We start from the raw sequence: 53,303 nt of genomic DNA, 5'->3' as shown, positions 1-53,303 counted from the left end.
TTCAAACCTGATCAGTGAGTGTGCTAACACGAGGGTTGTCACCAAACAAGATATGCAGGCTGACCAGGATCCTGGGGCCACTGGACCTGAGGTCTCACTTCTGTGGTAAATAACCTCTGCCAAAAAGGGACAGGCTGAAGTCTACTTGGATCAAAGGAAATCCCACCGTAAAGGTTCAAACGCAGCACTCTGGCTGAAAGCCAGCAGAGGGCTCCCAAAAAGCAGAGACTATAATAGCTGCTATACTTTACATTTGCACTTATTTAAGCAATTAACTCTTATCTGAGTTTGCTAAAACTTCCTGAAATTGTTCACTGTTCTGTGAGAAGTCTTGCATCCTATGATATAATTCGACTCTCCAGGGTCCCTTTTCGCAGAACTTCAAAAAAAAAAGAAAACAAAAAAGGAAAACTCTTTAGTCGTCTTGCAATGTACTTGAATGTGCTTCCTTGTTCAACGCAATAGGCTTGTTTTTAAAGTTCGAGATTTTTGTCATGGTTTCCAGTAAGATGTAGGCACCACACTGTCTAAATTTAATTTGAAAGAGACAGTTTGCTATCTGTTGTTTTGTTTTTAATTTTCCAGAGCAATGCCCCAGCAAGCCTACATATTTGATTGTGAGCATCCAAGAAGAGGGAGATAAATTGTATTTGTTTTAGTAAACAGTAACATGCTCAGACATAAAAGTAGAAATAAGAACGAAAGAAGTAAATTCATTAGAATACTGAGTTCCAGTTTTTCTTAGCTGTATTAAACAGATGTTCACCTCTAGAAAACATTAATCTGTATTATAAAATAGATAACACTGTTTTGCAAAGTGGTGAACTTCATCTTTGGTCATAATTGTGGTACCACATTCTTCAAATAATTTCCTCCAGGTACTTTTTTGCACCATACTCTAGCCCTCTTTTGTCTGCAGCCCCTGCTTTTCCCATTTCGGTACTATCTTCTAGCAGTCACTTCAGCATGGGGCTACATGTTTGCACATGTTATGCTGCTTATTTAATAGTACTGTATAAATGCCTCCGCTTAGTACACATTGATTATGTTTGACAATACTCTGAATATAGAATCAGGTGTGGGTAAAGAACCTGTGTGTGTGTGTGTATTTATTTCACACAGGTATGTATGATTTCAAGGTTTTAATTAACGTTGTGAATGACCACATTATTCATGAGTGACAAAGCCATGAGATATACAGGTATTCCTAAACAAGTGCTGACACAACCTTTGTGAACTCCTGTCTCAAATGTGTCATCACTTCAGAAACTTGTTCAGCCATTCAGGAGGAAAAAAAGTCTGCTAAAGTCAAGCAATCCTAGTGCACCCCAAGTAGGCCCCAGAAAGACCTGAAGTTAATGAATTTCTGAACAGGTCACAAACATGAGGAAAAAATCTTTTTGTAAAGGCTACTTCTTAGCTGTCCGTGAAAAAAAACATTGGTTTTAATTTCAATTCCTGAGGTGAACTTTGTATTGTGACAGCTGTAGGTGAAGTATTTCCAGACCAATGAACACAGGCGGATGTAGCCAGGGAAGATGAACAGGTAGGCTACAGTTAAAAGTGCTATTACACTCTGTTTAAAAAACCTTGAGACTTGAAACACTTAGTACTTCAGCCCACAGTGGTCCTATATGGAGAAGAGAGGTGATGCAGGCTGAATCGCTGAAACGCACATCTACTGTGAGTTACTGCACACCACGCAAGGCCTTTGTCCCAACTATTTTCCAGTGCAAGATTGTTCCCGCCAGCCTGTCTCTTTCATCTAATCTGTCCAATCTACCTGCAGAGGGTAGGGCCTCTGCCCTCACTTTTCAGCACAGAACTTTCCACAACTCTGCAAACATTGGTGTCTCAACCTTTTTTTCCCTGTTGCACCCACTGTTGCAGTCTCTACTGGTTTCAAAATATGCATGTAATCTTACGCTAATAAACTCTTTCCATATAGCCTGCGCTAATCTTAACAATATGATGTCATCCAAACTCCACAGCATTTGTGAAACATGTTTTAATATTCCAGATCTTTTGATCTCATCTCGTAAATTAATCCCTCCATCTCTTTAATTATTTTAATTGCTCTTCTTTAAATTCCCTTCAGTGTAATTTTCTAACAGGAAGATTCCCAAAAATATCCCAGGCATGACCTAGTTAAGTAGCGTGCACAGGGTAGTCGTGCCAAAGAAGCGGAAGAGAAAGTCTATTAGTTCCTTCCTCAGCGATGAATCTTTCACATGGAGGCTTAAATTTTGCGGGCTTTGTTATTATGCTGTTCCGTAAGACCATGTGGAATTTACTGTCCCCTTTCACTCCTTCATGTTGTTATTGCAGACTTCTTCCTTGTTGAAAGTTTTCCTACAGCTCTACCAATATTTCTGAGATCAACCTCTTCCACCCATATTCCTTTTTAGACTATGTTTGTGGTGTTTTGCCAGCCTTCCCAGCTCCACCTAACCTAATGAACAGCTGGGAAAGCCATTTATGGTTAACTACTATCCCTTAAGTCAAAGTTTAAGAAATATTTCACACTGTTCTCTGAAACAATTCATTGGCATTTTCAGCTCTTCAGTTGAAGTCCACTTCTAATCCATAAAATCCCCAACCATATAAAAAAGGACATGGTAAGACAACCGTTCTCTTTTTTTCCTACAGCAAATTTAATTAAAAAGATGATGCTCCACCCCTCTTCAAGTGCCAGTTCAGAATGGTCAGCCTTAAATAGCAAAATTAATGCCATGAAAAGATGTGCGTGACAAATTGGTGTTCTTTTTTTTCCCTGTAAACCCAGAAAAGCTTCTCATGCGTATATAAGGGCATAATTTAGGCATCTGGCACGTATGAACAAATACATTAGAAGGTACTTAGGTGACAACATCACTATTACCTTCTTCCAACTATTCCACAATGGAAAGATAATGTAATAGCCTGAACTGAACAAAAGTCATTGGTTAGTTCCTCGCTGCCATTGAAGTTTAAGATGGCAAAAAACAATCCAGTAAACTGCTTTATATAATGAGGTAACTGAAACAACTGCAGCCACCACAAGCAAAGGTGAGAGATGTAAGAGACCATAAAGTACAGGGATTTTCTGGGCTGTCTTGTGGCAGCTGCATGTCTGAAAAAAACCAGCAAAGATCAGAGACAGCAGCAAGGAAGCACTGATTTCGGTTAAACACCCCCCCCCTTCCCCCCAAAACATGGCACTAAGAAAAAGGAAAATTATACCAAATCCACCCAAAGAGGATCATGCAACCCCCTGCAACACCCAGGATCAGATCAAAGATGTTCATGGGAATCTGCAAAGCCCTGTGTTTTAGGTAATTAATCATTAAAAAAAAAGAGCTTCTCATGGATCAGCTGTGTCAAATGAACACCAGCTGACGAAAATGTAGTTATTACAGACCTGCAGACGTTTGTGCTGCTTTTGATGTGCACCTCCAGTGAATGTTTTTGGTTTGCTCAGGATGCACACATAAAACTGTACTGCTCAAAACAAGTACTGTAAGCTTGCACTGAGAAACACTATTGCAACCTACAGAAATAATCATGGTAGCACGTTAGATTGTACAACGGTTACTTGTAAATCTCTTAATTGTGGAATCACATGAAATCACTTATGCCATAGTATTGTGCAAATGTGATCTCAATCCTGCAAGTAATTAAACAAGAGCTGGCGAAACTTGCAGCAACCGACAAAGTTAAACATCAGTCCTATCATTAACTACTTCTAGATGGTGTTTTTCTGGGTTTGTAACTACACGTAGCTTAAGTCAGTCGTGGCTTCTGCACGCTACTTTAAGTTATCCTTTACACAAGCAAAAAATTACTTCAAACAAAAGGCTTTGAAGATTCTCCGGTCCCTCTGCAGCCGCGGGAGAGAGCAGCCTCCCTGCCCAGCCAGGGCAGCGGGTGACGAGGAGCAGCTCTGCAGCCGCTCCGCAGCCCCTGGGCCGAGGCCACCATTGGTGCGAGAGGCCGACCCGTGCCCTCAGCGCTGGGGCGGGATTTCACCCGGGGACCGGGGGTGCGAGCTGGCTCCTAACTAAGAACATTTGGGCTCTGCAGGGTGCTTTCCGGACGTACAGATCAGCCCCATGCCGGGGGCCTGAGGCGGGAGTTGGCGGCGCGGGTACTGACCGCCGCATCCATCGCAGGGGGGAACTGAGGTACCACAGCGGCGGCACTCCCGAGCCCAGCGCGCCAGACCGGCACCGAACAGCGGCACCAAACACCCCAAGAGACACCCCCCGCCACGGCTCCCTCCCCGCTTCCCATCCCTCCCGCTGCACCTCGTTGCCGCCAACGGCCGCTGCCCTCCCGCCCCCGCCGCCATTGCCCCGCCCCGCCGGCCGGGTCCCCGCCCCGCGCGGCGCGCGCCCACCCCCGTGCGGCGCCGCTGCAGCCCCCGCGCGCATATAGGCTCGCCCGCCGCACTGCCCGCGCTGCCGCCGCCGCCTCCTCCAGGCATGGCACAGGGCTGTACCTCACTATGGCAGCAGCGCGGCACAGCACCCTGGACTTCCTGCTCGGCGCCACAGGTAACCGCCGCGGAGGGGAGAGCGGGGGAGGGGGCGCATGTCTCTTCCACCCCCCGACCTCTCGGCGGTGTGTCCCACCTCCCCTCGCCACCGCCGAGGAAGCGGCGCGCCTGCCCGTCCGCCAGGCCCCGCGCGGGCGCCCCCTCCCCATGGCCTCTCTGGCGCCACTGCCCAGCCGTGGGCTCCACGTGTCCCCTCACAGTGTTCTCCTCTGCCGGCGGGCAGGTCCCCCCCCGCCTCCCCGTGGCCGTCACACCCGCTCTGGGCAGGCGGGCCGCCGGTTGCGGCCTCCTGCCCCGAGTCCGCCGTGCCGCAGCCCGTGCGTTGGGGGCAGGCCGGCCTGGGGCCAGGCGGCGGTGCAGGGATAGGGGAGTGGAGGCCGTGCAGGTGCCTCCGCCCCAGCTGATCACAGTGGCGGCGCCCGGCCGGTCGTCAGGGCGGGCTTTCCCCGGCGGAGGCAGGGGGAGCGGGCGGGTGGAGGTGCTGCGCTGAGGGCCCGGGGAAAGGGAGGGCCTGGCCATTTCCGAGTGGCCCTGCCGGGGGTCCCCGCGAAGGCAGCCCGCCTTGGCTCGGCGCTCAGGTTAGTGTAGCCCTGGCAGCGCCCTTCAGGACGGGGAACTGAAACGGGCCGGTGCCTCCCGCAGAGGGAGGTGCGGGTGCAGCGCAAGAGTGTCTGTCACTCGGGTGTTCCTCTAACCTCGTCGCAGAAGCGTGAAGGAAGTGATCAGCGATGAGACTCGGCTTTGGATGAGCCATCGGCTATTTCAGAGCTTTACTCCGTAGTTATCTGTAGGGGGCATGTTCGAGCCAGAAACAGAAGGAACCACGTTTCTCGACGGCCTAGATGGGTGAAAAGATTTAAGGGGGGGGTTGGGGAGAGGAGCCGCTATGAGCGCCAAAGCGGTCGGTGTGTGCCGAGCAAGGCCGCCAGCCGGGCCTGGTCTTAGCTGGGGTAGGCCCTTTCCGGGGCCCGAGTGCCGCCGGGGGTCTGACCTTATGTATCGTCCCCCTTTCTCTTTATTTCCCTTTATTTTAGAGAGGGAGGTGGTTCATCCCATCCACGGATAAAATCTGTCTATGGTTTGATTTGAGAGAGAGGTTCCTGACCCCAGGGGCTTTGCTGAGTGCTGTGCCCTTTCTGGCCTTGCTGCGTTTGCTTTTTGGAGAGCTAGGAACAGAGAGGGGCAGGGTATTAGTGGAATTGTTACCAGGCAGCATGCTTTAGTATATTCTACTGTGTTTCATGGTGAAAGACTTCCGGTTTCCATTTTTACAGTGAGATTTTTTATTTTTTTTTTTTCCCGTGATGGCCAGTGAAGTGGTGACCTGATGGCAAACAAGATAGTCCTGCCTTTTTCCTTGTACTTTATCTGTGGCTGATCTAGCATGAGCAGAATTTGGAAGCTAAACCAGTCTAAAAGCAATTTTCATAGAAACCATCCAGCTGCTGCAGTCATCTCTTTGCTCATTTAGTTCCCTGAATTATCATGGGTTCAAGGATTACATCAGTAACTGGCTTCTGCAGAAGAGTCAGGATTGATGGAAAAGAGAGTAGGTATATTGAAAATAAGCTGCAGTTACGTTAGCTGCTCTGTGATATAAACCCCGTGTCAATTAAATAGAGACTGTGGCAATGATCTTAAGTATTGTATTGCATTCAGGTAGGTTTTCTATTTCATTTCCCTTTACTTTTGAAATGTTTAGATCTTTCTCTAGTCAAGGTGCATGTGCCTAAATGAGGGTGGGGAGATGGACCAACTGTAGAAGTCTTGCTGTGTAGATCAAAGGAGGGAAAAAGCCTTTTACCCTTCTTATGTTTGTTTTAGCACATTAGACATCTCTAGTGAAATGTGAAGTTTCTTCCACCCATGGCAGCTCTGAAGTTGGCTTATACTTTCCATGTGGAATTTTGTCTTTTGTGTAGTGCTTATGACCCAAAGAATATAAAGAATTCTCTGTAGAGGGGAAAATGGTGAATTTACATTTGTAGTTTGTGTTAGAGGAGTTGAAGTTTAATCCTGAATTGTGGATCATCGACTAGTTGAGGTTTTTACTGTAAGTTACATGGACAGTAAAACTTCTGAGTGGTCCTGATGCCATAAAATGGCAGTGAGTAAAATGAGATGTGCTTTTGGACCCCCTGGTTCCTGTAGAGATAACATGTTATCCTCGTCTCAGCTGAAACTGTTCACATCTTTGTGTTCTGGAGAATGTGGAATTTGTTAACTTCTTGGTAAATGCACGTTCCCTATTCCTCAAAGCATTACCTGTGTCCTCAGTTTTTGAAAAATATGTAGTTTTGGTAGGCATTAATACAGTTGTTAAACTTGCCAGCTTGTAGGAAGGTTAAGACTTTAGTCTATGAAAGCAAGTTTGTTCAGTAGTTTGTGTTTCGGTGCAATGCATCTTGCAATAACTGTATATGATTATGATGTCTTTTTCTTTAAGCATCTGCTTATATGAAAGTTGTTACAAATGGTTGATGAAATAATTTGATTATAGCTCTCAGCGTTCATGTTTAACACTGTAGCTATTTAATAGTCTCCTAATCTTGAAGGGAAGAAAGACTTCACTGTTACTGTCCAGCATCAAGATTGAACATGACCATAAAAGATGGGATAGTGCTTCTGAGATGTTAATGGTTTCTTGGGATCTGTTTGTTTCTTTGAGTTCTGTTGTTGTGTGTAGCTTGTCTTCATCCGCAGTCTTTTGAGGTTCTCAGAGTAAAGGAGGGAGGCTGTCTTTGGATGTCAGTGAGAGGACCTGAAGGACACAGCTCTGCATTAGGAAGATGGGATTTTGTCACATGTTAATACTTGTGCAGCTATTAGCTAGCAGCTGCTTGTGTTGCAGAATGGTGTAGGTTCTGGTAGGTCATTCCCGCTGGCTGACTTACTTGGCGTGTGCCAAATCCCTTCAATAGCAGCACAGTTCGTAGTATAGCTGCACAGACTGTTGTGCTGACAACATTTTGGGGCTGGGGCTCAGATGAGTGAGATGGTGGAGGAGAAAGTATTGATTACCTGAGCAGACACAGTTACTGAAGTAAGTTCTTACTAAACTCTTGTGTGAATTAACATGTAGTGAGAATGCCAGGGCTGTAGGGCAATTAAGGCAATGCTTGGGTTTTTTGAGAAAAAGGGTAAGTGGATCTGTGTGTACACATATCTGTGTTTCTACAAATGAATGTTTTTATAGATATATAAAACATAGGAGATAGAAGAGGGAATGTCCTTTTGTGGGCTGAACCTCTTTAGGTCCTCTGTCAGTGGTTTTGTTCCTGTCTGCGTGATCCGTTCTCAATTCTGACACTGCATGGATTTGACTTGCAAAAACTATGGTTAGTGTTTTGCTGCATAACTGCCCTTGTTGGAGACAAACTAGATTTACAAAACCTTTCTTTTGGAGTCTTTTTCAAGTACTAACTGCTTTACAAGTTAATTAAAAATAATAAAATGTCTTGGCTGAAGCATCCATTACAGTATAAGAAAGTGCCATTAACTCTACTGGCAATCCTATATCTTGGACTTTTTATCTAGCTTCAAGCTGGCAAGGTGCTGTAAGGTAAAACAGTCTGGTGCAAAGATGCAAATTACCCATGTTATGTTCTGAAAGAATCTTGATTATAAGGTGTTCCAGGTTGCTCTGCTAAATGTTCTTTCCATATTGAAGTTTTTACCTAGGCTATCAAATTGTTAAACATTTGAATCGCATGCAGTTAAGCTAATATTTTCATTCTTGTCTTTTGATTGGACATCTTTATGCTCTTCATAGAGCAGGACTACAGTTTTATGTGCTTGTTCTTGGCTGTGCTGATCTAAACTTTGGAGGGGGAAATTGTTGACAAGGCTTTTTGTTCTGCATCCCTTTGGAGCCGTGTAGTCGAGTTGCCTTACTTTAAGGACTAGTTTAAAAAAAAAAAAGCCTTTCCAAAGAGACAGTCTCCCAGAAACAGGAGTATTTAGGAGAACTAAATGATGAGGGAGGTATGCTGTATTGGCTTTTCCTCTCTACTGTCTCTGAAGCCTCTACCTGAATTTCTACCTGTAAACGCTCTACACGAGTTCGGCTGCTAGTGTGTGGTGAGCTGTATCCTGCTGTGGTGAGGACAATCTGTAATTGGTGCTGGTTTGGTTTAATAAACAGGTAATCAGCAGTCTAGCTGTTGAGTCAGGGTTCATCCTGCACGTGTGGACCAGAGAAAGCAGGAAGAGGTGACTGGCATTGAAAGCTTCATGTCTCTGCAGAGTTTTTTCCATGAGTAAGTCAGAATCTTGTGTATGAAGGAGAAAAGTTTAAACTAATATTAAATACTTGACAATTTTGAAGATTATAAATGAAAAACTCATAAAACTTTGAGTGCCTGGCTGTTGCCTAATGTACTAGAGATGCTAGGGCTTTGTTTTTCTTAAGAGGCATATTCTGTTTCTATGACTGAAGCTGGCTGCAGTTAGTAAAAACACATGAAGTGTATTTGAATGTTGTAGATGGAATGGCATCTCTGAGCCTTGTAGTTCACTTTGACTGGTTCTGTCAAGTATTGGATTGTCTGAAGTGCTGAAACATCTGATTACACTGATAACGTGTGGCTGATACGCTTATCTCTTCTTTATCGTATTGATTTATGGTATGTTATCAAAATTTGCTGACTCTGACTATGATATGTATGTGGAGACCACATAAAGATTAAACAAGACTCAAGTAAATGCCTCTGGTATTACTCAAGTAAAGCCTGCAACTCTGTTACCAACCTTGGCTAAAGGTGAGTTTGGAGCTAGCTTGCAGCTGCAGTTCAGGAGAATGGGTCTGTTTTAGTTGTGCTCTGAGCAGCCTCTGTGAGTGATGTGGGCTCAGCCTGTGTTCTTGCCTGAGTTGTTTTGAGCTGAGCCCTGCGGGTCTCCACAGTCTAGTTCTGACAGGCCTGGACCAACAACTGGCCTACTGTGTGTCAGAGCACAAATGGGGCTTGTCAGGAGGAGTTAATACAGGAATTGATAGCTTTCCATTTTTAGCAGCAAGGGCTGCTGTGAACTCATTCCCTGCTTTGGTTGGTTTCCGGTTTCGAAGATTAAAATGCTTTATGAATGGAACTCTGAGAATATAATTATCTGGTTCTCCAGTGTGATGTCAAGTACTCCATGACTGCTTGCTCAGACTTGAAGGAATTGTCACCTGCAAAGGGAAAGGTTAAGAACATGGGAGATGTTTTCCACAAGAGTCTAGTTTGAGGCTGTGGAACAAATCCCTGCACATCAGTATTTTGCTGCTTTTGACATATCAGTATTTCCTATTTTGGGTACTTCTCTGACCGTATCTTTGCAATAGCAGAATCCTTGGAAGGAGAGAAGTACATATGACAAGTAATAATCACTGCTGCTTAATAAACTTGTAGGAGATAGTCAAATACCAGGTGATGAAAGTGGCTTGAGATGCAAGTGCACAGGAGAGCTGGTGGTATTTGGGCATGCTGAAATTCTGTTACCAAGTACGTTTTGTCTTTTACTGGTTTGTTTGTTCATTTGGGTTTTTTTGGCTGGGAGAGCTACAGGTATTTCACAAGGTGATAATGTTTAAAATTTGAATAGTCTTTATATGCCAGTTGGTGGACTTCAGTTTATACATTACTAGGAGAGACAAATGAAGTTAGTGGAGCTAAGGCATTGAAAACACATTTGTTGATATTAAGGCTCAAGCTACACGTCATATGAAGTCATTTTTCTGAGTGTGTGAATACTCTGTGTAAAAGTAGTATGCTGAACTTGCATACGAGAATGTTGGTTTGCAGATGTCTTTGGCTTACCTATTTGCCTACTGCTCAGCTCTGATAATCAGTGGGGAAGAGGTCTAAATCTTCCCATAGTAAAATATAACTTCACAAAGCAGTAAGTCTGGAAGAGTGTACGGTGAGACTTAGATGTAAGAAAGGTAAAAGATACTGTTTGTGGGTGGTACAGAACAGTGTGACAAATACTTCACATGTCTGTCTTTAGATAACCAAATGTTGCTTTTATATTAAAGAACAGAGAATATGTGTGAAGTGGAAAAACCTGTAAGATTCTTACAGGGTCAAGTAGCAATTAAGGAGGGGGAAAAAAGTTAAAAGCTCTTTTTACTAAACCTTTGTGTGACAAGTAAACAGCAATGTGACTTACAGAATGCCAGTCACTTACTTTGGAAGCCTAGAAATGTTCTGGGTGTGGGTTTTATTGTTTTGTTTTGTCTTTGGGTTTTGTTTTTTTTGTGGGGGGGAGAGGGGGGTGTTTGTTTTTATGTGGGTGTTTTTGGTTTTTTTTTTTTTTTTTTTTTTTTTGTTTTTGGAGTGGGGTTTTTGGTTGGGTTCCCTCCCCCCACTCCCCCCTTCCAGAGTTACTGGAGAGTGGCAGGATTTCTGGTAGCTGTTGTGCACCATTCCAGCAGACAGGCATTTATAAAGTTAACTGTAATGGCATGTTGCATCTTAACTATTGAGGCTGAGTTTACAGAAAACTTCAGATTCACAAAACATGGGGTATATGCTTCCGGTTTTAGATGTACAGTAAACTTCTGATTGTCCTAAAACAAGAAATTGAATGGAGGAAGGGTTAAGGAATAACTTGTTTAATGTATTTTTTTCCCCATTATGGAAGTGGATGGATCTGATAGACCTATAGTTGCTGAAAACTTGAGGTTTTACGTAGAGTTTTCCCTTAAAGGTGTTTAGGGATTCTTACCCTGTTTTTGTGAAAGAACTGAAAAAGAAAATTCACTTTTTATTGGAGCTCAGAGGAGGAAGTAGGAAAAGGTAATTTTGTTACTGAGCCTGCATCTGTGGGAGTGATGTCTTTGTTTTTATATACACATGCACTTAATGCTGCTTGTAGAAGTTGAAGCACAGCCATTCCTGTTCACTGTCCATGCAGTTGCTTTTGTTTGAATTCTTGGTTAGTGTTTACTGCCTTGCTGGTTGTGTACCCTGAACTTGAGTTTTTATTGTTGAAAGACTATGGAAAAATGGCTGTGTAGATCTATTCTCTTTACGTTAACCTTGGAGACTTGGAAAGAGATTTCTTATTCCATAATGAGCTGTCTTAGAAAGTATTTGTGTGCTAGTGCCATCTGAAAGCCTGTATGTATTTTGTGTGAACTTTAGTACATTATTACGTTATTTACTATGGTCACCATTATTACTAATCTTGGAAATTGTATCCAAACCTGTGTTTGGTTTGAAAGTGTTTGGGTGTAGTGAATCTGGATTTTCAAAGGGACGATCATGCCTGACCCACATGATAGTTTTTTGACCACCAGATGTTGACTTCACGGAGGAGGGAAGATTAGTAGTTGCTGCGTACCTAGACTTTAGCAGGTCTTTCAACACTGTTTCCAGTAACATCTTCGTGCACAAAGTGGTGCAGTACAGGTTACAGAAATCCCCAGTGAGGCTGGTTGGAAATGGAGCTGCTGGGCCCAGGAGGTTATGATCAGCAAACAAGTTCACCTGGAAGCCAGTCAGTGGCAGCGTTCTCAAGGAGAGATAGTGTGGCCAATGCACTTCAGTATCTTCATTAATAACCACAGCACTGGGACAGAGTGCATCCTCAGCAAGGTTGCAGACGACACAAAACTGGGAAAGATAATTGCACTGCAGATGCTCCTGGCCTACAGGAGCCCAGTGAAGTTCAACCAAAGAAAATGCCAAGTTGTGCACCTGGGAAGAATGATCCTTTGTACACATAGAGGTTAGAGACAGCTCTGCTTTCGGCTTTAGGTATCCTTCCCTTCAACTCGGCCCTGGTGGGGCATATCTGGAGTGCTGTGTCTGTCCAGTGCAAGAGAGGGTTGGTCCTGCTCAAGTTGGCCCAGTGTAGGGCCATGAACATGACTAAAGGACTGGAGCACCTGTCATAATTGAAGCTGGATTAGCTGGCATTGCTCAGCGTGGAGTAGAGAAGTCTGAGGGGCATCTTACCCATATAGATTCATTTAGGTTGGAAAAGACCCTTAATATCAAGTCCAACCATTAACCTAACACTATCAAGTCCACCACTGAACCATGTCAAATTGTAAGTGCCATGTCAAATTATATATTAAAAAGAAAACCCAAACAACTGGTGAGTTGAATATGGAGCTGGACTTTCCTTAGTGGTGCCCTGTGTGACAGGACAAGAGGCAGTGGGCACAAATTGAAACACATAGGACTTCATCTGAACATAAGAGAACGCTTAATTGTGAGGGTGGCTGAACACAGGAACAGCTCGCCCACAGAGGTAGTGGAGTCTCAGTCTGTGGAGGTAGCAAAACCATGACTGCTTGTGGCCCTATACAACTGGCTATCGTTGACCCTGCTCTGAACAGGGGGTTGGATGAGACAGTCTCCAGAGGTCACTTCCAACATCTGCTGTAGCAGGATGTAGTTCACTTCTGACATTCTGTAGCAGGTACTTGACCTGTCCGTGCCAGAGGGATGTACACAGAATTTACTTTAAGTAGAAAAATCAGACCTCAGGTGAACTACAGGTTTGGCTTGCTCAGGGGGTATGATCACGTCATTGGCTTAAGCACTTCTTTTCATGTCAACATTGACGTGGTACATGACTGAGTTAGTTTTGAATGCTTCCCACACCACCGTCCTACTCTGTCAAGTCTGGTGTGTGAGTGTAAAGGCAGGAATGAGAGAGGGTAGGAATGCTTTGTTTGGTGACCATGCAATTTTAGCTTGGTGTTGGTCAATACAGAAAAACATGAGTTCAGTCCCTAGTTGGTTGGATCCTTTAGGGAAAAGGTGGCTGGTAGCTGTGGAGTGTGTGCGGGAAGGGAAGAGGTGGGTTGCATTTAGCTTCTGCAGGACATTGGAAGAGAGAAGTGATTACTGCAAGGGGAATGTACAGTATTTAGCTGGCTATAAGGGGAAAGCTCACTGTACTTTCAGAAATGATGCAAATACTGCATTAAAGACTTGTAGTGTCTGGCAGAGATTTTTCTCATGGGTGTTTTGTGCGTATTCTTGGCAATCTGAACTGATACAAAGGTGATGATGGTGCAGGGGAAGAATGAGGTTTAAATTCTGTTGGTAGCTCTGTATCTTGAATACTTTGAGAGCTATTCCTGATTCATGATTGTTTTACCCATAATTTCCGAAAGAACAGTTGGATGCATTGGGTGATTTATATTGACTGTGACGATTACATGGATATGTGTAAGTTCATGCACTTGCTGCTGTGGCACAATGTGACTTGATTTGCGTGTGTTCACTGTCTAGCTGGACGTCCTCAGAGTAGGAGTATGGAGATATTCTGTAGAAAATCCTTAGGAAAAAGCAGCCTTCTATTCTTAACCTTCTGTAATAGAAAATAAAGAAATGGAGCAAGTGCGCAGGGGAACTTGATCTGCTTTCTCATGGATGGGTGAATAGTAACGACTTTCAACCTGCTGCCCCTTTTTTTTAAAGCCTTATGCAATGCATTATTTATTGACTTCCGTGTATAAGTTAACATGATGAGGTTAATTCTCACAGGTGCAAATTAATTGAAAGGAATAATGTTAGTATAGATTTTCGCTTCCTGATGTTTTCTGGTCTCGGAGTTGGCAAGGACAGAACAAAGGATTCCACTTGTGTGTGTGTGAGGGGGGTCTGATGGAAGTCTTCCAAACTTAATACCTGGGAGGTATGTGTTGCTAAGCCCAGTTGGTTTTCATTTGCATCTGTTAACATGTCAGGCAAAAGCTAGTCTCTTTGTCTTGGAGTAATGAAAGCGGGGGCTTCAGGGTGTGCTTTCATTCTTGAGATGTGGGTTTATTTTATAGCAGTTGAAAGAAAATTCTAATACTGGAGTTATATCTCAATCATTATCATGAAAATAATATTGGTGTTGGAAGAAAGTCTCAGTCTATGAATGAGAGGAACCCCTGTACACCTATAAGCCTGGCTGCTGTATTTCCAGTAAGTGGAGGGAGGCACTGTGAGTGGCCTAACTTGACTCTGGTGGGCTTGGTGCCAGAGCAGTCAGGTGTATTGCTGCAGTGGATTGGAGGCCCAGCCTCCTGCTGCTCTCTTGAACTGCCCCTAGGACCTCACCTGACTGGAAATTAATCTCTCTTCTCAGGTGTGTTCCCTTCATTGCTTGTATCTGACACCCTCCCACTTCGTGTATCTCCCTTTTCTGTGAGGTTTTTGAAGGTTTGGAGTTGACTGTTCATGTGTGAGAATTTTGGACTTGCATAACAATAGTATAGTGAAACAATTAATTTAAACAGCTCTGAACTGAAACATTATGCCAGTCACTCAAGTTGCTGTATACTATTAGCATATTCTGCATTTTGGCTTCTAATGTATGCTAACTCTTCAGTGTATTCTTAATGAAGCAGTTCACTTAATTTGACACTACTCCCCTCCTCCTTCACCTTTCCCTAATGAAAATGTAGCTACCAAGGGAAGAATACATCAGATGTGGAAGTCTCTGTAAGTGCTTTGTGTCCTAGTGTTTTGTTTATATTACATTCTTAGTTCCTAGAGGAAAGGATTCAAAATCAGGGTAAGAAAAACTTGGAAGTCAGAAATGGAGTGAATATTTTCAAATGAGAGCTAATCTGTTCCCATAGTTTACTAAGAGTTTGTCAATCTTCTGGTATGAGGAGGTCTTAAACCAGAATATTTTTGGAGATAGTCTGGCTCAGTAGCAGATTACTGAGCTCAGTGTTGGAGTATCTGGTGAAACTAGCCAGTATTATGCATGAGGCCAGACTGGATGCTTGCAGTAACTCTGGACTTTGAGCTGTGTTTGTGTTCACAGATGAATGTCAAATAATAGCTGCTTCACTGCTAAAATTTTAGTGGAATATTTGCAACCGCTGCAAATCATCTCAAGTGTGCTGGGATTCCAAAATTGTTTGGCTTAACTGGGCATTAACTCTTGAGAAATATGCATCTCTCAAATCTCGCACACAGTGGTTTTGTTTCTGTTCTCAAGTTGAAACTCTGGGCCTTTTCACTCCTTCTGGCAAATAATTATCAAATCCTTAAAATAGTATTTCATGCTTGGTAACCAGAGTTGATTTTTTTGCTATTCAGGAACAAAGTAAATTAAGGACTACTTAAATTAACATTTTGGTGTAGATTCAAAGATGTTGCTACTATTCTAATCACCATTGGTTTTTTTGCTTATCAGTGATTGATATAGCATATCTGAGCTTGAAGTGAAGTGGTGGCAAGTGGATTTTGGTGAGAGATCTTGAGATTGCTGAAATGTCATGATGCCTTCAGGCAACCACTGATGCCTCAAACATTTTAAAAAGGAGTCTCCAACTCTGGGGAATTAATTATCCCTCCGAGGCAAATTTTGTGTGGTGTAACCAAAAGGAGATACGATAAAAGAATGTTTTTTAATTTCCTAAAGCTAACCACATAATAAGAAGAACTCAGTCAAGCTTGTGCCTGGCTGCTTAGCAAAGAAATCTGCTGCTGAATGATGAGCAGCTTGTTGAGGGATTAGTATGTTATGGAGCAGAAAAAGATCAGTGATGATTTGTCCTGCAGTCTCTGCCAATATGTACCTAGCAGGAATCCTTGAAGCTGTTGAAAGCAGATAGGCTAAATGTGGTATGAGCACTTCAGTTTTTCAGGGTCTGTTCTCCATCTTACTACTTAAATATCTTGCAGGAGCTGCAGAAGTGAAGTGGTCGGAGGGTGTTAGTCGCATACTAGTTCAGTTTGGGTTTTGGGGTAACTTGCTGGCTTGGGAGGGTATGGTAAGCATTATTAAAATGAGTTTTTTGTTTAATGTGTTTGTGACATAAGTAAGGGAAGGAAATGAGCATGGGTTTTGTAGAAGATGAGGGAGAAGGTAGTGGAGTGTGGCAAGGAAAGCAAATGCCAAGCAAGAAGAGGGAACCACATGTCTGAAGTGACAAAATTTGTGTACATTTGCCCGTACATTCACAAAATCTTTGTGAATGTACTGGCCTTGGAGCCTTGGAGCAGCTGCTCCTATCCTCCCCAGAAAGAGGCTGATAAAAGTTTAAAGTGAGCAGTGCAAAGTTGCAGAGGCTGGAACCTTTAATTATGGCCCCATTTCTTTTACACTTTCGATATCCCAAAAACACTTGGCTTGATTCTGTGTAGGGCAGAGTGAATAGGGTAGTTTGCCCTATCTAGTTTTTCAGTGCCTTTTGAAAAAATTTTTAGCTGTAGGACAGGGCAACTCTGAAGTCTTTTGTCAGGGCAGTGTTTTCTTTCTGGGATTGTTGTTTCTAAGTGATTTAAAAAATAATTACATGAGTAAAGGCATGCCTGGACTGTGATGCAGTAGGTGACCAATAGTAGCCATACTTAAAGTACTCTTATACCATCTATTGTAGATAAACACTTTTACTCAGGAGTAAAAAAATAATATAGAAGAAAATTGCACTGAGGAGCATCTCTAGGGATGGGGCAGGAGAGGTACATCAAAGCTGTAGTTCAGATGGAACTCAAAGTACTCCAGCCTACAAGTAAAAACTGGTCAGCATTTTCAAAAAAAAAGGGGGGGGGGAGGGAGCAGAACTGACTTGAATGGAAAATCCTTACTGATTTTTTTTTTTTTCTCTTAATCATGCAGCTGACTGCAATGCTGTTCTTAAAGCTCTACAGCCCATTTTTCAGGAGCAGGGAATGACAGAAACAGTCCATAACTGGGAAGACCATGGTTATTTAGCAACCTACATCAAAAAAAATGGCAGGTGAGTGGATTTTCTTTGTTTTCCTATAGATTGTCCCCTCTGACCTCACTTACAGGTAATTATTTCTCCCTGTGTTGGATCTCTTTCTGAGGTGCAGGAGGGCAAGCTATTATTTTACCAGGCTTGTGTATAAGGTGACTGAAATAGAGCAGAATACTGTTGATAATCTTGCCTGTGTCATCTTATAGTTTGTATATCAGAATAGTTGAATTGATCAGTCTGGGCTGTACTGATGCAGTAGCATTGTTTGGTGTCTTCATCTCGGGGCCAGTCCTTCCAGATGCAGGATAGCTCAAGTCAGTTAAAAGTATTTGGAATTCTTCTGTCTGTTGAGTATGTCTAAATCCAAGCCTAATGGCAGCATGTGAATAATGAAAACTTTTCTGCCGCTGTCTTTTGAATATGCTTTTTTTAAACACTTTATATACTTCACTCACACAGTCTCCCATAACATCCTTGTAGGTAAGCTTAGGAAATGTGAGTTAGATGAATGGACAGTGAGGTGGATCAAAACCTGCCTGAATGGCAGAGTTCAGAGGATTGTGATCAGCAGAGTAGAATCCAGTTGGAGGCCTGTAGCTGGTGTTCCCCAGGTCTAGTCTTATTCAACTTGTTTATCAATAACCTGGGTGAAGGGCTGCAAGTTTGCTGATGATATGAAGCTGGGGGGAGTGGCTGATACACTTGAAGGCTGTGCTGCCATTCAGAAGGACCTCAATAGGCTGGAGAATTAGGCAAAGAGAAACCAATGAGGTTCAACAAGGGCAAGTGTAGGATACTGCACCTGGGGAGGAAGAAACCCGAACACCAGTAGGAGTTGGGGGCTGACCTACTAGAGAGCAGTTCAGTTGAGAAGGACCTGTGAGTATTGGTAGGTGATGAGTTGACTGTAAGCTGGCAGCATGCCCTTGCAGCCGGGAGGGCCAGTAGTATCCTGGGGTGCGTTGGGAGGAGTGTGGCCAGCAGGTTGAGGGAGGTGATCCTCCCCTTCTGCTTGACCCTGGTGATGCCACATCTGGAGTACTGTGTCCAGTTCTGGGCTCCTCAGTACAAGACAGACAAGGAGCTACTGGAGAGGGTCCAGTGGAGGGGCCCAAGGATGATCGGGGTTCTGGAGCGTCTCTCTTACGAGGAGAGATTGCAGGAGCTGGGTCTGTTTAATCTGGAGAAGAGAAGACTGAGAGGGGATCTTATTGATGCATATAAATATCTCTAAGGTGGGTGCCCAGAGGGTGGTACCAGACTTTTTACAGTGGTGCCCCATACAAGGAATAATGGCTATAAGCTAAAGCACAAGAAGTTTCAACCTCAACATGAGGAAGAACTTCTTTTAACATTGAGGGTAGCAGAGCACTGGAACAGGCTGTCCAGGGATGTTGTGGGGTCTCCCTCTCTGGAGACATTCAAAATCCGCCTGGACATGTTTGTGTGGCCCTGCTTTGGTAGGGGGTTTGGACTAGATGATCACAAGAGGTTCCTTCCAACCCTAACGATTCTGTGAATCTGAACTTCTCAAGCAGCTATTGAAGTAACTGACAGCATGACAAGGGTGGTTAGTGTCATTAGTGATACATAAGCAGAATCTGCAGGGATGAACAGGTAAGCAAAACTACATTAGCTTTATTTCCTGAAGCTGCTTTACAGTGTTAGGTTTAGTTAATTATGGACACATTTATTTGGCCTGTTTGTTAGTAACTACCATAATTTTATTGCACTTAATTTGTTTCCAGTTATTCAGTTATTTGTTCCTGACATCCATTGTGGCAGTCACTGCTTTTGTTCTTTTTGAAATCTCCACGTACTTTGTTCTTCAGGGTTGGAGTTAACCTAAATAAACTTTAATTTGTTGGCTTAAATGGATGCCTTCTCCTGGGTGTCCTGTTAAGTACCTCATTAGGTCACATTCCAAACATATGAGAATTGCCCATCGATTTTTAAGTTCTCTCTGTAATGAGAGAGGGAGAGAGAGAGAACCAGTATTTCTAGAAAGAAAACTCAGGTTGGAGGCAAGTGTGTTGTCTGCTGAAATTCATGTCTGTTTACTGTGTGTGAACATTTGTATGTACAGCTCTGTGTATTTTATATATAAAGTAGTGTAGACCATCAATGTTGTAAACTTGGGGCCTGACTTAAGATAACAAGCTGACAAGAATCTAGTACTAAGTATGTATCTTTTATAGTCATGCTCCATGAAGTTCTTGAGATATTTCAGTTAGCTTTTCAAATGTGACACTGGCTTTTTCTGATCAGATCAAAATTGTTTTTTTTAATGCTTGATAGGCTTAGAAAAACCTGCTACTTTTTTGTTGTTGTTGTTTGGTTTTTTGTACAGTCTTTCTTACTCTGTCTTTTGTTACGTGTGCTTTTATATTTTTCCTGAGTAATTTGATCAAGATTCCAGTTTAGGATAACCTTTTGTCTGTGAAAATACAGTGAAAGTTGGTAACTTGCTACTCTGGTGTTGTCTTTCCTCTGTACTGGGTTAAGCTTGTATTTACTTCTCCTGAAAAGGTAATATCAAGTATACATGAATTCTGAACAATTAAAAGGTAAAATAGCTAAAAGTAAAAAGGACTTAGAAGATTTAAAGGTTAGCTTTCTTTGATTACATGACCTCATTTTGCTTTCCAGTGTTTTCTTGAGTTTGAAAGTGACATGAGATATGAATCCTCAAATTGTCTTTTGTTTTTGCAATCTTATCTGATCATTTCCCTGTTGGAAGGCAGTCTCTTCTAAAGGAGCAGTTTCCAGAGTTAACTTACCTGTGTTCTGACATGCTCCTGGAACTTTCTAGAAAAGCTGTCTGTTGTATAACTTTCCCAGGAGATAACTGAACTGGCACCTAGAAGCATGTCTAAGGGCCTTGCAGATCTCTGAATTTTAAAGTATTGCTTCTCTTACTACACTGCCAACTGAAAATACTTGTTGCTCCAAATTCCACTGTCTTCCTCAAGTGCTAGTGTATAATACCAATGAATGTTTGAAGGGGGAGAAGAGTATGTAAGAGTTGCCGTGTCTGTGTAGAAGAGGTGGGAAGGCTTCATGGGAAAGACAAACCTGTGCACTGGTATACATTATAGTCATCATAGCAGAAGTAAGTTGGTCAAATAAGTTTTCCATGGTAAAGCAGAGCCCTGGAGAGATATCGTAGATGCTCTGAGTAAAGGCTTGGGAACTTGACATACTGGAGAACTGTAAATAAAATCTCCAGTCAGTTTTTTTTGATGCTTTTCATAACTGTCCTTAAGTACGTAGTGTGTGTGCAGGGTGGGGTGGAGAAAATGGGATTCTGTTTCCTGAAAACCATGTGTAATAGATTAGCTTCAGCAGTTGCTCAGTACTCATTCTGATTTTTAAATGGGTTCTTTCCTGTCTGTTTTGTTGATCTTGTGTCTTCCAGCAGCTTGACACTTTGAATCATTCAGCTTTCCACTACATTGTTAAATACAACTTAAACTTTTGTACCAGAGATAGTTAACAGTATTCTTACTGTTGTGGGAAGGTGAAGATAAGGGAGATGGGCCTGATGGCCTTCCTGCAAGGGAATAATTGAGAGTCTGTTATGTTGGGTCTTGGTTACCGCTTGCCAACAGTTCACTGAGCAAGGGCAAGCACTCGAGCGTTTGTAGTGGTGTAGACAGTCAGCTTGTTGCTTGGATTTCTTCTTTAGGGCTACATCAACAGTTTGTCAGCTGGCAGGGTCTTGAGTTGGTTTGTTCCAGAGTCCTTTCCCAAAAGTCAGTGTTGCTGGGGCTGTACAGTTTGGGCAGCTTCTGCTCTCACAGTTGTATCAAGTAATCAAGTAGCCTTACTTTTCTCGCATAAAACCCTCTTGCCACACTCCAGGGCGTGCAGTGTGTACAGTTGGCTTGAAAATACTTCCCTGGGGACTGCAGTAGAGCCCTTGCATCACTTCAGATGCTTTGATATTGCATTTGGTGGGTTAAGGAAGAAACCTCACTTACTGCCTGGGGCCACAGGAATACTGTGTGGGCCACAGGGAGAGCTGGGGCTAAGTGGTGTAAGAAAGGTTGTGGCCTGTTGGTTCTTGGGGAATATTCAGCTTCTTGAGCCTTCTGGGCTGAATGCAACAAGTCTGGTGAAGTACTGGTTCTCATCTGTTTAACCTTATATGCTGGACATGTCATTCATCTTTATAATTGACAGTGAGAAATACGATAGAGAATACTGAGTTTCAGGAAAAAAATGTGGACTCAAAGATGCTCTAAACAGTGGGGCATCAAAGACGGACATGGGCTTCAGCACCATTTGCGTCTTGCCTCATTCATGGAGGCTGACTGAGTTGCTCTGTCACCATCCATTTGACATGTTGTGTTTTTAGTAGTCAGGTGTACAAGTCTCCTCTTCTTGCTGTAACATGCAGGTGCTGTAACCTTGTTTTCCCTCTTACCCCATGTGTATTTGCTTCATTGTCTGCCTCACTAATCCAGCTGAGAATAGACTCCCCCAGCAGAAATATGATTAACTGTCAAAGTTCTAGGTGAGCTTGGTTTTAATTTCAAATTACTGTTAGATTAATGTTAAAATGTGTACAAGTGTTGTCAGTTCAAAATTGCATTTGCTAATGAAGACTGTAAATCCTTGCAAAGTAAGTTCTCAAAGTTTTAATACAATACAGGTTGGAAATAGTTGAGCTGTTAAGAGAAGCTATCCAAGAAAGCATACTAAATATAATAAGGAATTGCAGTTTGATACAGCCTCAAAACTGAAGAATGAAGAGCAGGAGTGCATCGAAGACCTGAACATTGAGAAGATTGTTTGCTTTGCAAGTGTCTATTTTTTCTGGTGCAGTGTTAAATGTAAATTAATAAAGAATGGTTATTACTTTCTCTTGGTATATTCATTGCAGTCTGAACTCCAGAGCATACTGGATTTATCTTCCCTGGAAATGACTCATTTTAGCTAGACATCTTACTGTCTGTGTCAGTACTTTTCTGTACTTTGCCAGCCTCATTAAACTCTGGATTTGGAACAGTAGCATGTGCAGAACTTCCTGTGAGTTTTGGGAACTCAGCAGTTTTGTTTTCTTGAGCTTTCAGACCACTTACACTGCATATACTTTAAAGCAGCCTTAAATATAGACTATTTCCATTAATGTCCATTAATGCAGTTTTGGTTAACTGATATAAATAAGGGTGTGAACACTGAAAGTCCAGGAGACTGGACAGTTAAGAACTCCGTGCAAAACAGCACCATCTCAACAGTTTGTTTTTACCACTCATCAACATACAGAGGATTTGATAATAACTAAAAAGGGCTTTGGTTTCATACTAGCAAATCTGTCTGCATTTTGAGACCTAATATATAAGAATCTATGCTAATTAAAAAAACCCTATCTGCCACAACTAGAAAAATAAATACCAGGGCATGCGGACTTTTCCTTCCCTGCAAAACAGTGTGCTTCTGGAAATGAAGTAATTTGTAGTAAAAAGCGGGGGTGGAAATGTGATGCAGAGTAGGTATGTCACAAGCAGTTTCCCAGGATGAAAATGTGTGAATTGGCGCTGTATGCGAGTTAGGGAGTTTGTGAGTGTGCACATACAAACACCTTTTTAACCAGCCAAAGGTGGCTGAGCCGTTGCAAGACAAAGACGTGCAGCTATGTAACAAAATAGGTACTAATCCCAGGAAAAAAAATGGTTGAGATGAGATAGTAATGTGTTGCTAAACAGTGTCTACACTCCAAAGTCTGCAGAGATAACCCCTGTGGCCTGCAGGGTGCCCTGAGCTACAGGTTATCAACGCCAATGCCCACAATTTAACAAAACTTTGTCTCTGACAAAGATACTGTGTGAACAGCCCCGTGGAGGGCTGGGCTGTTAAACGAATTGGAGTTGATTTGGGGATTAAGCCATGCTTTCCTGTTGTCATTACCAAAGCAACAGCTCCCTGTTCTCCTTTGTCTGAAGCTAAGCAAGCAAAAGTCACATGTGGCAACTCTACCTGCTCCATTTACTTTGTGATTTACTCTGACAAAGGACCTAATTGAGGGAAGTTCAGCTGAAAACATTTACTAATGGGGTTGTCAACAGAAGGCTCTAAAGCAGGGCAGGAAATGGCTCACTTGAGCCACTCAAGTCCCTCTCTTGGGCCATATCCCTAGTGGGGATGGATACACTTTATTTGGCTTTCCAGCCCTCTGCCCAACACTGGTTGGAGAACACACAGGAGAGGAGCTCTTATGTCTGAGTTTCAGGTTCCCATCAGTCTTGTTTTCCTGAGCTGTGTGGTTTTTCTATCACTTCCACAATGTTTTCAGGGTCACCTTAAGCAGCATGCTTTTACTGAAGTGTCATTCTAATTTAGACTGGACAGTTAAAAAAAAAATAAATTAGGAATGTCTTATTTAGTGTATATGATGTGTATATATATAATGTATACTTTGTATGGAGTCATAGGGCCCATTATATCTTAACAGATTAAAAAGAATAAAATCTAGGGTAAGGAGAAACTCATTAAAGCTAATCTTTGGAAATTGTTGGGTATCTTCTCAGGTAATGCTATATTCTAATGGCATCATTGCTTGTGAGCAAGTACTCTTGTTATATACTGTGTACAGCTACCACGGTTTTTTTCTTGCTCCCTCTTTTATCATGTTCAACTTAAAAGTTCTTTAAAACACAACAAAAATGAAACCTGGGACCACTGTTTTTACAGTGGAAGACTGTCTTACAGAAAAGCTTTGACCTCCCGTATGCACGCATCCATTTTTAGCTTCTGTTCTGTGTCTGAATTCTTGTTTAGAGAAGTGTAATCCTACTGGCATTCACAACAGTGCAAGATTTACCCAGTCGAAGCTGGTTTGTATGTCACTGAGATGATGATGAATATGTTAACACCATGAAGGGAGGGGTGTTTTTACTTTTCTGTGTTAGTCTTTTGCTGACCACTCTACAAGCTAGTCAGCATATTTTAAAGGAGCAGGACGAACATTCCTCAGCTCTTTGTTTCAGGCTGAAATGTAACAGTTTATTCATGGAGTTACCCAGAGTGCAAATATGGGCTGAAGAATAGCAAGCAGTTGCTAGGAATCAGCAACAGTTTAGAACTGTGATAGCTTTCATTGGTTTAGTTTCCCTATTTTGTAAAAAGAGAACAGGAATAGTGGTATAGCGAAAAACTGTGGTTAATTAGTTCCTTAAGGTCCCTTAAGTACTCTGTAATTAGGATGAAGAGTGGTTTTTTTAAAAAAGTGTGCTTTGTTGAAACAATGCCATACAATAATTATTTTCATATTTGGGAATTTCCCAGTATATGCAGGTTTTCATTTCCTTGCTCATTGAGCAATTTGACAGGTGGTGCTTTTATTGGCAAACTATTTTTCAAATCATTGAACTATATTCTGTAGTGACTCAAAGTTAGTCTGTCAGCAGATAAAAGCTTTGGCAGGTGAAGAGGAGTTTGTAGGCACCTGTCTGTCTATACAATTTTACTCTCTGGGTATAGTGTGGGGGAAATAATTTTTCAAATCATTTTCAACTATGTGGGATTGCAGTGTTTCTTAGTACAAGTAACTAAGGTAGAATACACAGGTTGGCTTAGAATGTGTTGATCTCCCTGCTTCTAGCTCTTTTTAAGTAGAGGATGCTCATCCAAAATCTTTCTCAGTTTCAGTTACGTTCTGAATTGTGCAATCCAGATTTGTTTCTTGACATCTGTTGTTCAGGTGGCAAGAGGCAGCACTAGAATTATGTCTGTAGCTAAGACTCCAAGCACAAAAAGCTAGAGTACAGCCCTAGAAGATAGGTATGCAGGTGCAGCAGCAAGTAGGGGTTTGTCTCCTAATAGAGAGGAGATCCTTTCTCACTGCTTTTATGATAAGCGCATGTGAGCACACACCAAAGGTGTAGCAGGTGGTTTATTTTGAAATCGGGAATGAAATTTTTCAGTAAGACAAGAGGCAGGAGGGATGACTTTTGAAGAAAACTTCATTTTTTTCACTGCTTTTTTTCCCCCTCATTTTGACTGTAATCTTTACTGTATTTTCTTAGGTAGAAATGGAAACTCTATTATCATGGTTCTTAGAAACCTTATTCAAATATTTAAAGAGCTGCTGCTGCTGAAAAGCCACATTCATGTGCTTACTGCCAGGCAGACAAATGTAATGTAACAAAAGCCAGCGTAGCCTTTTGCTCCCTGCTGATTGAAGCCAGTAAGTCTTTTGTGGTTCAGCCTTGGCCTGCTGCTACTGCCTTAATGCTGCTGGACTGGTCGCTTTTCTGAACGTACACTGCTACAGTTTGCTGTGTCTTTAAATCTTTACAGACAGCTTATTTTGAGTGTTCATTTCCAACTGTGTGACTTCTAACCAAGCTATAACTAACCTGGAACTGTATTGCCGCCTTTAAGAATTTTGAATTTCAGTCAGGGTTGTTCACCATAAATTAACTGTCTGAGACTTATTGGCCCAACATTCGGAACTTGAATTTTTGTCACACTACAATGCTTCAGCCTGGTGCCTGCCTTTCATCTCTACCCTCAGGTGTTATGACCTTGCAGTTCTGGTAGAGGTAACAGTTTGATGAGATGAACGATGATTCTGCAGTGTTACTGTCTCTGTACTGTAATACTGTTATATCACCTACAATAAGTCTGAAGTTGTGTGGTTGTACTTTCAGAGCAATGCTCCTCTCTGCCTCCCATCCGAAAGAAAAAAAAGACCCCAAAGCAAAGGCGGTAACATATCCCCTACTGAGGAAGTATTTCATGCAGTCACAGGGGAAGTGAAAATAATGTCAGCGGTCAAATCTTACAACAGCTATGTGATTCTGTTAGGAAAGGAATTTAAAAGAGCTGAAGTCATGGGACAATCTGTTTATTTGTGTTAACAGCAACTCCTGGAATACACGAATAAACTGATAAAAAGTTTTTCTAACAGTGCAAATATTTCTGGCACTGTGCAAGATATTGGAGAACTTGAAAGTTCACAGTGGTGTCTAATGAACTGCAAATACTCATTTCTGTCTATAGTGCCTCAGCTCTGAGGGCCTGCAGTAGGACTGTGGACTTCACGAGAAACATCCCTTTTCACTGTGAATGGTTGCTTCCATCTACTGAGCTCTCTGCTCTTTTGTCTTCCTCTCCTTTAATAAAACAGAGGGAAAAAAACCCAAAACCTAGGATATCTCTAGAGTCTTATGATAATGCTGTTTGTTCCTATGCTTATGCCTGGCTATTTTATTTTCCTTTCATGCTAGGCACAGTACAAAGCAAACCTTTGCTGACATGAAAATCACATGAACAAAATCCTGGTAGGATTTTCTCCAGAGCTGTCCTGTGCAGTAGCCATTCCCTCTATGCTGAGTGCCAGGAGAGTCTAGAAGTGCACAATTTGAGTCCCTTTGGTTCAAGGGGTTGTAAGTTCAGAGAGAACCTTTGAAGCCCCATAGAGATGGGAGGGAGACTGGGAGCATGCCTCTTTTTTTATTATTATTTTTTAGTGGTCCTACTTGTGTTTTATTAGTACTGCTGGGAACATTACCTTTAGCTGTAAGATGATGTGGTCGCTATGCAAAGTATGAAGTGGCCCATGTATCAAAAGTACTGAACTGTGTCACTAACCAGCAAGTGGGGTGCAGTATCTTGAAAGATGCAGGTAAAGTGTTTATCTGCTGAAGTTCAGAAGAGCTTCCTCTTTTACTTCGGTTTTGTCAGGAGTATGGTAGAATGAAAGTGCCGATTCTCCCTAAACACTTTCTTATATAGTTTGTATGAGAGAAAGCTGCCTTGGAAATGTCTTGAATTCTTTTAATTAACTGACAAACTTGGTCTCTTAAGTGATAGCAATCTAAGTGGTAGTTAAAAAGAAAACGAAAAAAAAAAGGACAAAAAAGCATCTTTGTTTACTTCTTGAGTATTCTTTGTTCATTCTTTCATCAGGGTAAAATATTGTGGTTTATTTTATGCAGGAGAAATTTCCTGATGCGGGGAGAATGCACATTTTAAGGCTGTTCTGTGGTTTCTCTTAATGCCCATCGGGAGCACACACTTTTCCGCAGTCCCTCATCAAAAACAGTTGTCAGGAGGACACCTAGTGGACAGTCGCCGTGTAGGTGTGGGGAGGGTCACTTTGTGACAATTGGCAGGTGCTGGGGAGGGGGAAACAAAACACGGTGTTCCTGTGGGTGTCGTGTTAGAAGAATCTTTCCTCCTTAAGGCAAGATCCATGCATAAAGTCTTAAGGCAAGATCCATGTGTAAAGTCTTCGAGGCTTCCCAGGCTCATCTTTTGTAGAGAAGTGGGTGGTACTCTTAGCTTCTCTGTCAACTGCTAAACACATCACAGCTACAGATCACTGCTGCCCAAAGCCAGCAAGAGTGTTTATGCTTGAATCACTTCAGTCAGTTTCACAATTTGACCATTTTAGTTACCAAAAATTATAGTTTTCGGATAACACAGGATACTTAGGATTTTCTCTCTGACTGTAGCTAAGGGTGTTTGCTGGTCAAAGTTCAACTGCCATGGGAAAGGTGGTGTTCATATTGAGACTGACAGTTTAGTCAGGGAGCTCTGGAAGGGACACAGAAAGGTGGGAGTGGTGGGGAGATAAGAGGTCACGTAAACTTTTTGTCTCAACAGGAGCTGGTTTGTGGTTTGCCTTTGTGGCTGAGCGGGGTGATAAAAGCAGACAAGCAAAGAAAGGGGCATTCAGAGAACAGTATACAACTTTACCTGCGGTTTCTCTGCCGTTTCTCTGTGTTGTACTAAGGAATTTCTATCCCTGAATACCCTGCTTGCTTTGCTCAGCTGTTTCTATCCCCTCTGCCCGCCTCTTTCGGTGTATACTTCCCCTCTCATCCACCTACATAGTCCCCTTGTAGCCTTTCTGTTTCTTATTGTCTTCTCCCCTCCCTAGTATGGAAAGAATACCATCTCTGCTAATCTTTTATTTTTTTGTGTTCTTCCTCATAGTCCTTATCTTTTGTTTGTTGCAAGTTCTTGAAGGTCCTCTATTTGTCCAGCCAACGCCTTGCATGGTGAAGTCATGCTCTTTGGTCTTTAAATGTTCCTGTAATACAATATATAGTAAGAGTTTTGTCTATGTTGCGTCTGTATTCATCAATGAAAGTTTGCTACTCTAATTTCTTTGCCAGTCAAAGCCATGGTTTGCTCCAGGACGCTTACTGTTTCTCACTTAGAAATTTTTATTCAGCTTTGAATGTGAACACTGTGTTTGTGTATAGTGGCTATAAAGTTAAACAAACAAAACCCCAAGGAGCAAGAAGGAAGGTAGGGGGAAGGAAGATGTTCAGTTGTTTTCCTGAGGCTTGATTTCAGTTATGAAACCAACACAACTGAGTAGCCTTATTTAAAGAGCTGAGACTAGTAGGCAGTATGTTTTCCCCTCGTACCAGAGTTGTTCAGGTTGAAACACCCTGGTTTACTGCCTTGCTGCCTGCTGATTTTGTTAGTTATGTAGTGACTGGTATGCTTTTTCAACTTTGTTTGCTGCTTAGTGGCTTGCAGAGGAAGACTGGAGCTGACACTGGCAACAGTTACAGATGGCTGGAAAAAGAAACATGCATTCTGAATTTAATATAACCGATTTCAGTCTTTCTTTACTCACTCTAAGTTTTAATAATAGAATCATTATATCTCTTTATTTTGTAGTTTTGCCAATTTGAGAATTCACCCTCATGGATTAGTGTTGGTGGATCTGCAGAGCTACAGTGATCATACGAAAGGAAGAGAGGAAGTTGATCAGGTATGAGTGATGCTTATCTTACTAGGTTTCTCAAACTGCATGGGGAGTCCCTTTTCTTCAGGTGTATCAAAGTATGTCTTGGTTAAAGATTTTTAAATATCAAAGTTAGTTCAAACCTGAGTGCTTACAGATGAGTATAGAATCATAATTTGGGTCGGGAGGGACCTTCAGAGGTCGTTTAGTCCAATCCCTCTGCAGTAAGCAGGGACATCTTCAACTAGATAAGGTTGTCCAGAGCCACATCCAGCCTGGCCTTGAATGTCTCCAGGGATGGAGCATCCACCACATCTCTGGGTAACATGTTCCAGTATTTTACCACCCTTACTGTAAAGAATTTCATCCTCGCTACAGCTGTTGTATTTGCATACACATATGAGTGCACACACTCTCTATTTTGCAGTCCCAGGCCTTGTGGTGTTTTCTGTAAGAGTTGTAAAGACATAGCAGCCTTGGCTAGTGCTCAGGTCTCTTCAGGTACCCAGGACAGTGAGGCAGAAGCGATCCTCAACCTGCAACCTGGTGAAATGGATTTTTTTTTTTTTTTTTTTTTTTTTTTTTCCTTCTCTAATCTGACAGACTGGGAGCCTCTATATGCTAACTTCTTCCCCATGGAGAAAAATAATTTCATGTTCCCTGATATGAAGGCTCCAGAAATTGGATATTGCAGGGGAATAGGCCACTGCTTTGGCAGGAATGAAACTTAGAGGGTTCTCATGTTCCTTGTTTGGCTGTGCCTGAAAGATCTGGCTGTGTTATCCTGGAGGACAACTAAATGTGGTGATGACAGCTGCTACAATATGCACATTCTTGTTAGTAACAAGGCTAAGGTGACCAGCTAGTTATTCATAGGCTTCTAAGGTTACATTTCAAAGTCTTTCAGTAAATAGGTGCTCCTATTTATTGCCTTCCAAGTAGCCTAATTTAACAGATACTTTACAGCAAATAATTGCCTATAAATTCCACCTCGTTTGCCTTTTTTTTTTTTTTTTTTTTTCCCCCAGCTTCTAAACAAAGTAGAAGAGAGAATGAAAGAATTGTTTCATGGTAACATAAAAAGGGTGAAACGGTAAGTTCAGACATCTATTCCTACGTGTGGCTTGTCTGCATAGTTGCTAAAGATAATACGCAAATTACGCTTTGCTGTACTGTGATGAGTAGCCTGGAGTATGGATTCATGCATATGTGGTTTTCCACCCAATATTTTAAAATTGTTTTATTGAGGATCATGTGAGGTTTTTCATATTGCTAAGGTTCATCTTCAGTATTTTTACCTTGGGCAAGGATTATTTCTTTAATTTGCTGCAATGGTTGCATGAAATGGTGGGAGAAAATGGAATCAGGACGTGAGAGCAGACTGCTCTGGAAGGGCTGGGGAGCAAGGCTGTCAGGGGGATAGGCCAGGGCATGAACCATACCTGTTGGACCACATCCCATAGCTTGTGGTCAAGGCGAGCAGGGCTGGTGATGGTGACCAGAGTCAGCCCCAGCCCTCTGACTGCCAGGCTGGGCTGTAGCATTGAGGCAGCTCTGAGAGCTAGGTGTCAAGGATTGGCGAAAGACTTGGGCAGGTATGGACAGAGCTGCACTGTAGTTCGGGCAGGGACCAGGGGTGAGGCCTGGAGCTAATAATGCTCAAGCCCATGGAGAAGGCCCTTCCCTGTCAGCTCTCTCTCTGACAGTTCTGTTCCTGCTGTGGCTCATGGTGCTGGCCTTGGGCACATGTGGCAAAAACCCCAGGGGAACCTCTGTGCTTTAGGGCCCTGCCAAGAAAATAGAAATGTTTTAATGTAACTGAAGGAGGAAGGCTTTGCAAGCCTTCTGTCATTTTAGTTGACTTTGAATACAAGGTTATACATTAAACCATAGGGATGCTAATTGTGGTTTGTTGCCTGCTGCTGAAACAGCATTCATTCATGCTGGAGTTCCCCAGGGATCTGGAAGAACACAGTTCATGTTGGTGTCTTCCTGGCGACTGGCAGTGACTGGCACCTCAAAGCCAAAGAGCACTTACTGCAGGCATGTGCTTGCTGGAAGGTGCAGCAGGTGCTTTAAACGACACAGAAGTGGAAATGGTTTAAGTAAAAAGCGATGTAAAAATCGACAAGATCCTGTAAAGCCAAGGAGCAAACTACAAAATGGGAAAGCAGCTAAGCAGTACTACATTAGAAGGTTATCTGAAGGCTGTACAAGACCACAAGCGAGGTGGTATTGATTTGAAAAGTGATATTACACCTCGAATGTTGTTTTTTGTGTGTAACAGTTGTGTATAAAAGAAAGGTAGTTGTCCTGCTTTATTTGTCCTGGTAAATCCTCACCTGACGCACAGTCTGCAAATGTATGTGTATATCAGGGAAAAGCGCACTCTCTGAGGGTATTTTAATACTGAAATATGATACTGAGAGTTTGTGGAATCCTTATGATAGGAGCTTGTTAAAAATGGATCAGGAAAAAGTCTGCCAGAAGTGATCCTGATAAATTTGGTTACCTTGGTATAGGAAGATGAACCTCCTACAACAATGGATCTGGTACAGATTTTGTCACACACCCCTCAACTTAAAGTAAATGTCTTTGCATCCTTCTGGTGTTAGCTTTACACGTGCAGCTGCACTGGAATTCATGCTGCTGGGAAAGTTGTTCCTGCTTTTTAGTTGTTTTGATGTAGTGAATAGATAGTTTTGTTCTGGCTGTGTGCTGCCATCTGGTGGCTTACTGAGGGTAGGAAATAGTTCTGAAATGTTTACTGTGAATCGCTAGTGAATTTAAAAACCTCTTGTCTACGTCTGGTCTTCTGCTACACCCTCCTGGGTGGAGAAAGAAAGCTTTTAACTTTCTGAAGTGTGTGTGGGAAATCTGATTAACTCTATGCCTGCACGTTTTGCTTGAAATGGAATGCGATCGTTTTGATCATTCACTGCCACTTCAAATATAGTTTACTGGTGAAATAGTGATTTGGAAAAAGAAACCTCTATATAGAATTTAAAAACCAAACAGACAACAAAACCAAAACGATCTGTGCAGGTGCTTGAACCACTTTTTAAAATTAACACAAACTGTCAGCTGATGCCAAGGTTTGTGCTTACAAACTGCAGGGTGACCCGGCTTGGTTTGAAACACTATAATAATTCACTTTTTGTGTTTGTGTATGTATTTAAAATGTTTCTCAGTACAAATTTAGGAGGGTGAGGTCCACTAATCCCAAAGAAACTGTTCTTAGCTGAGCTGAAGATGGGAAGAGTTTTTGTCATGTTTTTTCATCTGAATTCTGCTTTTGTATTTTATCCATTTCTAGCCATGTTATGTAAATAAATACTCTCTCTAAGGGTAGAGAGATTCATGTGCACGTTGTAGAAGTTGTACATAAAGAACCACCATATAATATTTCATCAGTGCCTTATCAAGTTATGTATATTTAACTTATGGCTGATAGGCTTCCTATCCGTTGAGTGTTAAATCTTGCAAGTTTTCTTAGATCCTTCTTTTAAGTATTTATTTATTATGGTGAATCCACAGTATGTTTAGAGGGAATGTTTTGTAATACTTTTTCTTATTATTTCTTACTAGATTGCCAGCCATTTTGAGGGGAGGTGTCATCGATAGATACTGGCCCACAGCTGATGGGCGCCTGGTGGAGTACGACATAGATGAAGTTGTTTATGATGAAGATTCACCCTTTCAAAATATTAAAATCCTGCATTCAAAACAGTTTGGGAATATTCTTATCCTCAGTGGGGATGTCAGTACGTATCATCTCATTTCAGGATCTTTTGTGTGAAAATGTAGGAAGTGTTTTCTATCTCACTATGGGACAGTTTTAGTAGATTGCTAAGGGTCATGGTTCTGATGCTGGAAGCTACATTCATAGAATCATAGAATAGTTAGGCCTGGAAAGGACCATAAGATCATCTAGTTCGAACCATCTGTATTTAGCTGCTTTGTAGGTGAATATCATCTGACTCTGTCTCCTTCAAAATGCTCAGTTGAACTCTTAGGTTAGTGAGGAGAATAACTCAACCTTATGGGAATGTCTGTATATGTGGTACTCTCTGTGTGCCCAGGTTTGTAATTTTGAAAGTGAACTTGGGAGAAGCTACTGTTCTTTTAAGCTGGATAAGAACGCAGTTTGTTAGAAAATCTAGTCATCAAGCAGGAGTACGCTTTATAAAACCTCTCAGTACTAAAGTTGAAAAGTACTGACTGATGTGAATGAGGCATGTTGCTGTCTAGGGATAGAATACCTAATTTCAGTCTAATGGCAGAGTAATTAAGAAATTTGACTATACCTTTTTGAAATCACCAGAAATACCTCTAACTGTTCGTTTAGCTTTCTGCAACTGTCAGGGGGGTTTCTGTGCCGATGGCAGCTGAAAAGTGTTGTTACTGAATTTCATTAACAAGGTATTTTCTATTTCAGTTAGAATTGTGTTTGAAATCACCAACTAGGTATTCCATACTTCTAGCCAGAAACTTTTATTAGTTTCATATACAGATGAGGTTTTGTTTGAATGTTGTCATAGTGTTCCTCATAGGAAGGGAAGTATACCATTATTTATTTACCTTCCATGGGATTTTAAAATACTGCTTTGTGTCATTTAGTTATTGTACACTTATAAACGAAGTGCTGATTGCCAGCCAGAATGATAGGATATGCCATGATGTGCTACTGCACAAAGCTTTGCCCCTGTAGCTCAGATGTGTTATTACATTATTGCCTGCTTTGGAGCTAATGAAGAGTAAGTCAACTAGAAAGTATGCTTCAGGGCCTTTCAGCAATTATGTGTTGAGTCATGCTTCTGTGCAGGGATCTACTGGCGTGCATCTAGGTTGCACTTTTTAGTTGGGGTCCAGACTGTGCTTTCAAAAATCTCGTGATTTGTTTCTTGCAGCGCTAGTCTGAGGTAAAAACTCACTGAAGTGGGTCCACTCAAGTGTGGATGAAAGTCTGAAACGCTGACAGTTTTGCTCTACAGCTTGCTTTCTCTTGCCACGCAGTATTTCCTAATGTGAGGTAGCCATTACTGGCTTTGCCCCAGTATTAATCCTGTGTGGGATTCTCAGGAGGATCTCATTAGTTTTGCTAAAACACCAGCCTCCCATTACCTGGACTGTTTCTGAGAGATAGGTTGTTTCTGTAGGTGCTCTTGCTTTGATCTTTATTATATCACCTTTGGATTAATACCAGTTAATGAGAATTAAAGATGTAATGTTTCAGTCTAACTCTTTCTCTTCCTTCCATTCAGATCTGGCAGAGAGTGACCTGGCATATACACAAGCCATAATGGGCAGCGGAAAGGAAGACTACACTGGGAAAGAAGTGCTAATCCTAGGAGGTGGTGATGGAGGTATACTATATGAGATAGTCAAACTGAAGCCAAAGATGGTTACTATGGTAGAGATATCCTTTGAGAAATGACTGATCATTGATTTCAACATTTTCAGCCTGCATTTTCTGCTGATGTCCTAGCACTGAGCACAGTTAACCGTCACGTTCCGATTTGCATGAGGAGATAGGATTTAAAATGAAATTTCTTTTTGTCAGCTTAGAGAGACCCAGTGACTACATATTTGTACATCATTATGTAGCACCTTCTTTGAAGTTCCCAATCCGTACTATAACTCTTGAATAGCAATTTACATAGAACTGGAAAGGAACATTTATGTCATCAGACTGATATTTTCTCTGATAACAGAAGACGGGGCTGTCAAGTCCACAGTTCCGGCTGAGTTCTGCCTTCTTGGGTTCTTCTGTTTTTCTAAAGAATGCTATAAAAAAATTAATCCCTAGAAGCAAAAAAAAACCGTCAGGACTTGGTGAGCTGTGTTGATGGCAGAATGACCGACTCTTGCCCTGTCTTAAAAATACTGATACAAACCAGGTTCTCAACATTTGTATAACATAACGTACACACATTACAATAGTTTGTAATGTAAACCGCTGTTAGCCATATGGAATGTTGATCACCCTAGGTTTTGGGATTCCCTTGCTAGAAGCTAATAAGAATTGGTTTGCAAATGTAGGTTAAAGTCTTAACTTGGTTTAGCTTTATGGGGTTTTTAAATGCACCATCCTGTTGTTCACATTTCAAGCTTTCACAGTAATGGTAGCCTAGGGCACCAGAAATACTGGTTAAAAACAAAAATAAGTATTCCTAAGCCTCTAACTGAATCTGGAGGTGAATACATAAGGTTGGCTATTTCAGTATCTATACCAAGATACAGATCTTGCTCTTACTCCTTTGAATGTCATCTTTTCGAGAATTTCTTTCTGAAGAAATAGAAACTGTTACCTGTATTATTTCTGGAATGTAGAATGCCTTAACAAGCTTCAAACATTGACCAAATGGTGATCGACGGGTGTAAAAAATACATGCGTAAAACATGCGGAGATGTCTTAGACAATCTGAATGGAGAGTGCTATCAGGTAATATTTTGGTTTTCTTTCATTAGAAGTGATACTTCAAATACAGTTGCACCTAGCCTGGAAGACTGCTATGGTAAAGTTTTGAGGAAAAGTCTTCTGATTTTTCTTAATTCCGGGAAGGATTTCCTCCTTTGTTATGACACTCCTAAATTTTAATAGTGGAATTTGTGTTGGAAATAAGTATTAGTGTCAAAATATTATCTTTCTCTTTTCAAACTCTTTTAAAAATAGTTGTATATAGCTTTTAAGGAATTTGAAATGGGAGCCTGTTTATTCCAATAGCGTACAAATAAAGAGGAAGTAGCAGTAAGGATGCAGTGTTAAACATCATTCCTTAAACTGATGAAAAGATAGAAAAATGTGTGTGTAAATTAGTTGTCCTGTACTGTTGAGAATACCTGAATTTGTTATATGCACTTAAAAATTATTTTTAATTTGCAGGCAAAATCTCTTACCATTACACTGCTAATATATTAAAAATAAAATAAAAAATCCATGCATCCCTGCAGTTAGGGTCTTTAAGTGCTTTATCTGAGAGACCCTACGAACTAGTCCAGGTGTAACCAGACATCTTCAGAGGAAATCTTTTCTTTGTTTTCGTTATTGTTCCTTAAGGCGCTCTTATACTCATTTACAGATGTGAGCTAAAAAAAGGCACGCAAAAGATTAACAGAGAAGTTAACATGGTACTTTGCATATGGCTGTTCATGCAAATACCTTATTTTTTGTTGGGGGGCTACTAATTGTTACCATTTGGTAGCTAAAACAGTGGTCACCCAGCAACCAGTGACAGAGCTAGGAAAATCAGTCCTTTATTGCCACTGTTGTCATTGTTGTAGTTCCTACAACTGTTATTCCTTTTTATATAAGAAGTTGAAAATTCAGCCTAAAATTAAATGCATTATTTAACTTTGTACTTTCCCCCTTCTCTTAATTCCTGTGAATCCACATTTGTTCCTTTTAACTTCTCAGTTTTAGGGTATTTTCAGGACTGCTACAATATTTCATTCTTACAGGTTCTGATTGAAGACTGTATTCCTGTATTGAAGAGATATGCCAAAGAAGGAAGGATGTTTGATTACGTAATTAATGATCTGACAGCTGTTCCAATCTCCACATCTCCAGAAGAAGGTTAATCTTCTAATTTATTTTCCTAAACTTTGAGGGTTTTCCATGTTTCTGCCCTTTTGCTGTATAATAGTTGGCAGCTTGCAGCAAAAGCACTCGATTCTTGCCTTTTTTAATAGCGAATCTGAGAGGCAAAGAATGATAGTAACACATCTGTTCTTCATGAATATTTCTTGAATGTTAGGAAAAAATTAGCAAGTGACTAGGACTTTTTTAAACTCGTGTATAATAATACAAACTCATGTAACTCTTGAGAAAGTATTTGGGAAGTTCAAGCTCCAGTAAATTTGGAAACATCTGGAAAATTACTGTGAAGAAAAACATATACTTCTGCCATCATTGCTGTTGTGTATAGGTTGTGCGGGGGTTTTAGCTGGTTTTGTTGATTTTAAGTTTTGTTTTGGTTTTTTTGTAAGGTATAGGATAGCTACTTTTTAAACAGTAGCTATGTTGCAAGTTTCAAATATGTAATAGGGAACAAGCCAATAATGTGCTGTTCTGTTTTAAATCGTACTCTCTTGCAGATTCCACATGGGAATTTCTGCGGTTGATTCTTGACCTCTCAATGAAGGTCCTGAAACAAGATGGAAAATACTTCACACAGGTATGAACCTGGATGTAATACATACACAGCAATATTTTTTTACAGTCTGCATTTTTCCGGTATATATAAAAAAAGCTACTAGCTGGCTTTCTACTTCTAGCCACTCATTAGGGATTCTTGCATGAAATTTGGGCTTTGTCTGACTGACTCGTCTGTTTTCATCATTTCAGCTGAATTTGCAGCACTTGTGCCTTTGAATTGAAAAGCTTAATTTCAAGAATCAGCTAGGCATACTACAGAATATTTTAGCTGTAAGCAATTCTCGGAAAAGGAGAACAGATGTACTTTATGAACAGCTACATGGGGTTTAAGCTAACGTCTCTGGTTGTAGAGTGTAAGACATGAAAATTTGTCATCCATAAAGGTGTAAGAATTTGAAATAGGCGCAATGGGATGAGAAAATCAGTCATTTGGGAGTAAATACTCTCTTTTTGCTTGCTGTCCACTCCTAACGCAAGTCACTGGTTTGGCCTCTGCAAAACAGATTTTGAACATTTAAATGGTTGTTACAACACTTGGCATTTTGTGAAGTATTTTATATAGTCATAAATAAGATTTTGTCCTTGTCATACTTGACATAACATACACAGTGAGACTAGCTGACTTTATTAGAACATTCGTAAACGTATGTCTGTAGACCAGTGTCTGTCAGACTTTGCAGAAGAACTCTGGGAAGAAGCTTGTGCTGAAACCTGGAGTGATGGCTGTGCTGCAGCCAGGAGACAGGGAGGTGGTTCAATCTCAGCTTAAACCATCAGAGGCTGAGACTGGTGCAGCTCTGCTGCCTGTCCTGTCCTGATGGGAAGAGATAACTCACCAGCACCTCTGCTTGCACAGGAAGAAAGGGTAGCAACAGAACTGGCCCTGGCAGATTTAAGCTGTTGTGAAACTGTGCGCTATCAGTTTCACAGTCCCAAAGCAACAAGGTGGAAAATGGCAGGATGGAAAAGAAACAGTATTAAAATTGCAGTGGCCTGAATTTGGACTTGTGGCTAACTGGTAGCCAGTGAAAGGGCTGGAGTATAAAAGGTAGCGCACTCTGGCACCTTTGTCTTCCTGAGGGTGCTGAAGAGGCAAAATTAACATTGGGGCAAACAGATATCAGTTTTTGATATATCTGCTGGTACACTACCCAGTCCATTCGGTTATTGTGCCTTCTTCCCAGTTGGGCCTGATTTGAAAACAAAAACAAAGAGAAAAACCCTCAGAAAGCTCATCAGTCTGATAATAGGAAAACCAAACTTTTAGGAGTGCTTTAAATAAAGGAAGTTATAGACAGCTGATTTTAAGTTTTGCATTAAACTAGTTGAAACTGAGTATCCAGAGGATTGGGTTAAACAGAAGTTGAAACATGACCGCTACGGACTTTAATAGTTGAGTTTAGTCACACACTGGGAACTCATAAATGGTTTTGAATTATCTGATGTGTTAGCTGTTACATGTCAGGGCCTTTTACCTCTGTGTGTTAACACTGGAAATTTAAGTTACTTTTGTTCCAACTGTCCTGTCCCTCCCCCCCCAACTTTCTTGAAGTGTAAAATATGTTAAATGTCATCAAGAAAAGCAACTGGGGGAATGTCCACCTATTTGTTAGAGCCTGACCTTTGTGGTGATGGGGAAATGTCTCACATGAGAGAAGCTGCAAAAGAGTCATTGTCCTGCTGGCTGCTGCCCGGTAGCTGCAGTTGTTGCTTCTGCCTTGGCATTATGTTGTGTAAATATTTGAAACTTCTGTAGTTTGTAGCCTCTCCTCTAATAGTTCTGCTTGCGGGATTGCCTTGTGCGTCGTGTGAGAATGTAATTTATTTCAGTGCTCAAGAAATACTTTACCCAAAAGTGGATTTCTGTTCACAGAATGCCAGCCTTTCACATGCTCTATTGCTGCCTGATGTTCTAAATGCCACTTCTGGGGAAAAATAAATGAAAATGCTCTTTGTCTCTTCTTTGAGCTCTGCACAAGTTTTGGAGAATGTTCTCTTCAGAACATGAATTGACGGCAGGGTTTAGAGCTGTCTAACTCTAGATAGATATAATTTATCTGAGATTATAAAAATAATTATTTTTTTGGCATGTTACTCTGACACGGCTGGTTGTTCGCTTGGGATGCCATGGTGATCCTCTAAGCAGTCTCTGAATGCTAATGCAGAATATCCTTTCACCACTAGGTGGGGACTGATAACTAATATTGACTGGCAGTTTAACATTTAGAGAGAGATTCTGCCTGTGAAAGGTTCTTCAGACTCTTTAGTCGTATTCCCAGGGGATGCGAGAACGTATGTCGCCAATTTTAGGATGAAGGAGGGACTTTTTGCTTGTTTCACGACTGGAAAGATAGAAAGGGCAGTTTTATGGATCTCATTCTTTGCTGCTATGAGTCTATGCTTACATATATCGGGGAGTGGGAGGGGGGAACCTCCATACTTGCTCCGTACAGCCACAGATAGTAATCACAATGAGAACAACAACTTACTTGTATAAATGGCAGCCTTGCTTTTCATGTCCATACTCTTTTAGCTGCATGATCCATATTGACAGCCTTGCAGCCTACGTAGGACCTGGACAGAGAGGGGTGACCTTTAGGGCCCTTAGCCTGCAGAACTTGCAGCCTGTCTATAAGTTAAAGATTTGAGGCTTGCTTTTGAAAACTTATTGTTGAACATAATACCACTACTGTGATGCTTAAGGGTCACATGGCTTGCTGTATTTCTGTTCTTCCTTCTCCTTCTGAAGCTGCTGCTTTCAAGTGTTTAGTGATGTAATATGGCTCTGGATCTGTGAGGTGCTCAGTGTTCCTTTCTCCAAGGGGAGGCAGTTACAGGTTCCCAGCCATCACAGGAGGAAGAAAAGTGGGAGTCAGTGAGGATGTAAGAACTTGATGTATCCCAAGGTCCTATTTCAACTCTATTGGACTTGTTTCTGAACACATTAAGTGTTGGACCTTCTAAAAGCCAGTATGATCTTTAGATTGCCCAAGTGATTTTTTTAACTTCAGCGGAGTATGTGTAATCTTAGATAGTGGTGTGATATGTTTGTGGCTTTTTGCTGAACCATCACCATTCTGCACCTTCAAAGTAGCACATGAGGATTGTCCCAACAGCTGTGAAATTATGCTTTATAAGCTGCAGAGTCCAATGGTAATGTTGTCTCTGTCAGTGGATTATGTGTAGCTAGGAAAATGCCTTTTTCTATGCTAAGTTTTTGCTCTGCTGATCTAATCCTTTGAGGTTGAGCAGGCTATCATTTTTAGCCTGTTTATGAAGTGGAACCTTTAAAAATACCTCTGAACAGGAACTTGCTCCTTCCTAGTCTGGGTCATCTAACCCAGGCAGGCTAGAAACAGCCTCAGACCACTCATGGGTTTGGGTTCCAGTAAACAGCACTAACCACTGGTACAAGGGATCAGATGTCTCCCACGGGCACATGCGGGCCTTCACCAAGCTGTCACTTCCTGGCTGCCCTCTAATACAGCATGGCCCTGCCCTCTGAATGTCCAGACCACTCTGATGTTGCTCCATAGTTACACTCCCTTTTTTGGCTGCTGCGTGGGTTTTCTAATTAGCACTTACTTCCAAAGAGGGAACAGGGTTCTCCTTGACTGCAGTGTAAAAGGAGGGTGGAAGAATGGATACAGGTCCCTGTGTGAGCTCTTGGCAGTTCGGGACTATAAGGGGCAGACTTTTCATTTCCTTGTGTTACTGAGAGTTTAGTTTTAAATTGACTGATCGTATAAACAAGGTCTTATAAATACAGATTGACTAATCTCAAAGTTTAAAACTGCCTCAAATACTTTTGTGAGAGAGACATCCTTGTTAAGGAGGAAAAAAAAAAGTCGGCATTCCCGTGTTTCTTGTCTGTCAAGATGCTTGACATGGAACAAAGATTAAGGGGAGGCAGGCAGAGGAGTTTGGTAGGGTTTTGTATATGTTGAAAATTGAGCAGTGTGGGATAAAAAAGTCCAATTTTGCTTATTTTCTTTTGAAAAAATGGTGAGTCATCAGTTTTAAACCTTACTAAACACTGTTCAATATTAGTTATTGTTTGAGTATACAGTGGCTGTTTAGAACAAAATATGTATTGGTTGAGAGGGGTGATCCTTCCCTCTGCTCTTGTGGGATCCTACCTGAGTACTGCGTCCAGCTCTTGGGGCCCCCAACACAAGAGAGATGTGGAGCTGCTCGAGCAAGTCCAGAAGAGAGCCATGAAGATGATCAGAGGGCTGGAGCACCTCTTCTATGAAGACAGGCTGAAAGAGTTGGGCTTGTTCAGCCTGGATAAGAGGAGGCTTCAGGGAGGCCTTATAGCAGCCTTCCAGTACTTAAAGGGGCCTAGAAGAGATCTGGAGAGGAACTTTTTACATGGGCATGTAGTGGCAAGTTAAGGGGGAAAGGCTTTAAACTGAAAGGGGGTAGGTTCAGATTGGATACTAGGAAGAAATTCTTCACTATGAGGGTGGTGAGGCACTGGCACAGGTTGCCCAGAGAAGCTGTGGCTGCCCCATCCCTGGCAGTGTTCAAGGCCAGGCTGGACGGGGCTTTGAGCAACCTGGTGTAGTGGAAGGTGTCCCTGCCCATGGCAGAGGAGTTTTAACTAGATGATCTTTAAGGTCCCTTCCAACCCAAACCATTTTATGATTCTATTGCTCTATCACATAACTGTTTTCGTGAGGTGGGAGGAGTTAAAATAAACATAGGTTATGCAACTGATCATTGTGTTGCGTTCTGGGCTTGGTTCCCTGTGTCGTATTTCAGTGATACACAAACATCCCTGTGTGATTGATGTCTTTAACAACACTGTAGGTACCTTTAAGTAAGATCTTGATTTGTAGTTTGGGGAGTTGTGCGTTTGAAAAGTAAAAATTGCTTATTGGCATGTTCATTGTTCCTGTAATTAGTTTTCCACACTACAGTGATTTGGCTGTTTCTGGAAATAGTAGAAAGGCTGAAACACTGAGGTGATAGGCTGGGAAACTGTAGATACTTTTATCTCATTGTGTATCCCATTAAACTTCCTCTGTAATAGTGGTATACACCATAAATTACCTAACAGTGTTTTCTATTTATGACTCAAATTACACACACAGGTTGTTTTTTAGTTTTCTTTTGCATTCAGTCTGACGTTGAAACAAAATTATATGTTTGGTAAAGGGCGGCTGAACCAAATAACTGCTATAGTCCCCTGGATAATAACAGGGTACTAAACAAGTACTACAGCAGTCTGTTCATTGTTGTGTTTTGTGCAGTTGTGCTCAGTTAGTGTTCATCTCTTACCTTCCTACAAACCACTTTTGTTTTCTGATACCCAAAACCAACTGTGATATATTAAATATAAAGCATACCATCTTCCTTTAACAAATAAACAAGTACACCTTTGTTCATGAAATGTGACCAAAATGATAATCAAATACATGTTCTATGCAAGTTCTTTTGAGAGAGAGCTTTCGAGAATATGATTTGTTTTAAAAGATGCTGTGTATAGGAGTTTTCCACTTGTGAAAACTTGAGCACAATGCAAAACATGCAAAAGAACAATAATAGACTAAATTCTCACTTCCTCTCGAAATAGAAATGTTTTAAATAAAATGTGGGAAAAAAGTCCTACCGATAAAAAGAAGCTGGGGAAAAAATAGTTTAAATACTGAAGTCAGAACGTGTGTTATACACTTTGTTTCTAGTTATCATCTGATGTTACGTGGAAAAAGAAGTGTAGATGTAGCTGTTTAGACATACTGATTTCAAATAACTCTACATGTTGTACCTTGTGTTTAAGAGCACAGGTAGTATTTGTTGGCCAAACTCATCTTAGTTCCTTGCTTTGTGAAAATTCACTTTGTTGTGTGCACTTAATTATTTTAAGGCTGTTTTTCAAAACCTGAGAGCAGTGAGAAGCAGAAGTTAAACAGTAAAACGCAGCTTTCTTAAAGACCGTTCTCTTGGAGTGGAAAGCTTCGCAGTGTGTTAGCAGAGCAATGCACATATGTGAAACATAGGTAGTGCAGACATTTTGGAAGTGTTGAATAAATCCTTTGTTCCTTTGGTCCTATAGGACTTGACTTTCATTTCAAGTCAGCGGTCTTAAAATATTGAATAAGCTGTGGCTGTAAGAGAGCTATAGTTTTTAATTGGCTCCAGCTCCTTTTTCTTAGTTGAACCATCTGCATTCTTTCACAGTCAGATGCCAGTTATGCACTTCATCTCAGGGCAGGAAGGGACAAGAAACCTCACTCAGTTAATTTGGGGGGAGGGTGGGGGTGTGGGACACACAATAACAACAAAAGCCCCAACAAAATTATGTGTGTGCGTGCGCAAACATTTCCGGAAGTCATTTGGTGCAGAGGGAAGACACTGCTGTTCCATATGTGGAGTCTGTTGCTTTAGGCTTTGTGTTCTTGTCTCTCTCTTGCAGAGTTCAGGGCTTGTAGAGATCAGAAGCAGTACTCTGCTCAGAAGTGCTTATGCTAGAAGGCTTTTGGCTTGTCCTGTCACGAACAGAAAGAGTCATCTAGAAACCAAGAAGTTGGCTGCATTAGTAGATGACTGTTTCTGCCTTTTTTTGTTTTTTGTTGTAACTAAACCTCTTTCTGTCTTATGCATATCCTCGTATCATCGAGACTAATGTTCTTGTAATATGAGATAAATAGCGAACTTTTGTGCCTTGGGTCTCTTGCCATCATTTTGTGGGACACTGGCTTGTATACTAGGTTACTAGGAGCTGTGTTCCCTATTTTTGTCTTCTGTGGTAAATGTTGTTCCTCCACTAGAAGTGGTTAAAATGTGTGGGTAAGCTAAGGATTTTGAAGTTGAAAGTAACTGGAGAAATGCTAGTTAATGCTTCTGTTTTTACCGATTAGAAATCAGAAAAAGAAAGTAGGCTTTGTGCCAGGTCAAGGAAAAAGGCATTTATACTATAAGCTAGTAAACCCAACCATTAGGGAAGGATGGGGACATGTGTATCCTGAAGATGTCTCAACTAGCCTCACAGATGACTAGATACGTGCATGCTGTAGATGCGGTCAGGGTAGATTCATCATTGTCATAAAACTTGCTGTTCATGTGTAGTGTGCAGCATGGTTGGAATCGTGTTTGGGGCCCATAGGTTGAGCTGAAGGTTCCTCATGAAAGTGGTGGAGGTAGAAGACCACAAACAATTCATCTTGCTGTCAGTGTGCCAAGGACCACTAACATCTTGTTGCCCTTGAGCAGAATCCCAGAATGTCTTGTCTCTGTACTGTGCCACTGCAACAGTATATTCATATTTTGGTGGGTCTTTATTCAGTGTCTTGTACCTAGAAAACAACAACTGAATAATTTGTAGACCATGCAGTGGCGACTATTTTCATCTCTACTCTATTTTAAGTTAGTGTCCAAATAACTTGTAAAGTATCAGCTAGCCTACTCAGTTACGTAGGCAAGAAACTTGACAAGAACCTTTTTAATTAAAAACTTGCACACTTGCTTGGGTAGTGTGTTCAGTTTAGCGTTCTGTGGGCTCACTGTTACCACTAGATCTTCAAACCCGTTATGGATAGCCACTTTCTAATTAAAGCTTTCTCTGTATGAGCATCCCAGGTGTATGTTGCAATAACTCTTCTGCTCGTTAATACTTAGCTTTGGATAAAGTTGTGCTTGTAATTAGGAGGAGGTTTGGGTTTTGTTTGGTGGAGGGATTAATTCCTTACCATTTGTAATCCTTGAGATTTGTTTACATTCCAAGAATGATTCATTTGGGTAATAATTTGTCTGGGAGTGTTATGAATTCAATGTGTCTTGTATTTCATAGTTGCACTGTTACAGAAAAATAAGCACTGATTTGTATTTTGTTCAGAAAAAGATAGTAATATTTTTAAATGAGATAACAGGGGTCCAAGAAAAAAGTATCCTAGTAATCACTTCCTTCTCAGAAGCCTGATACACTCAAGACAATGTAGCCTGCAGCCATAGAACTTCTTTATAATCTGATTGATTTTGTCATATTGCTCTGTGGAAGAATCTGTTTAAAATGAATAGGTTGTAGTGTTTTTAATAGTGCATTTAAATGTTGTAAGAACCAGACAATGTTAAATAATCGAAAAAATCTGGATGTTGTAATACTGTTTACTGATATATTTAAGCAATCATAAAGAAAACGGTTGTTGAGTAGATGTTATAGGTAAACAACACATGGTGGTCTGTTTTAACTAGAATCTGTAATGTAGTGGTTGCTTCTGCTAATGAGAAGATAATCTCCCCCCATACTTACCCTTTCTTGAAAAGATACAAATTGTTGTTTGCTGTAGGCAGAATGAAGACAAGCTGTTCAGAATTTGCCTTGTAAATATTAAGAACAGCATGTATCTGGTTTTGAAGTATGTGGGAGCCTTACATTAATGTCAAAATGTATATATTCAGTTGCAATTTTGCTTATTTGTTTGATTGTAACTGGGACTTTTCTCTTTTTTTCTTCAGGGAAACTGTATCAATCTGACTGATGCCTTGACTCTGTATGAAGAACAGCTTAGCAGGCTTTATTGTCCTGTGGAGTTTTCAAAAGAAACTGTGTGTGTTCCCTCCTACATGGAATTGTATCCTTACAAACTGAAAAAGAGTGGAGAGAGTGTGTATTAATAAATCCAACAAGCCTAGATTGCTTGGAGGTGATGAACTCGAGTGCAAGAAGGCAGTTCTAATTTAAACACTATTAATGTTTTTTCATAGTAAATGGACTACTGCGGTTTTATTTTGAGGATAATTGCAGGAATTGTTTTTTTAAAGGTGCCATAAATTCACAGCTTGTGAGATGATCAGCACCTTTGAAGATCAGGTTATGTTTTTGTTAATGTTTTTGAGTGTTCCAAGTGTATTATTTATGCGATGTAGGATAAACTGTAGGATGAGGGTAATACTGCCTGGGAGTTCTGGCAAGGCTGTCTTCCTCCTCTCTCCCCCCAAAACCCACCCAAACTAACTTAATACAGATTAGCATGACCCAGATCTTTAAATGTTCTTGGATCTATTGAACATACGTATAGCTCAGTCCGCATATTTTTAATGGAAGAAAAAAAAAAGTGATTCTTAACAATCATTACTAGTTAGTGTTACTGAAAATCTGTGGGTGGCAGGCAAATTATACAAGGAGCTGGAAGTTTCAGCTTCAAACCATTGGCTCTACAGGGGCATTTTGATCTCCTATACAGTGGTTCTGCTGGCTGCATTTGCCTTGAGCGTTTACCACTTTTGTGTGATCTCCTAGGAAATGTTTCTGCAGGGTAATGCCTGCTGTGGTTGTCCCTCTCTTGACAGGAGAGATCTTTCCAGGATCTGCTTATTCAATAATACATTACATATGTGACATTGCCACAGCCTTTCTTCTGTTCTGTGTGTTCATTTTGCCTTCTCTGTCTCCAATCTTGATACTGTTTAATGCTGTAGCCTGCTGTTCTGGACTCCATACTGACTGTAGCAACCTTCTCCTGTTTCTCATTATTGTCTGCTCTCCAGTGAGATTCAGATTTGATCTTAACATTTTTAAGACAAAAATGGAAGAATGAAAGAGGATGTGAAGATATTTGCCCTTGTAGCTTACATTTTCAGAGAAACTGGTTATTTTTGCCTTTACAACTGCCAGACCTTAATGCAACCTGTAACGTGATTTGAAGTATGCATCCTCAGAAAGTCTTCTAAATACTTACTGCATTTTTTTATTTGGAAGTATGCAAAATGTTTCTAAATTAATGAAGTAGAAACACTACTTTTTTTTTTTTAAATAAATGTTTCTAGTAAGCTAACAGATAGAAAATATTTTTAGCAATAGATGTATTAAACCTGGCCACTAAAGTATAGCAGCACTTGAAAATGAATAGTTCTTGCAGAAGTGGGGCAAACTTTATTAGTTTGCTTTTTATGAATGAATTAACAATGTTATAGTGGTATAGGTACAGGAATCTTAAAGGAGAAGTCATCTTGATGACTTCAGAGTAGCCCCCACAGTACGTACTCTATCTTAATTTGGCCTTGGACTTCTGATAGCCCTTTAGTGCCTTTCAGGTACAGGTTAACACTTTTCTTGAAACTTACGTACTCAGGAATCTTCATCTGAATGGAAGTTTATACCTAAATGCTGTTTCTTAGATGACTGAAAGATGTGATGGTTTACAGTAGAGTTGTGACAGGTAATTAAAAATGAGGGGTTTATTTCTGTCTGAAGAATGCGACATATCTGTGACATTCATTTAAGTGCCTGAAATCTCTTGAGCCATTTGAACAAATCTTTTCACTTACGCGAATGTTCATTTCTGTAACCTGACCAGAAGTTGTCTGCATGGATACCTGACTGTAGCCAAAGTACTAAGCTGGCTTATCACTTTTTATTGTTACTTGTTTTGCCTACTTGAAGAATTGTTGTTGTGTGTAATTGTTACTTGAAATTCTGGTGTTTACCAGTGTTGCTGTGGGAGTCATCTGAAATTCAAGTAGCTGTTGACATAAAAGTTAGCTCTATTTTAAGGAAAGCATATATGTCTGTGAAGTCTCCACCAAGACTTTATGATGAACATGGAGGCTGCCATCTGGAGCATGTGTGACTTCACTGTGTAAACAGAAGAACATATATCTCTGTGATTTTACAAAGTTATAAATCCCAGAAATCTGTGCCTTACTCTGCAGCTGTTGCTGTACCTCTTAAAAAAAGTTATGTTCATGTCTCATCCTCTCACCTGCTTCTCTGGAAGCAGGTAGAATTATGTAGCTCTGACTGCTCTCATATGCCCAGCATGGCAAGAGCTCTTGAGGATCAGTTGTCTGTCCTGTCAGGAGTACTTCAGAGAACTGTGGTTTGAGTATAGTATATGAGTCTGCTGAAGTTGGGTCTGTCTCCTCACAGAGGAGCAGCAAAAAGAGCTCTGATACAGCTGCTAGTTGCTCTGTATTTGCTGCTAGCTCAGTCTGGACGACATAAAGGTCTGCTTTCTGAAAATTGTTTAGGTACCAAAGGCAAACACCCATAGAAGCTTTTAGAGAAAAACCTAGGCAAAATTTAGGTGCATCTGTTAAGTAAGCGTTCAACAGAACCCCTGTTGAGGCAATTAAGAGGCAGTAGACGCTTAAATCTTTGCCCAATGAGATACCTGGACGCCTATTGTTCAGCTACTGAACATCTCAGAATTAATTTTATGTCTGACTGTGTCTGCATTAGGGTTCACAAATTAGGTAGCTGCATGTCTCTTTCTGTGCTACTTCACAATTGAGAAGATGAACAAGATAGATCCCAACTTGGTAAACTCCTGATCAAAGTTTTGATCGCTCTTCCCAAAGTATTTCTGTAGTTTGTTCAGTGGTTGCAGTGCACAAAAATGCACCACCTGAAAGTCTGCAGCAGGAGTTAGAAATCATGGGTTTGCAAAGAATTTAAGTTGCAGTGGAAACAGGATGCTCTTTTGAACTGCTGAATCAAAAATAGGATCCTGGCAGATTTCCCTTTTGAGATTTTTACCTAACTCATCTTTATGAGGTACCAGAAGTTTTCAGAATTGAAATATAAGTGGAAAAAAAAACTGCTTCTTTTTTAACTGTGTACTACAAACTTTGGGTTTGTTTTTTTTTTTTCTCCTTAACTTCTTATTTTCTCCAGATGGGTATTCTACACTATTTGGAAGAAACAAACGGACATCTGAACATCAAGCTTATTTGAAATTATCCTAAATGTACATGCTGCATGGAGCATATAGGCCTGCCACGTGCTGCATATTGTCATCTTGAACCTTTAAATTATATGCTGTAGATGATCCTGAAACTTAGTCATGCTATTGATTGTGAATTCTTTAAATGTTTTTATTATTATTTTAATTTAAAAGCAAATGGAAAATGTATATTTTGATGAGCTAGGGTGTTATTTTTGAAAGTCAACTTAAAGATGAATAAGCAGCAAAACTATATAGCTGCTGAATGCACTGAACCTTTAGAATGTGATCCTTTTTATTTTTTTGTAGATCTTCACAAACTGATTGATTAAAAAAGACATCTTTAGCATTTCACCCCTGAAGAGTGGTCCATGGAGTTTGTTTGTGGGTTATTTTTTGTTTTTCCACCAGATTTTTGTCTATGGTGCTTTTTAAGGATGGCGGGGGTTTTTGATTTTTAAAAATGAACATTGCAGTGCTTCTGTGCAGAGAAGGGCATAACTAACTAAAAAAAAGAAAAAATCTTCTGAAAGAATACCCCAAATCCTTCATTGCAAAGGAATAAAACTAGTCTTTAATTTTGTTTATTCACTCTAGTTTCATTTGCTGTAATCTCTTCTGCAGGAGAAGAATCTTTGACCTTTCACCTCATGGAATTCTTTAGCTGCTGCCATATTGATAATTTAGATTTTCATATGGATTTAACAGTAGGTTATAGAGGCACTTTGAACTCTGTCAGCATGAAAATTAAAGCTGATTTTCCATCCCACCACACACAATGCAAGAAATTGAGTGTAATGAGGTTCTTGTGGGCATATGCTCCTCAACCTTATGGGAAGCACTAGGTTTTTGAAGAAAGAACGGTTGCTTTAGAAGGCAAAGAAGTGTGGGTACCATCTAGATTCATGTGCATCAGTACTGAATGTTTTGAGTCTGGTATGTATACTTCAGTAGGGTAAGTCCTGGTTGTATTGCCACAGGTTGACAATGTTGTGTGGGGCTCTTGCTGAATTAGGTCCATTTGCAGTATAAAAGTCAGTGGAGAAGCTGGGTTGCATTATAGGTTTGTTCTGAAAGATAAGGCATTTTTGTCTATTTCTCATGTTGTCTGAAAAGTTATATTTTTGTAAAAATGTCCTATGTATTGACTAAGCATTTACTTTCAGTGTTTAAAAGATCCCACTTGAAGGGAGGTAGGAAGGATTATAACCATTCTGTGCATTTCTGTACATTTCCAAGATAGAATAAAAAGTGCACTATTTCCCTGAACACTTTAATCCTGGGCCATAATGTTTTGGTTTTTTTTCCTTTAACACCTACTATCAACATTTTCTTAGTTTTGTTGGAGGGAGTGGATCTCACCCCCCCAAGATACTATTAATGAAAACAAAACAAAAGAAACACTCTTAAGATCTGTATTCTTAAATCATACATAAAGAAGAATTTTACTGTCTCCTGCATATATCAACTGTTCATGAAATCAAGTAGCTTATGTAGATTTCCAGTTGCTGAAAAGCCTGAAAACATTTTCTCTTCATTTGGCATATAATTGTGCCATTAAAATGCTTTCAGTTTGGAGAGCTAGTGGAAGTATTCTTCAGTCTTACTGTCCTACATTATTGCATTTAATGTTAATTCTTTAATATACATGGAGCACAGTTCTTCTGTGGCCTACAGCTTATGCATCCCTCAGTACTCCCAAAGAGCAGAGCCTCTGTCTAAAAAGGAGTAGAGAAGTATCTTGCATTTCCCCTGAGTGTTTTAGCTCTGTTGTATACCTCCCAGAAAATACCTTGATATTATTGCCTATTACTTAGTAGTGACCCTTCATTTATAATACAGGACTGCAATCTGTATATTGTATAGCTGAAAATTAATGCCAATATCCTGTAAACAGTTACATGTACCCTTAACTTTGCAAGCATGAATATTCCCATTGATTCTTAGCGTGTTTACTCATGTAGGTGAAATTAAGCACATGGGCATTCACTGCGATTGGGCTTATGGCATATATGTTCCTGAGTGAGGTTGAGAGATGTAGAAATTGGTCACAACAAGTGGGGGTGGTCTTCGTTTAGCAAAGAAACTTGTGAACTAGAAGGTGACTTAATATGCTTGCTGGCTTGCTGTACCGAGGCTAGCACTTTCTTTAGCATCGCTGCACAAGGCTGCCAGAACACAGATGCTGTGTGTGCAGGGATGTTCTGTGATCAGTTCCCAGAATGATGAGGGGACTTGAATTATGTATTGATAGGTGAGAGGCAGCACTGCTTGCAAATCTTTCCTTTTCAACTGATAAAGTATAAAGAGAGTTGGAGGAATTTTTTTTTCTTTAAACTTTTCTGATGTAGGGGGTTTTTTTTAAGTGGTAGATGCAGTTAAGCAATTCAGTAAACACTGAACATTATATTTTTTTAAGTTGCTGAATTGATTTTGGGCAAATATATACACACTGTCAGCCTATTTATTTGTTGTTGTAGTGTAGATTTCTAAAGAAAAACAAGACTCTTTGTGTTAGAATTTTCAAATGCAAACTGCTACAGTTGAATTATCCATGTTTAAGGCCAGTGGGAAATAGCTATGATTGCTGCACTGTGTATGCAAATAGTTCACGAGATACGGTTACCATTAGGGTTTTCTTGATTATTCTTTGCACCAAATGCTGCTTCCACCTAGAAATGTGATCTACCTATATCAAAACTTGATTGATAGTAGTTTGTGCAAAGAGAAGACTGCTGGCATTGTATCTACTGCATCAGTGCAGTGCATGTGTTAAAATAAAGGTACACTATTATTACTTGTGTGTTTGAATTGTTAAATACATTGCGAAGTCAGTTACAATGACAGAATTAATGGGTATGATGCTTCCATTCTACCCATTCTTTCTTTTCCTTGTCACCTAACAAACACGTAGTTACTTAATGGCCCTTTTATTGAGTACCCTTCTCTGTCCAGATTAATACAGTTATTTTACATATAATATACACTCAGATAAGATACTCCCTAATATGGAACGGCATGCTGATGTTTGCCATGGGGAGAATCACTTGAAGCTTCAGTGATATTTACGTAGAAAGAGTTAATTTTCTGTAGAGCACTGTGGATGTGGATTCCTTGGAGGTCTCCAAGTGTAAGTTTTACTTCTTCTAAAGTGGCAGGTTGGCTTTGGGTGGCGGTGTGACTCATTGATGGCCTACAGAAAAGATAGGCTTAAGAGAAGTAAGTGAGACATTGAGATGTTCAGAATGATGCAAGTTTTCGCACAAGTTTAAGGAAGAGGGAGAAGGGCATGGACAGATTGGGCACAGTGAACGAAGTTGCTCTGGGGTGTGGTTCAGAAAGATTAATCATGTCAGACAATGGAAGAAGAATGTGACTTCTAAAAGAGATTGTAGAGAGATTTACATATATTCCAGCTGACTGGAAAGGAGAAATGTTTACATCTGTCCTAGGTACAGTGATAGCAAAGGCTTTGGTAGTTGGGAAAAGTAATGGGGAAGGCTTAACTTAAGGGGGGAAAAAAGTCTTAGATACAAACTTCGAGGGCAGGATAAAGAGCAATTTAAGATCACCCACATGCACAACAGGGAAGATAGGTATCTTTTGCTTTATTTTCACTGTTTAGAGTTTAAGGTGTTGACAGCTTGATGGAGGGAACAACACAAGGGAACAAGTGAGAAGAGTACTCAATTTCTTATTTTAGGAATAGGAGACTGCGGATGATGTTGCCTGAGGGTAATGGAAGGAGAAAGTTGACAAACCTTGCCACAGAGGGGGGGGAAAAAGGAGTAGTTGGCATTGGTAAAGGGAGATGCTAAAGGAGCAAGTGAGAGAAGTACCAAAGAAAGCAAGTGCAGGAGTGACTAATAGCAGCATTGAGCAACACAGAAGTGCCTTTTTGAAATGTGGGGTGCTTTAGGAAGCAAGGAGTTAGAAATGTGGAATGGGAACAGTGGAAGCACGCAAAGAAGTTCATACAGTGATAATACATTTTAGTGAACTTGAACTTAAGAGGTGGAAATGGAGAAAGTAGAAAGGAAGGAAAGAAGAGGGTGAAATGCACTTTGCAACTGGAAGCATGATGAGAAGTACTTCTGTACAGTGTCAAGGGAATAAAAGACGCAGGAACAAGTTAAGATTGGAAGGAACTCTAGGAGTGAGCCAGGAGGAGGAACCAGAAATAGGGCAGGACAACAAATGTGTTGGGGATTTGGGGATTGCGTGTGGACATAAAAAAAGGAGTGCTGGTCACACTGCTCAGTTTGTCCTCTGAAGATATTAGAGGGAGAAGGAAGAGAGATTGGAAATGTTTGGTTTTCTTTTGTTGTTACTTTTTTCCTTTTTTAATTTTACTATTATTATTTTATACTGGGTAGGATTGCAAGATGGCTCCTAAGTATTTTAGGAAGAAAAGAACTTAACTGCTGGAAATTAAATTATGACCAAAAGGAAACTATTTGGATCAAGGAGTTTTGGGTAGACCCAAGCAAATAAATACAAACTTTATGAAGCCAAAGGAAAGGGAACTGTGGGATTTAACTGTCATGGGTTGT

The 53,303-nt window shown here is 40.9% G+C and overlaps 1 protein-coding gene across 1 annotated transcript; it reads left to right on the top strand.

Annotated features, from left to right (window-relative positions):
• The first annotated feature begins 4,119 nt into the window (after positions 1-4,119).
• SMS (spermine synthase) lies at positions 4,120-51,547 on the top strand. The gene is made up of 11 exons (XM_030476008.1): positions 4,120-4,535; positions 17,105-17,225; positions 28,857-28,950; positions 29,952-30,016; positions 32,512-32,687; positions 34,188-34,342; positions 35,279-35,368; positions 36,385-36,499; positions 37,021-37,100; positions 45,542-45,657; positions 48,702-51,547. Exons 1-11 carry the CDS (start codon positions 4,487-4,489, stop codon positions 48,742-48,744), a joined length of 1,104 nt encoding a protein of 367 aa, XP_030331868.1. The 5' UTR covers positions 4,120-4,486; the 3' UTR covers positions 48,745-51,547.
• Positions 51,548-53,303: the final 1,756 nt, after the last annotated feature.

The sequence above is a fragment of the Strigops habroptila genome, chromosome 2, assembly GCF_004027225.2.
Source record: "Strigops habroptila isolate Jane chromosome 2, bStrHab1.2.pri, whole genome shotgun sequence".
NCBI classification, from domain to species: Eukaryota; Metazoa; Chordata; class Aves; order Psittaciformes; family Psittacidae; genus Strigops; species Strigops habroptila.
The sequence above is the reverse complement of the archived record's forward strand: the minus strand, read 5'-3'. Positions and strand labels throughout refer to the sequence as shown.

Excerpts from the sequence above, each read along its gene's own strand:
- SMS (XM_030476008.1), top strand. The coding sequence starts at position 4,487 with ATGGCAGCAGCGCGGCACAGCACCCTGGACTTCCTGCTCGGCGCCACA. Across the intron at positions 4,536-17,104 it reads CTTCCTGCTCGGCGCCACAG|CTGACTGCAATGCTGTTCTT; the intron begins GTAACCGCCGCG and ends TTAATCATGCAG. Across the intron at positions 28,951-29,951 it reads GAAGAGAGGAAGTTGATCAG|CTTCTAAACAAAGTAGAAGA; the intron begins GTATGAGTGATG and ends TTTTTCCCCCAG.